The sequence below is a fragment of the Peromyscus maniculatus genome, chromosome 2 (genome assembly GCF_049852395.1).
Source record: "Peromyscus maniculatus bairdii isolate BWxNUB_F1_BW_parent chromosome 2, HU_Pman_BW_mat_3.1, whole genome shotgun sequence".
In the NCBI taxonomy this organism is placed as follows: domain Eukaryota; kingdom Metazoa; phylum Chordata; class Mammalia; order Rodentia; family Cricetidae; genus Peromyscus; species Peromyscus maniculatus.
In genome coordinates this window covers 167845421-167917509 of record NC_134853.1, presented here as the reverse complement: position 1 = coordinate 167917509, position 72089 = coordinate 167845421, and the positions used below count along the sequence as shown (strand labels likewise).

Sequence of the window (72089 nt, the reverse complement as noted above, 5' to 3'; positions counted from 1 at the left end):
TTTCGAGGAGCCTGTAGTAAAATAATAGCAACTGAGCAATTTTTCGGTGGGTGGATGAACACACTGTGCTGCATCTAGACAATGGAATACTACTCAGTGAGAAAAAAGAAATGGACTGTGTGGCGGGGAAGTCAGCTGCCTGGTCAAGCTCTTGCCTTGCAAGCAGGAAGGCCTGAGTCTGAACCCCAGAACCACATTGTCTTTTTTTTTTTAAAGCTGGGTGTGGTGATGCGTCCTTGTAAGCTCAGTACTGAGGAGGCAGGGACAGGCAGACCCCCGGGGCTCATCGGTCAGCCAGTTCAGCCTAGAAAGACCTAAGAAGACCCTGCTTCAAAACCAAGGTGGATGAGACCCGAGGAATGGCACCTATAGTTGACTTCTGGTCTCTGCACATACATACATGTGTGTGCAAACACATGAACATACATACACAAGAGAGGTAGAAAGAAAGGGGGAAGGGAGGAGGGAGGGAAGGAAGGAGAAGCTGACTTTCTGTGAAGAGACATGGGGACACCTTAATCCTATAGATCTGAGAAGTCTGGAATGTAGTCCTAACTCTATGACTTTCTGGAAAAGGCAGAAACTGTGGAGATTGCAAAGACCCAAGGCTGCCGAGGACTGGGAGCGGGGAGGCGAGAACAAATCAACAGTGACGTTGTAATTCTGTATCATGTCACAATGGTGGCTACACATTTGTCACACTTGGAGAAAGGACACTAAGGAGGAATGGGAACGGTGGCCTTTAGCTAACCCTGACACGACCCTGGCTCACCCACTGTAACAAGCTACCACACTCCTGTTACTAACAGGAGGGGGAGGGCCTGGGAAAGCTCTACACTTCCCGTCAGTCTTTCTGTGAAGCTGAGACTACCCGAATGCACTCCTAGATTCAGGAGGTCGTGGGCTGGAGTGACGCCTCAGATTAATAATGCGTACTGCTTTTTCAGAGGCTCTGAGTTCAATTCCCAGTACCCATAGCAGGTAGTCCACAACTGATGTTCCAGGGGATCTGATGCTCTGGACTCCTGGGGCACTTAGACTCATATTTACATACCACACAAACATACACAGAACTAGAAATAAAGTAAACCTTTAAAAAATATCAGTACCCCAGTGAAACCATTAAAGTTAGGGTAGGTTTGTAAAAAGGATCTGTGTTGTGGGATGGTCTTTCTGCACGCTGTGAATATGTGCTGCTCTCATTGGTTAATAAATAAAGCTGTTTTGGCTAATAGACAAGCAGAATAAAGTTAGGTGGTAAATTCAAACAGAAGACGGAGATGAAGAAGGGTGGAGTCAGGAGACAATCCAGCTGCCCAAGGAACAGATGTCAGAGAACCAGTAAGCCACAGGCCACATGGTGATACATAGATTAATAGAAATGGGTTAATTTAAATGTAAAAGCTCGTAAGTAATAAGCTTGTATCATAGGCCAAACATTTATAATTAATATAAATTTCTGCGTGCTTATTTGGGACAGGGCGATCAGGACAGAAAGGCTCTGGTTACAGATCTGCAGAACACCGATTCCTACTCTGAATTCTCCAGCAGGCAGGTTAGAGGAGGAGGATGGATGGAACAGGGCCCTGTGGTGACATTTTATTTGTGCTCTAACAAATAAAGCTTGCCTGGGAATAAGAGGACAAAGCCAGCCACTGTATTAAATATAGAGGTCAGGCAGTTGTAGCACACACCTTTAATATTAGCATTCGGGAACCAGAGATCTCTGTGAGTTCAAGGCCACACTGGGAACAGAGCCAGGCATGGTAGTACACACCTTTAATCCCAGCACTAGTTAACCATAGAGGGCTGGAGGGCTGGACAGATAGTCAGGAAGCTATAGAGCTGCACAGAAAGAGGAAGTGATGTAGCTGGGCAGAGAGAGGAAGTAAGATGGCAGGGCACAGAAAGGTATATAGGCGTGAGTATACAGGAAGTAGATCTCTTGGGCTGAGGATTTCCTAGCGGTAAGAACTTGTGGCTGGCTTGTTCTATTCCTCTGATCTCTCAGCTTTCACCCCAATATCTGGCTCCGGGTTTTTTATTAATAAGACTGTTTAGCAATTTGTGTTAGAGGGACCATTCACAGAAATGGAATAGACCTCTTTTTCAGGAGAAACAGACCATCAGCGAGATGAATTTGTCCCATAATGTTTATCCTGAGTGACAGTGTAAGGGGCGATGAGCGCAGACTCTGACCGGAAGTTCTACAGATTGCCATTCCTATCAAGCCCTGACTTAAAACCGCAAAAGGACCCACTGCCCGTCACAGTCAGTTGTGCAGATGGACAACAGAGCAGCCCTCCTCTGGAGGACTTCTTATCGTGACTCAGTTTGATGAAGCTGGCTTTTGTCTTCAATGTTGAAGCTGACTCGGGGGCTGGGGAGGTGGCTTCGTCACTAAGGTGCTTGCCGCACAAAATGGAGGATCTGAGCCCAGATCCCAGAACTCACGTAAAAAGCCAGCAACAGCACACACCTGTAATCCCAGTGCTGGAGAGGTGGGGACAAGCGGATCTCTGGAGGTCACCGGCCAGACAGTCAGTCTAGCTGGATCAGTAAGCTTGAAGTTCAGTGAGAGACCTCATCTGAGGAATAATGTGGAGAGTGATAGAAGACATTTAACATCAACATCTGGCTTTCACATGCATGCACACACACACACACACAGTCGACTTCAACATCTGGCTCTTACATGCCTGCGCGCGCGCGCACACACACACACACACACACACACACACACACACACACACACACATATGCACGCACGCACATGCACACAGGAGTTGACTTGGGGCTGGACCAGATGTCTTGTTCTCTGTGTTTTACACCCCTCAATGGTTGAAGAGGCGGCGCCTTTCAAATCTCAGTACGTGAGGCTTTGGTTTTTTGGTTTTGTTTTGTTTTGACAGATGACAGGCTTTGCACAGAATCCTTTCTTTACACTCTGTACATCATCAAAGCTGCCGCGATCCCAGACATGTCGGGACTGCAAGGGCTTTGTAGAGCTGAGAGTCCTATCGCTTACAGGAGAGGAGGCTCTCTGTAAGTGGCGTCTCTCTGGCACACAGCTAGTTAACACTGCCGTACTGACCTTCCACAGAGAAGTGAGAGAGAGAGAAACCCTCCCCAGCCACTCACATAAATCACTGCTCTGGGTTGGGCCGAACTCTTAGGCATTCATCTTTGTGTCGCAGGGGGAGGAGGCCACGTGATTGTCCTCCAACAGGCAACCTGATTGCCTCATACTCCAGCAGCCTGCCCATCTCTTGAGAAGATGCCTGCTATTTGGGTTCTTGTGGGGTTTGTGCAACAAGGTGGAAGGCCCTGCTTCCCACAATGCAGTCTGACTGAGGAGCCGAGAAACCTGGGCAGGTGTGAGGTCAGCAGTTGAAAGGAACAGGAACCCTGGCCTACAGCCTCCTCAACACTCTCTAGCCCCCAGTCCCAGACAGCAAGAGCGTCTTCATACTCAGCCCGAAGCCCTTTCCACTGGCCTGCCTGCTGAGTCTTTGGAGTGGACAGAAGGGTCAGAGGACTGGCCATAGCTTTGTTAGCAAATTCCTGGCATTCAGACCCTGCTCTCTGCCCTCTCTGGCCTGTACTGACATTCCAGGGGTGGGGGGCATGTTTATTTTGACTGGTTAAGGACACTCACTGGGGGCCATTTGGGCCTGATGCCATTTTGGAGCATTTATGACGAGGACTGGCAATGGGGACACTTGCTTAGGCTCTCGGGGGGCTTAAGGAGCCACGCTGTTTGAGAGTTAATTTCCCCAAGGACTTTGCTGTCCTATGCCACTAGCATCATCATTGGCACTATTTTGAGGAGCTGGGGATGGAGCCGGGGGACTCATGCATGCTGGCCAAGTGTTCTGTCGCTGAGCCACTTGCCCACCTTATAACACTGTTGCCGTATATGAAGTTGACAAAGTCCAGGGCTGAGACCCCCTACTGAACAGTAGCTCCAGAGGCAATGAGTCTGGACTTTCTTCACCCTCAAGAACAAAGAGCTTGTTTATGGGCATCTCCAGGGCTGAGGTCTGAGCTGCCAGGGATGATGGATGAGCCTTTGCCCGGCCCCCCTCACAGCAGCTCTGGTAGGTTCACAGGATGCACACAGCCACAGCAGGGCCACACTGGCAGGGAGTTAGCACCAGAGTCCCATCAGGGACAGACGGGCCAGGGGAAGCACCCATCTCGGATATAAGCAAGCACCATCTTGTGAAAACCAAATCTACACTCGATATTATTCTGTTGTCAGTAACGAGAAGGGTCAAGTCCATTTTAATCCAAAGCCATGGTGGATACGAACACCCTTTTGTTCTTGGAGCGCTAACAGATTTCAAAAGTGCTCCTCCTTCAGTCATGGGACACATGACAAAGCAGGACAGGGCGGGGGTGGGGTGGGGGTGGGGGAGCTGGAGGGAACAACATGCACAGGGAGGGCAGAGAAGGAGGGGGAGAGATTTGAGCACATATAAGGACACATACGTGTGAAAATATAATGAAGCCTGCTGCCTTGTATGCTAACTTAAAACATGGATTAGAAAAGAGAGAGAGAGAAATATTCTCTTCAGATGAAGAAAGGTGTGTGTGTGTGTGTGTGTGTGTGTGTGTGTGTGTGTGTGCGTGCTATATCTTGGAAAATAATATATTTTCTATGCAGGTTGCATGCACAGCCAGAAACATTTAAAATTATACATGTAACAAAAAGCAGAAGTGTTTTTGAAATAATAGCAAAAAAGCAATAGTTTTTTTAAAGTATTTATTTATTTATTATGTATACAGTGTTCTGCCTGCATGTGTGTCTACATGCCAGACGAGGACACCAGATCTCATTATAGATGGTTGTGAGCCACCATGTGGTTGCTGGGGATTGAACTCAGGACCTCTGGAAGAACAATCAGTGCTCTTATCCACTGAGCCATCTCTCCAGCCCAGCAATGGTTTTTAGAGGGAAAACAATGGAGAAAGGAAAGGTCACTAATCACGCAGCACTGAATTCTCGACATCTGATCATTCACCACGGTTAGTGGAGAAGTTTGCAGGCCCAGGCACCGGCTGACAGGATCTAGGGGGGTCCCCACCTGACCTTAAGTAGCCCACCTTGCATTCCATAGTGGAATTCATTATTCAGGAGGATTAAAAAGTTGTAAAGAGCACGGAGTGCTTTTCAGGAATACCAGGGTTTGATTCCACATGGCGACCCACAACCACCTGTAACTCTAGTTCCAGGGGCTCTGACACCCTCTTCTGGCCTCCACAGGCACTAAACGCACATGGCACACAGACATACATACAGGCGAAACACTCTTACACATAAAATAAAATTTAAAGAAGACTTGAAGACTGTATGAGATTAGCATACAACCAACTCAAGTCTCCCCTGTATGTTCCCTCCTGCAGCGGTATGGGCCCTCCGTCAGGCCTTTTCCGGTACTTGGAAGTCCTCGAGGAACAGGGAGGCACAGGGCCTGTTCTTCCAGCCTGGGAGGAACAATCGGTTTCAGTCAGTCTCTCTGGGAATGCAGTTTGTCGGGGAGGGGTGGGGGCGGAAGCTGGAACACCAGGCTGGCTGCAAGTTTGGAAGAGCCCGCCCCTTAGGCAGGCAACTCTTCCCAGCCAGCCATTCCTCAGGTGGCCTCCCCACGTTCCTCGGGGCTGCTGCCCTACTCAGGACTTTATGCTAGGGCCTCCCAGCCTCCTCATGTAGACTGATGTTTATACATACAGTGAGATATGTTATAAAGAAAACTCTTGGACCAAAAGACCAATTCTGATGCAAAAACAAAGAGCCTTTATTTGTGAGTTCAAGCTCGGGCCTCTCCGTCCTACCATAAATTGAACTGTATTGATTCTTTCTTTGACAAAAGTAATCAGTCTTTTGAGGATACGTTTATATATGTGTAGGTGCTATGTGTAGAGGCTAGAGATTGAGTTCAAATATCTTGCTCTATTGTTCACTTTATCTTTGAAGGCAGGATCTTTCACTGAACATACAAGTCATCAATTCAGCTAGACTGGCTGGCCACTGAGCTCCAGGAATCTGCCTGTCTCCATCCCCAGTCCTGGGATTGCTGACACATCCCCAGTACCCAGCTTTCATGTAGGTGCTGGAGATCTGATCCTCGTATTTGCTCCTCAAGCATTCTATGGACTAAGTCATTTCCCCAGCTCCAGGAGTATCTTTTCAGGTTAATGACTGTTGCGGATGATTGATTGATAAATAAAACTCTGATTGGCCAGTAGCCAGGCAGGAAGGATAGGGTAGACAGGACAAGAAGGAGATGAATTCTGGGAGGTGGAAGGCTGAGGCAGAGAGATGCTGCCAGCTGCTGCCATGACAAGTGAGATGTAAGGTACCAGTAAGCCACGAACCACGTGGCAACTTATAGACTAATAGAAATGGGTTAATTTAAGATATAGGAACAGCTAGCAAGAAGCCTGAGCCATTAGGCCAAATAGTTTAAATAATATAAGCATCTGTGTGTTTATTATATAAGTGGGCTGTCAGACTGCTGGGGCATGGCGGGACCTGGAGAGAAAACTCCAACTACAAATGACATGGGGGCCAGTCACCAGTAAGAGCTAGGCGTAATTGAGGGCTGGAACTTCCATAAAACTCACCCCACCTCTGGGAAGGGGAAAAGGTTGGAGACAGCTATTGGCCATCACCAGTGGCCAATGACTTGATAAATCATACCTGCATAATGACACTTCCTACCAAGCTTCCGGGGTGATGACCGGAGAGTGGGTACTTAGAAAGGTCCCAGTGTGCTGTGACCCTGCTGGCCTGTGCTCTGGGCAAGTCCCTAAGACTTGCTAATAAACCCTTGGCAGGGAGTGAAGGACTCTCCTCAGCTTTGGGAGACTTTCTAATATGAACCCAAGGTGGGAGTGTGGAGAAGGCCTAGTTTCCAGACACTCCTTTTTACAGGTTTACGGACTCACCGTGTGAAGTGTGCATGGGGGCTGGCAAGAGCTGTTAAGAGCACTCGTTCTTGCAGAGGACCCAGGTTCAGTCCCCAGCACTCACATGGCAGCTCACAAACACCTGTATGTAACTCTAGTTCCAGAGGACCTGACACCCTCTCTGGCCTCTGCCTGCGTCTGCGTGTACATGATACATGCATACAGACAAAACACTCACACACATAAAATAGCTAAATCTAAGAAAAAAAATATGGGTGGCCAGGGACTTGGTGCTGAGGTGGAAGCAATCTTTGGAGACCCTTCACCTGTAGGGTCTGTGCTAACCCTGAGCAGTTAGTGTCAGGGCTGAACTGGTCTTCAGGACCCCCAGCCAGTATTTAGAGAGCTGGAGGAAAGATAGATGTAAGCAGCCAAAAGCAATTCATTCACACATCTGTGAGTCGTGTTCATATGAACCCATCTAACAAGAGCTTCTGAGAATGTGTTGATCAGAGCCCTGGGCCTCGAACTCTTGCCGAGGTCCTCTGTGTTAGACCCAGCTGCCATACCCAGCAACACCCCCCACACACCCCCGCTGTTGAGGTGGAAACCAATGCTTGAAGAATTCACCCCAAATCACACGGGGGATAGGAAGACAGACAGACTGCAGACCTAACCTCAACCTCTTCTCCAAGTGCGGCACTTTGGATCTCAAGTGTCCCCCAAAGGCCCAACTGTTGAAGGTTAAGTTCCCAGACTACATCACCCCTGGGATGTGGGCCTGTAGACGGTGGTGCCCAATGGGAGGGAGGGAGGTCACTGGAGGGGGCACCCTTGAACCCCAGCCCTCCTTTCCCTCTCACTTCTCAGCCACCCTAAAGTGAGTACCTTGGTGTCATCATGATTTCCCAGCAAGATGCTTCCCAAAGCAAAGGGCCAACCAACCACGCATTGCAACTCTGACACCATGAGTCAGACTGAACGTCAGCCTTCATCTGGGTGATTGGATCGGGGATCTGTGACAGCAGTGGAGGCCGACACATAGAGGCCATGGACCAGAGGAAGGTGTGGGCTTCCCAAAAGTGAGGAGGACATTCTACTGATGCTTTCTGGGTTTCTCTGCACCACACATTTGCAGTGCAGACTTCCATCACACACACACACACATCTCCTGGATCTGGAGAATGGGGGTCTTGCAGAAAATTTCCCAGAGCAATGCTTCCACAAATTATTTGTACAGGGCAAATAATTTATAAAGATACACACACCTTGTGTGGTTGGCAGGAGTCAGGGAGAGGGTCTAATGCCATTAGAGGTTCATTTAAGTGACTGAGGACAAGGGACCATTTTCTTTTTATTTCCTTCCTTCCTTCCTTCCTTCCTTCCTTCCTTCCTTCCTTCCTTCCTTCCTTCCTTCCTTCCTTCCCTCCTCTCTCTCTCTCTCTCTCTCTCTCTCTCTCTCTCTCTCTCTCTCTCTCTCTCTCTCTCTCAACAATTGAAGGTATTAAGATGGACCCTTGGATGTCCTTGTGGGATTTGGTGGGACAGGTCAGTGTTAGTAGGGCCACAAGGCAAAGAGGACCACAGGCCTGGTGTGCCCATTTCTGAATCAAGACCTTGCATAAACCTCTCCTGGGCACACCCAGGAAACAGGAAGAAGACGTGGGTGAGGAGTGGGAAGGATCCCTAGTTAACCAGAATCCAGATTCCATGAGAGAAACGGATATTAAGCCAAAGGTCCAGCTGTCCCCTTACACTTTCTGTTTAGCTAAGGGGAGTGTCCAGCTGTAAGGCAATGGGCAGCATTGCTGTGTCTGTCAGAGCTGTGGGTGATGTCTCCTAAGATGTGTAGTCTGGAGAGCTGGCTCAGCTGCAGCTGGAGCATCAGGAAGGGTCTCAGCAGCTCTGGCAGCGCACACTGTCATCACCGTCATTTGAGGCTGTTGAGCCGCTACAACAAAATAATGAACCCTGTAGTTTATAATCAGTGGCAATTTATGTCTCACAGTCCTGCAGTCTGGCAAGTCCACAATGGAGGCAGACAACGGCTCTTCACGGGTCTGGTAAGCACTGCTTTCTGGCTCATGGGTGGTGCCTTCTTCCATCTTCGTTGAGGGGAAGGCAGATGCAAGGCAGATACGTCCTCAGGACCCCTGAGACACAAGGGCTCCATCCCTGTGACCTCATCATCTCCCAGGCCTGATGTCTCCAGTTAGAATCTCACATGGTCCTTCCTGAGGGGACACTGGTATTCACACCATAGCAAAGATAAAATAGACATATGAAATGTTTAATCCTAGCTGGATGTGGTGGTGCACAATCAAAATTCCAGCGCTGGGGTGTGTGTGCGGGGGGTGGGGTGGGGGTGGGTGGGGGGTGGGGGGGTGGGTGGGGGGTGGTGGTGGCGGCAGGGTATGTGTGAGGACAGGAGGACTGTGAATTGAAGCCAGTCTGGACTGCATAATGAGACTCTGTTTAAAAAAAAAAATCAACAACACAACTCTACAGTTTGAACTGTTTAACAGCATTGGGTCCATTCACACTGGGGTATTCATCACAACTCCCCATCCTCCGAGCTTCCCGTCCCTCCAGCTCAAACACCACCACCTCCCACGCCTCCCTCCCCACCACAGCAGCTTTGACACCAGAAGCTGGAGGTAGAATTCCTCCCCAGGACCTCAATTTCTTCTTTCGAGTCCCTGACTCACTGGGTAAGGCGACCTCACAACATCTGGTGCCCTCTCCTCAGTGACACGTTCTCCCTCAGCTCTCCCAGCCCTCTGACCTTTGGACTTTCTCCGGTTCCTGCTTCTCTTTCTCTTCTCTGACCTCTCAGGTGTGGGTGGGCCCTGAGATCTGCTGTAGATCATCAGGCCCTTGAGAGGCCAACAATCTGACCCCTCTCCGGTCTGGCTCTATTCTTCTGAGATGCAGACACATAGCTCCCTTCTGCCTGGAGATGGGGCTCCCCTCCCGGATGCCCTCCAGGAACTGCTCTGTGAGGACCACACTCCCAGGATTGCCCGTATCCCTTATCCCACTCAAAAGTCCACCCTCCTCCTCCTGGCTTCCGGGTCTCAGCCATCACTGGCCTAGATTCTTCCTAGATGTGACAAGCAGTGTGCCTCCCCTGACCCTCAGACTCATGACCAGACAGTCATCCAGTCTGATGATTCTGCCACACAGAACTGGGCTTCGTCACTGTCCTTCATGCTGTGGTGCTCAAATCCCAGATCTTACCTCCTCCACCCTGGGTGGCTCTTTCTGCCTCTGCCTTTGTGTGAGATTTTCTGGTGGGCTTCTCCAACACCTGGGCCTTCACAGCTCCTCTCCATTCCTTGGAGGACCAAGCCAAGCTTGCCAGAGTCTCTGTGTGCCTCTGTGGCACCTTCAACCATTTACCCAGGATTTGGCAAATCACAACCCTTCACTGGCATTTAAAAGACCAAACTAAACAATAAACCTGCCAAACATTTAAAAAGGAGACATAATTTGCACTCCATAAAACTCATACTTTTAAAAACATCTTAAAAGGTGTCTTTTGTATGTGTATGAGTGTGTGCATGCCATGTCTTGCATGTGGAGGTCAGAGGACAACTTTCGTGAGTTGGTTTTCTCTTTCTACCATGTGGGTCTCAAAGATTGAGTTCAGATTGGCAGGGTTGGTGGCAAGTCCTTTACCCAACAATCCATCTTCCCAGCTCGTTATTCACACATTAAAAAATGTGAGCCATAGCCCGGAGGTGGTGGTACACACCTTTAATCCCAGCACTCAAGAGGCAGAGGCAGATGAATCTCTATGAGTTCGAGGCCAGCCTGGTCTACAGAGTGAATTCCAGGACAGCCAGAGCTACATAGGGAAACCCTATGCGGTGATTTGAAAGAAAATGGCCCCCAAAGGAAGTGGCACTATCAAGAGGTGTGGCCTTGTTGGAGGAAGTGTGTCACTGTGGGGGCGGGTTTTGAGGTCTCTTTTGCTCAAGCTTCCCTCAGTGTGACTGTCAGTTGACTTCCTGTTACTTTCAAGATGTAGCATTCTCAGCTCCAGCACCATGTCTGCCTGCATGCTGCCATGCTCCCCATCATAATGATAATGGACTGAATCTCCGAAATTGTAAGCAAGATATCCCAAATAAATGTCTTCTTTATAAGAGTTGCATGGTCATGGTGTCTCTTCACAGCAATAAAAACCCTAACCAAGACACCTTATCCTCCACCCCCCAAAATAACCGAGTGAGTGTGTGTGTGTGTACATACATGCCAGGGTTATGGACATGCTCCGACATGCCTGCCTTTCTGTGGGTGCTGGTGATCCGAACTTGGAGGTTCAGGCTTGTGTGCAGGCATTTACCCACTAAGTCATCTCCTTAGTCCCTAATTCACATTTCCAGACCACACAATTCTGTGACTGTTACTATATTCACAGAGCTGTGAAGTCATTATTACTGATACTTCCAGAACATTCTTGTCAACCCCCCAAAGAAGCTGTGCCCATTAGCAGGCACTCCTCACTGTCATGAAACCCGACAGTCCAGAACAGAGCTCCACTGGTCTGTCTGTAGACTCGCTTGCTTGGAACCATTCATTGGAGCCCAGTCTTGAGAAGTCTGGTCTTGGGTGTCTGCTCTCTTCTACTTGGTGAAGCCTTTCAAGATTCATCTTTGCTGTAGCATGTGGCAAAACTTTGTTCTCGTCTATATCTCATCTATCCATCCATCCCTTGATGGGCATTCGGTTGTTTCCATGGTAATGGCTATTACAAAATATGCTGTTGTGAGCATCCATGCACAGGTTTTGTGTGGACATATGTTTCCAATTCTCCTGGATACACAAACACCCAAGAGTGGAACTTCCAGATCACACGACAGCTATGTTTAGCTTTGTCACAGGCTGCCAGACCCCTTCCCACAACAACCACCCTTCCCACCAGCAGTGGACAGGGGCATTTCCCCACCTCCCCTCAGAGCTTGTTACTGTTTGTCTGTTTTTGTTACAGCCATCCCTGGGCCGTGCCTTGGCTTGGTTTTGTTTTTATATGCTCTGCAAACCAAGAATGGCTTTTACATTTTTTAAAGGGTTATAAACACACATGGGCACACAAGAAGAACACGTGGCCAAGTTCACACGTGACCCACAAAGCCTAAAATATTGACTGGCCCTTTAGTACAGCCATCCTGTACTCTGATCTAAATGAAACCCACTACCAATCCTGCTTCACCCCATCTCCTCAGCGTCTCCAGTGTGGACATCATCTCCAGTGTGGACATCATCTGCAGTGTGGACATCATCTCCAGTGTGGACATCATCTGCAGTGTGGACATCATCTCCAGTGTGGACATCTCCAGTGTGGACATCATCTCCAGTGTGGACATCATCTCCAGTGTGGACATCATCTGCAGTGTGGACATTATCTCCGGTGTGGACATCATCTCCAGTGTGGACATTATCTCCGGTGTGGACATCATCTCCAGTGTGGACATCTCCAGTGTGGACATCATCTCCAGTGTGGACATTATCTCCAGTGTGGACATCATCTCCAGTGTGGACATTATCTCCGGTGTGGACATCATCTCCAGTGTGGACATTATCTCCGGTGTGGACATCATCTCCAGTGTGGACATCATCTCCAGTGTGGACATTATCTCCGGTGTGGACATCATCTCCAGTGTGGACATTATCTCCAGTGTGGACATCATCTCCAGTGTGGATATCTCCTGTGGACATCATCTCCAGTGTGGACATTATCTCCAGTGTGGACATCATCTCCAGTGTGGACATTATCTCCAGTGTGGACATCATCTCCAGTGTGGACATCTCCAGTGTGGACAGTGTGGACAGTGCTCTGACCCTTTTGACATAAGCTCAGGTGAAACTTCATTTCCTTGAGGAAAGATTTCTCAGTTTATGAACGCTTCTTCTGAGTAGGATTTGCTTCTTCCCTCCCCTCCTTTCCCCTCCCCTCTCTTCCCCTCCCCTTGTTAGGTTTTTGCCTGCGTTGTGTTCTTACCCTTTGCAAGGAAACGTCACGAAACACGACAGAATCCGCTTATAGAGTTTAATTAGAAACAAAGGACAGAAAGTGCAGGCCTGTGGGAAAGACACGTGCGTGGAGAAGAGGGGAGAGGGAATATCGCGCCGGACTTTTAAAACCGGCTGGGGGCGTGGCCAGGTCACGTCACTACATGGTCATGTTGCGCGCTTACATCACCATGCAATGGCACGGGACTCTGATCACGCGAGACCCCTTGGCCCGGAACTTGCTAGGCGGAGGTATCCTAGCTACGGGACGCTCTTTTGATGCGGAAATGGCTAGGTGGAAGTGTTCACCCAGTGAATGTAGCCGCGTTGTGAACCCTTCACCCCTCCCTCCCCTCCTCTTCCTGTATCCCAAGGTCTCATGTATCCCAGTCTAGCCTAAACCTTACTATAGCCAGGGCTGACCTCGAACTTCTGATCTCCCGGCCTCCAGAACACCAGGATTATGGGTGTATATCACCACACTCTATTTATGTGGTGTTGGGGATTGAACCCAGGCCTCCTGCCTTCAAGGCAAGCGCTCTGCCAACTGAGCTACTACCACATCCCTGGCCCCTCACATATAGGAACTGAATGTATGTCCCACGGCTGTGTGGCTTTGCCTGTGGACTGTCTCTGAGACCTTTAGGACAGAAACCGGCAAGGAGCTGCGGAGCTGTACATCTTTGTTAAACTGACAGAGGCCGGGGGAGATCAGCTTCTTCTCTTTTAGTGTTTGCTTGTCTGAAACAGGGTCCTGTGTAGCCCAGGCTAGTCTTGAACTCTCAATCCTCCTGCCTCCAACTCCAGAATGCTCGGATTTAGGTGTACACCACCATGCCCAGTTTGAGAATACAGACTTCCTACCCTTTGCAAAGCTTAAAACAGCCAGAGCAAGGTCTCAAGACCCCAGTGAGCTACAAGGCTAACTTGGTCTTCAGCAGCAGTGACTAGGCACCTTCATGCCCGAACTGTAGCAGGGCTACAATGGACCTGGATACAAAAGAGAAAGATGCCTGTGAGGACTGATCTTTCCTGTCACAGCCTCTGCCGCTGTGGCAGGAAGTCAGTCTTGATTCAGCCTGGCTGTCCCAGCAGGCCCCAGACCCCTGGCTGTCCCAGCAGGCCTCCGCTCCCCTTCACCCCCACCCCCAGGAGGCTCCTCTTCCTTTGGCCTGGCAAACCTCCAGGTAATAGCATATGATGATAATGGCCTCCATCCCAAGGCAGCGTGATAGCCTGGATCCTGGGACTCCCTGTAGGGTCACCTCTGAAGCTGAGGTGGCCACTTGACTTGCTTTGATGGATAAAGGATGAGGGGACCGGGAATGTGCAGACTTCTTCCTCTTCAGGCGGAAGCCACTGCGCTTCATCCCACCCCTCTCCCCATGCTGCAGAGGCTGTAGGGGGTGCACAGTGGCTGCCTCTCTCTACCTGGGCGATGCTGCCAACCAGAACCTTCTGGATCGTGTTGGACAGGCGGTGTGGGAGCAGTGACCTGATTTGGCCCATCCTGTGGGAGTTCATCTGAGGGGAGTGTCTGCGCAGGCCCTGGAGGAGGTGGGGCTGACCCACGTCCAACAGGATGGGTGAGGTGGGACGGGCAGAGGGTAAAGGTGGCAAGAGGGAGGGCCAGAAAGATGGACTGACAACTGACCGAGCAACTGGGAGCTGGGAGCGTGCTGTCCCCGAGGAAATGGCCGTTGAGATGCCACTTGCAAAGTGGCATTCTGTTTGTTCCGGGCTAAAAATGGTGTTGACGGTGAGCACCTCCCCAGGAGGACTCAACCTGAGCATTTTTCTTTGAGTTCTTGCGTGAACACAAATGGTCGGTCTATCAGCCTGAGTTTTCACATGGCCCAGCACCAAACAGCGTTTCCATTCCTTTCAAACCGTATAGCCGCCCAACTGTGGTGGACAGACGGAGGGAAAGACCAACAGCTGCTGTCTTGAGCATCCCCTCCGGGAGGACCAGGTACGGAAGTGACTCATGGTCTTATCCAAGAGCCACCTTTGACATCCGGTGACAGCATCACAGCATGTTCTGTGCCTGGAAACCAGGTGCTACCGGATGAAGCCAGCCTGGAACCTGAGCCACAGCTTGAGAAGTCATCCTGTCTTCAGTGTGGGTTACACAGTTGATTGCCACCGGTGACAGATAAACATTGCCCCTTGCTTGTCCACAGAAGCCATCTCTGCTGTTTTACTTGGGGGCTGAAGATAAAGCAGAGGAATGCACATCCCAGCCAGGGCCCCCTGGGCTGTCGAAAACGTGTGATTGATCTGGGAGGCCGAACAATAGCTACACTTACCAACAGGTGACTAAGTTATTTTCTGGGCCAAGAAGCCCAGGTGCAGATGTTTTCCTGCAGGGAGTGGAGAGGAGCTGGCTTTTATGGGCTGCGAACTCCTATCAGTGGGTGATAAGAGGCCTGGGCCATTGACTCTTGGGTGATTGGAGAAATAGTTCCTAAGCCCAGAATGTGAAGCACTGAAGGATGATGAGTCATTCGCTAGGGCCATGCTCCTCTCAAGAAAATTTATCTCTTGGTGTTCTCTCCACCTCCCGCCACACCCCCTCCCCTCCCCCGCTTAAACCTCGCTGCAATCAGGGCCCCTAAGGAAGAGGTAGAATTATTAGGAAAAAACCACCAGTGACACAGAAAGTGACATGTAGCTGGGAAGAAGGGTGCTGGCAGCCGTTGTCGGAAGAAAGGAATCGACACGTGTTCACGAGGGACCACTGTGGGCTGCTGTTGGCCACCAGTGCCCTCTCCACCAGGTGTTCCCTATGTGAGAACCCTGGGTGCTGGCGCCCTCCCTACCGCCTGCTCTGCAGCTGCAGTCAGGACAAACTCCCATGCTGCAGTGACCTGTCACCTCCTCAGTGACACGGTGTCTGAGGTGGAGCTCTGCAGAGAGGCTGCAAAGCATCGGCGTGAGTGCCCAAGTCCAGGGCGTTTCATACAGCGTTTTACAGCCACGCTCCTTCTGTCACACAAGCATCGAGTTCTTCCAGAACCTCCTCCCCTCCCCCATTCCCACCTACCCTGCAGAATGGTGAGGAGGGCGCAGGGAGGGACGGACTTCTCCCTGCCTCCCCCCTGCACTCAGATGGTCAGCGGCTGTCAGGATCTCCGGGAGCTTTTCTTTTTCGAGACCCAGTCACTGTCATGGCTAAAAGCTAGGAACCTTAAAAGTGCCTGCAGGGAAACACTCCAGAGATTTATCTAATCGTGGGCCCAAGTCAATGATCCCAGTTTTATGGGCAAAAGTGAGTCACACGTAATCATTGTCAAAGTCAGAGGGCTCCGGGCTCTGCCCTCTTCTGCCCTGGTGGGGGTCCCGGGGTCCTGTGCACCGAGGCTTGGTTGGCTGGTGCTGCCCGCCAAGCTGAGGACCCCGTGGGCTTTCCCCGATCGGAAGTCTCCTCTTGGATTGGACTGTGACACCTTATTAGCTCTTTCCATCCAGGGTGCTAGAGTCCTGCGGTGCAGCCAGGGTGACAGGGTGTCATCCACAGTTAACACCAAATGAATGTAGTTTAACTAACCGGCCGGTTTTCCTAACAGCTCATTGTAAGATGGGTGAGAGAGTCAGAGAGGAAGAGGAGGGAAAGAGGGAGACTTTTGGCATTCCTCCCAAGCATTTCACCCACAAACCGGTTTAGGCCAGTGAGACAGGATGTTCTGCAGAGCAAAGATCATGTGATCACCCCCGTGAACAAACAGACGGTGTATCATTAACAAGCTAGCTGCGGGCTTGCATTTCCCCATCTCCAGGGTGTCAGTGACCCCAGAGATTTAATTAAAAACATTAAAAAAAAAAAAAAAAGTAACAGGCCAAAGTTTCATCCTGTTTAGACTCAGCATCATGGGGAACATGGCGGGGTTGCTGACCTGCCCAGGGGGAACAGGGTCGGTCTGTGGGGGGCGGCATCTGAAGGTCAACCCTGTGGTGTGGCCAGAGACCAGCTCTCTGACTCTCTGCTTCATAGAGAAGACAAGGTTGGCAGGATGCTTGGAGCTCACAGGCTGCAGGGGACCTGGCTGCTCCACATCAGGAGACAGCCAGGATCCCTTGGTGCTGAGCAGCTGCGTCCGTCCGGGTGGGAGAAGCGGCCCGCGGGTTTGTCAGGAGATCCCGGACCCGCGCGGGATGTTCTCATCGCAGTGAGCTATCAGCTGGTCTCGGGTCGTCCCCCCCCAGGACATGAAGGACCGCAGGATGCACACAATAGGCAACGTCAGGGAGGCAGTGAGGAGGGACAGTGAGAAGGTCCAGGGAGTCTCTAAATGCACGACATGGGGGAAATGAAATCCAGCCCTTCAGCAGGTACCACCCTGCAGAGCCCTGTGTGACTGACACCGTGGGCCTGGTCCACAGGCAGCGAGGAGCCATGGGAGCTTCATGGCAAGGAATTTATTTGATGAGATGCAATCGGTCCTTTTTCCAAGCGACAATTTTGTCAACTGAAGTTGCTTTTAAGGAGGTGTTTTGTAAGGTCTTACTATGTAGCCCAGGCTACTCCTGCCTCAGCCTTCCCAGTGCTGGGATTACAGACATGTACCCCAATGCCCAGAAAGTTCAGGTCTTTAAGAGATACCAAAAATCTAGTATTTTCCTGGTCCTACGTGTCCAGGGAAGCTAGTGGGAAGAGACCTCCAGGAAGAAACAGGGCAGTGTGAGACAGACTGGAACCAGAGGCTTCAGCTACACAAAATGCCTTGCTCTGTCTCACATCTGTATTCTGGACTAGAATTTCTTACTGTATTCTGTCTAGAGTTTCTTACTGCTGACCACCTGTCCAGAAGCAGTTTATGCCCCTTTCACAGACTTCCAGGAATTCCTTAAAGAGTTTCCCATCACAAAGTGATCAATATTGTCTTAAACATTGATTATTTTAAGTTTATGTGTATGAGTAGTTTGCCTGCATGTAAGTGCATCATGTGTATGTAGTGTCTTTGTAGCCCAGAAGAGGACTGGAGTTACAGAGGGTCGTGAGCTAGCGTGTAGCACTGAGAACTGAACCCAGGTCCTCTGGAAGTAAGTACTTTTAACTCCTGAGCCATCTCTCTAGCCCCCGCTTTCAAAACTTTGTTGTTGTTGTTATTGTTTTTGTTTGTTTGTTTCTTTCTTTCGAGACAGGGTTTCTCCATGTAATTTTGGTGCCTGTCCTGGATCTTGCTCTGTAGACCAGGCTGGCCTCGAACTCACAGAGATCAGCCTGGCTCTGCCTCCTGAGTGCTGGGATTAAAGGCGTGTGCCACCACCGCCCGGCAAAAACTTTTAATACTTGTTCAACTGGAGCTGGAGAGATGCTCAGCACTTAAGAGCATCTGCTGCTCTTGCGGAGGACCAGGGTTTGGTTCCTACCACTTACAACTACACGAAACTCCAGCACGAGGGAATCTGAAACCCCATGCATGTGTGCATACACACAGACACACAGACACAATTTTTTGAGATTTATTTTTATTTGGTATGTATGGGTGTTTTGCCTGCATGTATGTCTGCATCATGTGGGTGCCAGAAGACAGGAGGGGCCAGATGGATTCTGGAACTGGAATTAAAGATGATTGTGAGCTGTCATGTGGGTGCTGGGAACTGAACCCTGGTCTTCTGGAAGATCAGCCAGTGCTCTTAACTGCTGGGCAATTTTTCCAGCCCTAAATAAAATTATTTTAAAAAGTAGAATGAATACATTATTTGGTATCTACAGCATAATGAATATTAATATATATATTCATACAATATGACTGTATTAGGAGTCTTTGGAGCTAGTCTTCAAACCAAGAGTTGGTGTCATTTATGACAGGCCTCTCCCACTGCTACCATCTGCCTAGCTTGAGGCAACTATGATCTCAAATAAATTTTGTGTTTATCATGTCAGTTTTTAAAAAGGTAATTTTGTAATTTTTCTCCCCAAATTTTGTCTACACTGAATGGCCCTCAAGCCTCCAGGATCTACCTGTCTCTGCCTCCCCATCACCATAGTAACAGACAGCCACCACATTGTTCAGCTTGTACCTGGATTCTGGAGATGGGTCCTTAGATCTTCACACTGGCACAGCAAACGCTCTACTCTGAGTGTTCCCCAATCCTCTGACTGCCCCCTTTAAATGTGTAAGAAATGCACAGGTTTTCAAGCACATAGCCTGGTGTGTTTTGAAATTCTGGCATCCAAGGAACCACTCCCCAGTCCAGGAAATCTGCCTGCATCATCCAGAAAGTCCCTTGAACCCCTCCAAGGATTCCTTAGGCAACTACGACCTGTTTTCTTTGTTTTAGAATTCCATATAAACGAAGTTACACAATCTTCCCTATTTTCCTCCTCTGTCTCCTCCTCCTCTCCCTCTGCACTGCCCCCGCCCCTTTTCCTTTGGTGCTGAGGATTGAACCCACTATGTATGAAATACACGGTCAGTACACACTCTGCCACAGAGTTACACCCACTGTCACAGTCTCTCTCTCTCTCTCTCTCTCTCTCTCTCTCTCTCTCTCTCTCTCTCTCACACACACACACACACACACACACACACACACACACACACACACACACGCACAGCATTCCCTCTGAGAGTCTTCCTAGCTGCTGAGACGTGTGGTGGTCTCTGAGTCTGGAGGAGGAGTATTTGTGGACAGACTATGTTTCTCTTTACTTGCTCCTGGGCATGTGGATTTCTTGAAGATGTTTAGAGTACATGGTGCTGAGTACTCTTTTGTGGACATCATTTCTTCCTCATTTCCTCTCTGTCTATCTGTCTCTGGTTTTTCAAGACAAGGTTTCTCTGTGTAGCCCCAGCTGTTCTGCAACTCATTCTGTAGCCCAGGCTGGCCTCGAACTCACAGAGATCCACCTTCCTTTGCCTCTGAGTGCTGGGATTAAAGGCATGCACCGCCGCCGCCGCCGCCGCCGCCGCCGCCGCCACCACCACCACCACCACCACCAGGCTGTGTGAGCTTCTGAGGACTCTCACTAAATTGTGATATAAACTACTGCCGTCTTTTTTTCTATTGGTTATTGGGGGGCACGGGGGGGGGGGGGTGGCACCTGTGCACCATGGCCCCCATTTGCACATCAGAGGACAATTTGCAGCAGTCAGTTCTCTTCTTCTACCATGTGGGGTCCCAGGGATCCCACTAAAATTGTCAGGTGTGGTGGAAGCGCCTTTACCAGCTGACTTCTGCTGCTGGTCCTAAACTGATGCTTTAGAATGCTTTTCCAAGAAGCCAAGCTGTCTTACCAATTTTAGTAACTCATTTGGACTTAACGTATTAAGAATCCTAGTGTGCCTTGTTTCTTTTGTCCTTTTTTTTTTTGGGGGGAGGGTCTCTTGCGTGCTAGCCAAACACTTTACTACAGAGCTACTCCAGACTACAGACCTTTTACTTTTTATTAATATTTATGTTGTTTGAGTCTGTGCTCTTTACCGGGTTAAGAAAAGTTTCTTCTAGTTTATTTAATTCTCTTCTTAATCAAAATGACCAGGATGTTAAAATGTTTATTTACATTCATTCATTCATTCATTGTGTGTATGTATGAGAGAGAGCGTGCCTCTGTGGAGGTCTGAGGACACCTTATAGGAACTGGTTCTCTCCTTGCACCGTGTAGTCCCCAGGGAGCTGACTGGCGCTATCAGGCTTTCATGATGAGCTCTACCCAGTGAGATAAGAAGTTTTACCAATGCTTTTCTCCTTTATGTCTGTTGAGGGGTCACAGGTGGCCTCTCATTCACTCAGTGAACTACTGTGGCATCAGCTAAACCCAATGTGAAAGACAGTATCTCCAGATTGCCAAGTCTGCCATGACTTCTGACATGAGTCCCAAATTCAGGGGTCCTCCCCTGTATCCCACTCAGACTAGCCGGCTACACAGTCTGCAGTCCCTCGGGTCTGAAATGCCTTGAGGAAAGCAGGAAAGCGCCACGCAGAACACTTCAGTCTGAGCTACAGCAAAGCGCACAAACACTCAGTGGGCAGAAGAGGACACGGGCAGTCTGGAACTGGGGGGTTCCAAGCCCAAGCGTCCGTGCCCTCGGAGGCTTTACTCTCCTGGCACCTGTGTACGGCAGGATCATGGCACTGCCAGCCCGGCAAGGCTGCGACCCAGAACTTTAACTGAACCTTCATCGTATCAGCAAGACTGATTGATTGCGCTCGCACAACGCCCTCATCCTCTCTAACACATGCACCTCCTCTCTTGGCCAAGGTCTAGCCTATCTTTAATAGCCCGAAGCCTTGGCCTTCCCATCACCAGCTGGCCCTTCCGGCATAGCTAACCTCCGTCCCCAGTCAGCCCTTTAGCGTTAACTCAGATGTGGTGCAAAGGGCCCACTGAGTCTCTCCACTAACCCAGCCATCGAGGGTGGCCAAAAAGCACCCATGAATAACAAAGATGCTTCTATTTCTTGGGAAATGTCAGAGCGTTAGAGCAAGGGAGACAAAGCCAGGCCACTATGAGTAAACGGATTCCTCGCAGCACAATGACACAGCCAGGATGTTTTTTTTTTTCTGATGTCGATCCACCCATGCATTCCAGGAATAGCACCGCTGTTTCTCAGAGATACCATTGAGTCTGCATTGGTGTCTGAAGGGATTTTATATCTATGCTCATGAATGAAGGTGGTTTTGATTTTTCTTTCTCTAACTGACCTTGTTTGATTTTAAAATCAAGACTTTCTGGATGTGGTACCTCTCACCTATAGATCTCAGGAGACAGGGGAGTTCAAGGTCACACTCCATTACATGAGTTAAAGGTCAGCCTGAGCTAAAAGAGCTGGCCTCAAAAACCAAACCAAAATTTAAGAGCAATTACACCAAACTCAAGTGTATGGGAAAAGCCTAGCAGGGCGCTGAATGCAAGTAACTCCAGATCCAGTAGTGAAGCAGGAGTGTGAATTTGAGGCTGGCCTAGGCAAATGAGGCCGACAGTGTTCTTCTGTGTGCTAGAAGCATCACGGGTGCATTAAAGACTTGACTCTGACGCTATCTGAACCTGTGTTCTGTTATGGCCAAACTTCTCCTACTGTATCAATTTCTTTAACAGTTCTAGGACATTCAAAGTCTGTATTTCCTCTTGAATTAACATTGTTACATTTTTTTCTAGAAATTTCCCTCTTTGCTGCCAAGTATGTCCATAAGTTCTTTATACTAGTTTTCTAATTTTTTTGGTTATTATTTCTGTTTTTTAAGGTTTATTTATTTGTTATGTATGCGGGATCTGTCTGCAATGCATGATGGTAGTGAGCTGCCATGTGGTTGCTGGGAAATGAACTCAGGTCCTCTGGAAGAGTAGCCACCATGTGGGTGCTGGGAATTGAACTCAGGACCTCTGGAAGAGCAGTCGGTGCTCTTAACCTCTGGGCCATCTCTCCAGTCTGCCTGATTTCTGTTTTTTGTTTGTTTGTTTGTTTGTTTGTTTGTTTTTTGGGTTTTTTGAGACAGGGTTTCTCTGTGTAGCTTTGCGCCCTTCCTGGAACTCACTTGGTAGCCCAGACTGGCCTCGAACTCACAGAGATCCTCCTGCCTCTGCCTCCTGAGTGCTGGGATTAAAGGCGTGCACCACCACCGCCCGGCCCTGTTTTTTAAGGTGGTATTTTTTGTTTTTGTTTGGTTTCGATGTTGGGTATTAGTCTCCAGCCTCATACATACATGCTAAAAATATATCTGTCACTGATCTAATGCCCAGTCCGCCATCTTTGTGATCTCTGCTGAGCTGTCAAGGCGTCCTGCTGGATTTGTAGTGAAATACTTTTCCTTGGTCAGATGAAATGAGTAGTCAGTTTTATTCATTTTAAGAATGCAGCATTGGCTTTGTTGGGCCCTCTTGTTTGTGGTATACTGCAGGTGACCCCGAGGACCCGCCGACACCTTCACGCTTCTTATACGGTTTCTCTCCCACTGTTCGTGTGGGAAGCCTGGTGTTGATGTGGTTCCTGTATGACATGGGAAATCTTCTCCTACTGGGGCACCTTTAGGTCTTGGAAGATGTTGCCCTGGGAAGGATTAAGGTAGTTCTCTTGGAACCCCAAGTTTGTCCTCAAGAGAGCAAGTTGTTATAAGAGGAAACTGAAAGATGGAGTTCCACCTCCACCCAGTTACTCTCTGAGTTTCAGATGCGACGTCTCCTTTGGGGTATGCCGTTCTCCACGTGTTCCTCATCGGAGCTGGACACATCTGTGAACTAAAGCAGCCTCTGCTTCCTAAGCTACCCAGTCTCGGGTATTTCAGCACAGTAATCTCTAGTGAACTTGTAATTTCTTCTCATCCACGTCCCCCTCATCCTTGAGTTTGTGTGTTCTCCTAACTTCTGAAGTTGAGGTTCTCTTATTAATACCATTCTTCACGTGGACATGTATTTAAGACTACACATTGGACTCTGAATACAACCTCCCCATAATATGCCACACATACTCTATATATTATTCTAAATATTTATCAGTTCTCATTATAATTTCTCTTTTGAGCAATGGATTATTTGGAGATCTGTTCTTAAATTCTCTCTCTCTCTCTCTCTCTCTCTCTATATATATATATATATATATATATATATGCATACATATATATATAATTTTTATTTTAGATTTATTTAGTTTGTTTTATGTATGGTAGTGTTTTGCCTGCATGTGTGTCTATATACCGCATACATGCCATGGAGGTCAGAAGAGGTGTCAGGTCTCCTGGAAGATGGATGCTTGTGAGTCACCATGTGGGTGCTGGGAACTGAACCTGGGTCTTCTGGAAAAGCAACAAGTGCTCCTAACTGCTGAACCAACTCTCCAGCCCCCTTTGTCAATTTCTCTCTGTATGTCTATGAAGTATTCATTTACAAAGTGCCAGATATTTTTTAAGCACATGCACACTTAAAATTCTCATATGTTCTGGTGAATTAAAAAGTTTATCACTAAAAGGTAACTGAGAGAGAGAGAGAGAGAGAGAGAGAGAGAGAGAGAGAGAGAGAGAGCTATTGTCTCTGGATGAACATTCTCTGGTGTATCTTTTGCCAACTTCTTTCTCTCGATGTTTCTACAGCCCTCAGCTTTAAGGGTCTCATGGGTTTAACCCATTTCTACTTGGGTCAATGATAAATACTGTGACGTATAATATTCCACCCTTCTAATGAGGGAACATGGCAGTGTGGATGCCAAGGTCATCCATCTCCGACTCTTAGGAAGCCAGATGTCTGACTCTTCTGCTTCTGTGAGCTGTTTCGCATCTTGAGAAAATGTTATTTTTCTGATTAGGTGTATAGGGAGGAAGTCATATCTTTGGGAAATTAATGAAGTCACATAATCCATAAAGCTTTAATGGAAAACTCTGCAAGGCTTTGTGGTGTTGGAGAGAAAGCAAGGGCCCCATGCTCAGCTTTGGGTGGCCACTTTTCTAGCTATGTGACTTGGGGGTCACATCTTTAATCTCCCAAACTCCCCTTCCGCATTTGCAAACTAGGTGTGACCACCTGAGGTTTCTACCAGATGAGCAGGGGTACCTGGCATACAACAGGGGCTCAATAAATGTCCACATCTGTTCTTCTGCCCTCCAAATTCCATAGCTGCGACTCGACAATGTCAAGAATAGTCTTGTAAATATTATAAATAAGACAGTGCTGTGGCCATTGTTCGTGGAATCACATTGTGTTTCTAGGATTCATTGCAATCAAAAGAAAGATTGTGTTGCATTGTGCTGACAAAAAACCATTGCAAACAATGTGAGCTCCTCCTCAGCCCCAGCATGGGGTTCCTGCAAGAGGCAGGGCCTGAGCTTTCTGGAGCCTTCTGTTTACACATTTGTTTTAGGGCACTCAGAGTGTGACTTAGGTCATATGACTACCACCTCGGGAATTCACAGAGATTAGAACAGAGATCTGAAAGTGTGCCAGGAGGAATGAGGAGTTCCCAGTGTGAGCGAACAGGAAAGAAAGCTAAAACCTCCGCGGTCTGCATCAGTGTACAGCAAGGGTCTGAAGCTCTCTCTCTCTCATCTGTGCTTTTTTGGCCCAGCGGCACACTGGAAACCCAGTGTGTCATGGGTAATCTGTCCCGGATGTCAGCTTCATCTGCTGACTGTACCTCGGCTTTATCACCACCAGGCATTTCCATCCCGGATGTGGGCAGATGTTAGAGGACAGTGGCTCTGGCCACCTGTCCGGAGGCGTTGGAGCAGCACTCCGTGTCCAGAGCGCACTGGCTTAGCTTCATTCACACTCTCCAGCAGTTTGGCATCTAGTACGGAACTTCCCAAGGAAAGATAAGCTGGAGGAAACGGGAAATACACAAACAAGACAGAAAACCGGGCTGGCCGTGGGCAGGAAAGAGGCGAGGTGTGCAGACACCCCCACCCCCAAGGACAGCTGCTCCTCACTGTGGTGACACCTGTGCCTCAGCTTCCTCAACTGTGAGTGGAGGTTGTAGTTGGAATGTGATCCTGATCTGCCAGAATGTGAGCAAGCAGCCTGGTAGTTCTGCTACCACCATGAACTCTGCCACGCCTTCTCCACCATACTGGGCTGACTGCCGTGAGCCACAGCAAATCCTTCCTACCTGAAGTTGCTTCTTTTGAGTATTTTATCACAGCAGAGAAAAGCAACTGATACGCCGGAGTAAATATGTCAGTCTCCATAAAGCGTTTACGGCAAGGGCCAGCTTCCCAGACCCTCCGCAAACTGTGCAAGCCTGAAGGCAAGCGCTGGCCCTGAGCCGCCCCATCTCCCCACCCCAGGAGAATGCCTATCCGAAACACTGCAGCTTCTTTTTCCTTTTTAAATCCATTTTTACTTTATTGCATTTTTGTGATTATTCACTCTAGGTAGCCCAGGTTAGCTTCAAATGCGCTATCCTCCTGCCTCAGCCTCCCATGTGTTCGGATGACGGGTGAGTGCTACCACACCTGGCCTGAAGGTTGCATCTTCTACAAAAGGACACAATCACAATTTGACCAAGCCTGGAGTGGACTGCCAGGCCTGATTCTGAGGGCCTGGGCTGTGGTGTCCTGGTAGCGGATTGTGTTAGTCTAAGCAAGCAGGCCACTGTTAGGAGTTTGACTTGATCTCTTGATCCCAGAAGTGTCTGAGCTTTTGTTTGCTCTGTTGGCAGGAAAAGTATTTGACATTCACAAGCACAGCCAAGATCAAAAGCAGCTGAAGCGACGTGTGTCTCTTCAGTGGTCAAGAGTTGAGCTAAAAATGTGAAAAACGACTCTTGTTCTGTATGAGGGGCTGGAATCTTCTTCCTCTTTCTCCACCCTAAGGATAATCAAAAGCCACGTGAGTTCTCAGAGCACCTGGCTCTGCATGCTGCCTGAATAGCCAGTGACTAGAGATGTAGACACAGATGCCGAGGGGGAGCATCACTGTGTAGAAGGTGTGGGGTGGAGGTCCTCATATCCATGTCTCCTTCCTTGTGTGTATTCGACAATTTCCATGATTAAAATATTTAGCAAGGCGAAAGCATCCCATAAGCCCAGATATTCATGAGCCTAGGCAGGAGGATTACTAGTTCAAAGCCAGCCTGGGCTACAGAATGAGTTCCAGGCTAGCCTGGGCTGCTTAGTGAGATCCTGTCTCAAAATAAAACATTAACTGTACGTTTGGGGGTGCAGCTCAGGGTTTGTCCAGCATGTAGGAGGGTCTTGGTTCAATCCACAATAAAATTTAATTTTTACAAAAAAAATGTAAATCATTTCTTCAGATAATTAAAAGACCTTCTATAGGATAATGAATGATATAGATGGGACTGGAGAGATGACTCAGTGGTTGAGAGTGCTTACTGTTCTTTCAGAGGACCTAGGTTCGATTCCCAGCATCCACATGGTGACTCCCAACCAACCATAGCTCCAGTTCTAGGAGATCTGACACCCTCCTCTGCTTTCCGCAGACACCAGGTACCAGGCACACACGTATTGCAGACATGTATGCAGACGAAACACCCATACACACATTTTTTTAATTAAAAATAATGGTATAGAATTATACTATATTTATATCCTTAAAACATTTTCTAGATAATTCAAGGTCCACAGTGTCCGATGGTGTCTCTTACTCTCCGGCTCCCTTCCTTTCTGTCATCCTGAGAACAGGCACCGAGTAAAAGGTGACAGTGTCAGTGACAGCGAGCAAGCTTCAGCTCACTGCGTGGCGGCCCCACAAGCTCTCCTCTGGCATCCTCACTCACCTGGGGTGGGTACCTCATCACTCCATCATTTCACAGGGGAGCCTGAGGCACAGAGGCAGAGCCAGCGGTGGTGGCGCATGCCCTTAATCCCGGCACTCTGAAGGCAGAGGCAGGCGGATCTCTGGGAGTTCTAGACTAGCCAGGAATACACAGTGAGACCTTGCCTCAAAATAAATAGAGAAATATGACTACCATACTCTAAAATTCCTAAGGCTTGAATATTTGGGATAAATCTTCATGTGGTATATTAGAGCTAGCAGTTTATCTTATGAGAACTATTTACCAAATCTGATATTGGCTTTTCAAATTAGGCATCCAACATTTAGCCAAAATGTATCCTCACTGATGCTGTAAAACAGATGAAATTTAAATTTCTCTTAAAACTACATGATACTGTGCAAGACAGAAGAAAAGCAGTTGTTCAAATATGGAATGGGATGAACTCAACTAGAAATCACAGGTTAGCAAGGTAAGAACATGGGGTCAGAGATGGCCACAAGCCGAGAATCAGTTGGTATTAAAGGAGTTGGGGTAGGGGCCAGCCTGTGAGATGGCTCAGAGTCTGTGGATAAAGCTCACATTTCACCCCAGAACCTGCATGAAGGTCCAAGGCAAGAACACACTCCATAAAGATATTCTCTGACACCCACGTGTAATTTCATTTCATAAATAAATAAAATGAAGACAAACATAAAACCTGAGCCAGAGGAGAAAAGCATCACCACTGCCGTTTGGGAGGCTCAGAGGTTCTGTATCAGGTGAGCACCGGGACATGCAGTGGGGGCGGCAGAGACACTGAGTTCGCAGCAGAGCTACTCATAACAGTGTTTTGGTTTCTTTCTTAGAGAACAGCTAAATGAAGCAGAATTGTCTCACAATGACATGGCTGGCTGTGAGGCTCTTGGTCACCTTTTCAAGACCATGAAGCATTTTCAATAGAGGACTCTGTGGAGGTCTCTTTTCAATAAAACCATGCTTCTTAGGGAAGATTCAGAACCTCCGAACCCTCATGTGAACAAATATATGTCATGGGTTCAGATCATCTTCAGGGGTCACATCAGGCACTAAGGACCGTGCACAGGTGGACACTACCTCTGCTGTCCCTCTGGAAGATACTTCTGACCAAGACACTGACCACCGTGAGATTTGGGTTTTGGGTTAACAAAATATGGAGGACTTGAAAAATAGCATTGGCTACTAAACCATACACACACACACACACACACACACACGCACGCACGCACGCACGCACGCACGCACGCACACACGCACACGCATGCACACACGCACACACACATGCATGCACACACGCACGCATGCAGACACACAAACACACACACATGAGTGCACACATGTGCACACACAGGGCAGAGACAGGAGTGACCACCATACTTTTAAAGTTCTAAGACTTGACTATTTAAGATAAATTTTCAGATGGCTTATTACAGCCCAGAAGTTTATTTCATGAGGCGTATTTTTCTTACATCAAATATCTGGGTGCAACAGCAAATGCCTGCTGTCCCAGATGCTTCAGAGGTTGAGGCAGGAGGATCACCCCCCCCCAACCTGAGAAACAAAACCAAAAATACATAGACGCATAACAGCCAACACACCAGTCAAACAAACAACTTGACTCTCAGCAAAGTGATGAGTGGGACGACAAGGTTGGGTGACTCCAGGGCATCTTCCTCACCAAGACCTCACCATGTTGGATCACATGGTGTTAGCAGCAGACAAGCCAGAACTAGGGTCAGTTGGCCATGCTCATGGAAAATGCCAGCTGTAAAAATCTGCTCTGGTATCCACATCATGGGGTTAAAATGGAAAGAAGTATTGAATCGGGCTTGGAGAGGCTGTGACCTGTGACTGGAATCCTCATCCAGAGCGTGTGGATCCTGTGGATGCAGAATCCGTGGCATGTTGTGCAGATGTTCTGAGACGAAGATGTGTCACAACGAAGACTCCACTAAACAGTGAGACACTGATGGGAACCACTCTTCTGGTGACTAACAGGCTGCCATAGTTCCTCTTTTCCATCATTGGGATGGAGTCCATGACAGAAGCATGTTGAGGAGGGGACTCACAGTTTAGAAGGGACAGTGTGGCATGGTGTGGGGAAGACATGACCACTGTAGTGTGTCAGTTCCTGGGAGCAGTGGTTTGTGGCAGCTGGTCACATCATGGTAGATCAGCAAGCATATACAAAGGACTGAACCAGAAGAAAGATGACCTTCAAGGCTTGCCCACAGCCATAGTCCCAAAGGCTCCACAACCTCCCAAAACAGCGCTCCCAGCTGAAGGCCAGACATTGAAACACATGAGCATGGCAAGGACCTTGTACTCCTCAGACTCGGCAGCCCTGGCTGCCGTAGACGCTGAAAAGCTGAAACATCTTTGTTCATTGTCTCTTGCCCCTCTCTCTTCCCTTCCTTCCTTCCTTCCTTCCTTCCTTCCTTCCTTCCTTCCTTCCTTCCTTCCTTCCTTCCTTCCTTCCTTCTTTTCTTCCTTTGTGGTACTGGGAATTGGTTGAACCTGGGCCTCGACAGTATTAGGCAAATATTCTACTACTGAACTATAACCTCTGCTCCCAAACATGTAAGTCTATATAATAAACTTGGTCTAGTACAAAGAGAAAGCCAGGCTGAAATGGTGTGGTGGCATGTTGTTGGTTTGTCTTTGGTCTTTTGAGGGGGAGGGGCACCACTCACCTCCCAAATAAATCACACACAGAGGCTTATTATTATTTATAAATGCCTGGCCTTAGCTTGGCTTGTTTCTTGTAAATTTTTCTTAACTCAAATTATCCCATCTATCTTTTGCCTCTGGGCTTTTATCTTCCTCTATCCCTATATACCTTTTCTTTCCTTCTTACTGCGTGTCTGGCTTTGTAGCTGGGTGGCTGGCCCCTGATGTCCTCCTCCTTATCTGGTTATTTCTTTCTTCCTTTTCTCAGATTTCTCCTTCAATATATTCTCTCTGCCTACCAGCCTCACCTATCCTTTCTCTTGACTTGCTATATTGGTCATTCAGTTCTTTATTAGACCATCAGGTGTTTTAGACAGGCAAAGTATCATAGCTTCACAGGGTTAAATAAATGCAACATAAACAAAAGTAACACACCTTCAAATAATATTCTACAACAGTGGCACACATCTGTTTTCCCAGTAATTGGTAGATAAAGGTAGGAGGCTCAGAAGTTCAAAGTCATCCCCAGATAAATAGCAAGTTCAGTCAGTGCCTGGGCTGCATGCAGCCCAGTTTGGTGGGTGGGGAGCTACTGAGTAGATTCACAGCAGCCAATGGAGCTTCTGTTGTGTAAGAAAAATGCCATTCCTCCAAGAGCTGTTACCTGGGACCCCAACTTTTTGTTCTTAGGTCCTTGGATGGCAACCTATCTGTCTATGAGGTTGATGGCTCCCCAAGAGGTGGAGCTAGGGTTGTCTTGTAAAGGAGTGTAAGGGTGCTTTGGACATGACACTCAAGGCTGGTAGTGTTCTGAAGATAGTAAAGAAAAACTCGGGTGAAAGCCAATCTTCCCCAAAGTCCTGCTACTTTCTGCAGAAAGGAGGTGCCACCAGGGCTCACCCTGATGACAGCATGAGCAGGCAGGTGCACAGAACCAGAGCATTCTCACCCCGCATCGATGGCAGTGGGCATGGTGGTGCACGCCTTGTAATCCCATCATGCAGGAGGCTGAGGCAGCAAGATGGTGTGTTCAAAGCCAGCCTGGGCTACATAGCAAAACTAAGAAAAAATACTCCAGCCAGGGGGTTACTATCTAAAATATATTAAAATTTTCAAAAATTAAACTCCAAGAAAACAGAACTGTCAGTCCATAAATGGGCCAGTGAAATGAACAAACAGTTTTCCAATAATGAAACAGAAATGGCCAATAAATACTTTTTAAATGAGCCTTGGGGATATGCAAACCAAAACAATGTTGAGATTCCATCTCGCCCTAGCTGGAGTGGCTGCCATTGAGGAAACAAGTGAGGACAGATGCTGGCCAGGGCCTGGAGGGAGAGGAACACTGTTTACACGTGATTTGGAGTGTAAACTGGCACCATCACCATGGAAACCAGTACAGAAGTTTCTTGAAAAACTAAACACAGAACTTCCTAACTTTACCACTCCTGAGTGCTGTGGGAGAGCTGTACACTGTGTGAAGATACATTGCTGTGATTGGTTTAATAAAGAGCTGAACAACCAATAGCTAGGCAGGAGGGATAGGTGGGACTTCCAGGCAGAGACAGGAAGTAGTAGGAGAAAATCTAAGTGCAGTAGAGAGACACAAGGAGACACAGAGAAGAAACAGGAGGTGCAAGATGGAAGAGAGGTAATGCCACGTGATAAAACATAGATTAATACGAATGGGTTAATTTAAGTTATAAGAGCTAGTTAGGAACAAGCCTAAACTATAGTCAAGCTTTCATAATCAATAAGAAGTCTCCATGTCATTATTTGGGAGCTGGCTGGTGTGATAGAAAAGATTCATTATACTTGTGTACACTCAAAGCTCTCCAAATCCTACCCCAGAGATTCCTGCTTGGATGAACATTTGTTTTTTATTCACAATACCAAGGAAATAGAGCCAGTTAGATGTCCATCAAGTGACCAATGGATAATTAAAAAAAATGGTACATACACACAATGGAACTTTATTCATCTGGTAACAAAAATGAAATTTGCAAGAAAATGGATGACACTGGAAAATATTCAGCAAGTTAATCCAGGCTGGGAAGAACAAACACCACACACAGTCTCTCAGATGTAGATCCAGATTCTAATTATGTATGTTTACTTATGAGGGAGGGAGTGTGGTATAGGTCAGAAATCTAAGAAAGGACCGTGAATGGGGAAAATGGTTGGGGGTAGAATCCATGAGAGGCATGAACGTGGAAGGGGAATGTCGGGAGTCGAAGGGTAGCAGGAGGGCAGGGTGGGAGATGCAGAAAAGACCTGGGGGAGAGGACCGGGAGATGCTCAGTGGGTAAAATGCTTGCTGAGCAAGAGTGAGGACCCGAGTTCGGATCCCCAGAACGCATGTGAGCCAAACGTGGCAGCATTTGTAACGTCAGTGCTCCTGCTGTGAAATGGGGGTCGGAGATAGGAGAATCCAGGGTAGTCTGTGGGATGTGAACAAACAAGGGGAGAATGGGGGACTGACTCCTGAGGTTGCCCTCTGACCTCTGCATTCATGTGGTGTCACACACTCACACTTACACAAACATACACGCAGAGGCTTTTGTTTACTTATTTATTTTTATTTTATGTGTATGGGTGTTTTGCCTGAATGTGCTATCTGTGTACCATGTATGTCTTATACCACATGGATGTAGCACCCTCAGAGGTCAGAAGAGGCTGTGAGATCCCCTGGAACTGGAGTTCCAGTTACAGGTGATTGTGAGCTGCTATGCCTGGGAACTGAACCCGGGTCCTCTGGAAGAGCAGGAAGTGCTCTTAACTGCTGAGCCGTCTCTCCAACCCCATTTTTTTTTTTAAGCGTGTATGAAAATGTCTTAAGGAAACTGATTACTTTGAATGTTGATTTTAAAAAATAATTAAAAGCAGAAGTCTGTTTAGATATCTCCTATGTGAACAAGAAGAAGCCAAAGGTTGAGGAGGAACAGAGGCTGCATGAGAAGGAAGGTCCCCCGGGCCTCTGCACATGGGTGTGGGGGGTGTTTATATGAGCACGGTTGGTCAAGACTGATTTGGGAAAGTTCTCACCCATGCTTACCAGAAAACATTGGCCTGACCTGGAGCATCAAGGCCAGTGTTCAGTTAGCTGGAGTGAGATAAGAGGAAAAGCCATGGAGTCAACAGCACATGGTCTCTGAAGAGCCTCAGCTAAATATCACATATACAAGAAGTCCATGTCTTATCTTAAGAGCTGATATTTGTTGGATCTGGAACATTCCCCAAAAGTCTGTGTGTTGAAGGCTCATTCCTGGCTCATGGTGCTACTGGGAGTGGTAGAACCTTTAGGAGATGGGCTCAGTGGCAGAGGTTAGCTCACTGGGGTGCGCCTGTGAAAGCCACGACTGTGAAAGCCGCGACGACGAGGCCATGCGCCTGGCCTTCCTCTCTCTTTCACTCTGGCCACAGGCAGAAAACCAGCTCTGCTCCATCGAGCATCCTGCCATGACGGCTGCCTCACTAAGGATCACAGAGCAATAGGGACAGCTAACGGGAACTGACCCACACCCGGCCAAGATACACCCGTGCCCTGTACGTCAATTAACTCCAGAATTTAGTATGGTGATGGAAAGCTGACTAACGTGGTAATCCATAGACATGGGTTTTGGGGTGTGCCCTTGGAGGCCAGGGGAAGGCGCTGGATCCCTTAAAGCTGGACTTACGAGTGACTGTGAATCACCTGACATGAGGGCAGGGAACAGAATGCAGGTCCTCTGGAAGAGCAGCAAGCATTCTTAACCCGTGAGCCATCTCTCCACCTCCGTGAACGTGCTTCTAAGCAGTGCTAGGGGATAGATTTCACAATCCAGTCTCTTAGCAGGCGACGCCATCAGGTTATTTTATGTTTCCTTGTGTGTGACAAAAACTTCAGCCTCAGGTGGTGGATATGACTCAGAGTAAGGAAGGCCCTGGATCACTCCCTAGCACCATCAAGAAAAAGGGGGAAAAGGAGAGGGAGGGAAACAGCCTCTTCAGATAACATACTAAGGGTCCTGGTGATGGATTTGATCTGCATTGTTAGCAGAAATGGGTCCTTGCTACTCAGTTTATGACTTTCAGATCACCCATCTCCAGAGCTTCAACCAGGCTTTGCTCATGGATGCACCTTCAAACGTGTCTGATGCAAGGTCTCGCCTCTTAAAAAAAGTAATGGGTGGAAAGATGGTTCTGCAGTTAAGAGCACTTGCTGCTCTTGCAAAGGACCTGAGTTTGGTTCCCAGCACCCACCTGAAGGCTCAAAAAACAAAGCCAATCAGTGGGCTGGGGCTGAAGCTCGGTCCAGAGCCCTTGGTCTGACATGCTGGGATTGCATCTCCAGCACAACACACCAACAAAACCCCGAAAAATAAAAAGTGTACACACTTGCAAAGTGAAGCACATCAAGATCATTGCTTTATCATTTATAATCCATCAAAACAGTCTCTTCCACTGCCAGCAGGATGATGTTGCTTTCTGTAAAAGATGAGTTTGATCTCTGGAACTGAAGCAAGGGTGGAGGACTCCCCGTTGTCCTCCGACCTCCGCACACACACCGGAAGAGTGCCTGCAGACGAACTGTTCTCTCCCCAACACAAATTCCCAAGGTTGCCTGGCAGTTGTCTGGAAAACCCGAGCCAACCACAAGGGAGTTATCTGCAATGATTCCATGGAGAGTGGCCTGGGAGGCCTGGGTATGTTTTACTGTGTCTGCTGCAGTGTGGGGTGGGGCCATCCTGTGAAAGTTTCAGACTTGAAGATCTTAAAAGCATTCCCCAAGCAAGTAAGGAATTCCCCTCTTATATCCAAGTGTAATCTTCACATTCTGCAAAAGAGGGCAGGAAGCCCACCAAAGGAAATTTCCTATAATCCTGCACTTTGAGACAACTATTATAATAATATTTTGACAAAACACACTTCTCAGTTTTCTATGCCTCGGTGCACATAAATAGATTTTAACAGTGTTATTGTCATGCCATGAAATTCACCCTTTGGAAGCACACGAGTCAATGGTTTATTCATAAGGCTGTGCAAGTGGCCCCGCAATTAATGTGAGAACATTTTTGTCTCTCTAAAAAGAAACACTGCACCCATTGGCAGTTCCTCCCTCCCCCATCCTCCTCCTGGTCCTAGGCAGCCACTGATCTATACTGTCTCTCCCTCATGTGTGCCTACTCTGGACATTGCCCGTGAACGGAACTAGATGATAGATGTCGTCTGTATCTGGCTTTCTTTACCAAACACTGTTTTCATAACCCTCCCACATCATGGCAGCAATCAGTTTTTCCCTCCCCTTCCTCCTTCTCCTCCTCCTCCTTTTCCTCTTCCTCCTTTTCTCCCTCTTCCACTTTCTTCTCTTTCTTCCCTCTTATTTTAAGACATACCTGGCCTCCCTGATTTTCCACCTCAGCCCAGGAAGACTGGGGTTAGAGCACTGTGCAGCCCGTCCCGGCTCATTTCTTCTTCAAATCACCCATCACACCAATACATGCCTTACTTAACCACCTATCACTTGATGAACATTAAAGTTGTTTCAATTTCTGCTGTGTTGATAAGGCCTCCAGCATTCTTGATCAAGATTGCCTGGTGTTGTGGGATATTATTTAACTAGGCAAAGATGTGTTACATTTGCTTATGCTGCAGAATATTACTTTAACTGTGTGAAGGTGTGCTACTGTTGTGTGTGCTGCCTTTGTTAAGGACGTGAAGATGTGTTACTTTTGTTTATGCTGCATTTGTTTAATTAGGTAAGGATGTGTTGCATTTATTTCACCTTGCCTGCTTAAGGCACCTGATTGGTCTAATAAAGAGCTGAATGGCCAATAGCTCGGCAGGAGAGGGATAGGCAGGGAGGGGCTGGGGGTGCAGCGAGAATAAGTAGAAGGAGAAATGTCTCGAGAAAAGAGAAGGAGAGAGGAGAGAACCGGGGGACACGTCCAGAGCCGCCAGCCAGGCAGCCACCAGCCAGCCATGAAGAAGCAGAGAAAGTAAGATATGCAGAATGAAGAAAGGTTAAAAAGCCCAAAGGCAAAACATAGATGAAGAGAAACAGGTTAAGTTATAAGAGCAAGCAAGAAACAAGCCTAAGCTAGGCCGAGCATTCATAACTAATAAGTCTTGTTATGATTTGGAAGCTGATTGGTGGCCCAAAAGAAAAAGTCTGGCACAGCATGGACCTATGTCTCCAAATTCCTTAGGGATAGAGGTATTTATGAATAATCTTTACTCACTCCAAAAGATAGCAGGCGCCCACAAGGCTGAAATTTAAGAGAATCTAGCACTTGGAAACAACAGCTATTAACATTTTTTACTACAACTGTTTTTCAAAGGTTTATTTATGCTCAATGCACACAGGTTTTTAACAGCTTTACTGTGATACTGAATAGCACTGTACACTGCCATACACTACCTTGCAGTATCATACCTTACAGTACTGTATAATTCACCCACTTAAATCACACGGATTGATTGCAGGGCCACATAATAATGAGTGCTTAGCCTTGGGAGGAACTGCCAGGATCTTTCCCAAGTGACTGTAGCACTCTCCTGTCTCACCAGCAAGGCATGAGGGAGCCCACATCCTCACCAAATTCACTGTTTTTAATCCTGGCTGTCCTAGAGTACAAAGTCACACAGAGTATTTAAGGGAGGAGACGAAGGCATAATCCATGGTTTCTCTCTCTGAAAATAGGAAAACAGAGATGAGATTATTTAATATGTAGTATTACTGTTGATGTAATGTTCTGTGATATCAGTCCACATCGATATATATATATTTATAAATCTTGAATGGAAACAATAATTTTTTAAAGATAGTAACTTACTATGTAGCCCAGGCTGGCCTAGAACTCACAGAGTTTTGCCTGCCTCTGCCTCCCAAGAGCTGGATTGAAAGTGTATACCGCCACGCATAATAGCCCTAATCATGATCATTTACGAATCGTTCTATTGATAGGATGTCTGGCGATCCACGCACTCCGCCTCCGTCAGATGCTGCACTCCTTACAGCTTTTACTGTGCCTTGGACGCCTCAGTGTGTCTAGATCTTTGTAGATATTCCCAAACGTCTTCTCAGAAAGCTTCTCCCAACATATTTCTCCTCTGGATCTGTGTGCGGATCTGTGCTTCAGAACATTCCAAACAGGGGCTGGGAGGACGGCTCAGTGGGTAAAGCTCTTGCTTCACAAGCGTGAGGGCCTGGGTTCAAATCTCCAGCACCCATGTTTAAAAAGAAAAAAAGCTGGGTGCAGCTGTGTACTTCTGCAACTCCAGCACTGGAGAGCAGAGCCGGGGGCATCTCAGCTGGTTCACCGGCCAGCCAGGCCAGCTAAACAGGTACACTCCAGACTCAGGAAGAGAGACCCTGTCTCACCAAACAGAACAAAAAACCAAAAGGAAGCAGAGAGAAGACAGACACTCCATGCCAACCTCTGGCTTCCACGTGTATATGCAAAGGTGAGTGTCTGTCTGTCTGTCTGTGTCTGTGCGCGTGCACACGAGTGTGCCTGTGCTCGAGCATGCATACATGTATATACTTGTACACATGCACACATTCCCCCAGAATCCCTCAGGCCCTAACTGTTGCAGGGTCCTCCTGGCTGGCATACCCTACTTCTACCCTAAACTTCTCCAGCCCAGGGACTAAGCTGCCCCCCCCCCCCCCCGGCAGCTCTTTCCTATGTAATCGGCCATTTTGGTTACACTGATCCTTTTGCCTTTTACCCTCCTGGCCTCTTGGCTCCTAGCTCTTTCCTCTCCCCTCCCCTCTCTCCTCACACAGTCCAGCTCAGGGTCATGTTCACTCTGGACCCTTCCAGGTGCCTCTGGCTGTGCTCCCCCCGTATCTACAATAAACCTTCTCCTCCACCATACCTAGTCATGTCCTCCTTTTTATTTCTGGTTTTGTTTCGTTGTTTTTCCATTCAAACCCCATCTGCTGATCTTCTGGGCTGACACTGTGTGCCTCTTCTTGCCACACACTCTGTCCCCCGAGTCTATGAAGTCACTCTTCTCTCTTACTTGAGAGTAACAGTTAGTTACTGGCTGCTCTAGCACAGAACGGAGGTTCAGTTCCCAGCACCCACACGGCAGCTCACACCATATGTAACTCCAATAACCAGGGGGGCTGATGCCCTCTTCTGACCTCTGTGGGAAGCACGTGTACATAGTATACATACATGCAGACAAAACACCATACACATAAAACTTTATCAACTAATTAAAAATAAATAAATAAATAAATAAATAAATAAATAAATAAATAAATAAATAAATAAATAAATATAAACAACTGGGCTGGAGAGATGGCTCAGAGGTTAAGAGCACTGACTGCTCGTCCAGAGGTCCTGAGTTCAATTCCCAGCAACCACATGGTGGCTCACAACCATCTGTAATGAGATCTGGTGCCCTCTTCTGGCCTGCAGCCATACATGCTGTATACATAAATCAATAAATCTTAAAAAAAAAAAATCAACAACTTTCAGAAAAAAATTTCCTTCACTCTCATCCCTCCACCAAAATATTCTGGTTAATTTTTATGCATCCCTTCCAAAAGTTCTGTGTTGTTAGGGTCATCTGAATGAGAAAGTTCAGAGAGAGAGAGAGAGAGAGAGAGAGAGAGAGAGAGAGAGAGAGAGAGAGAGAGAGAGAGATTGAGCCTAAGGGAAGGTCCATTCTCAGGGATCCTTCCTCAATTCTATTAAATTCTCAAGGAGCTTTGGGCTGGGCCTCTGAGAGCCCTCTCTATAACCATGCTTGCCTCCCTTAGTACTATTAGATTAACTTTAAAAAAACCGAAGCAAAGTTAAATGTGAACTTCAGATAAGCATAACATTCTATTTGTTTTAGGGGCGCTGGAGGTCCTGACCAGTGCCTCTTGAATGCTCTGCCATGGAGCTGAACCTTGGCCTTGATGTATTTGTTTGGTTTTCAGTCCCGAGGTTCTAGTGGGTCTCCTCACGTCTCTGGCACTGTCGCACCTGGCTGCCCTCTCACTCCTGGCTTAGGAAAACAAATGCCATGTCCTAGTCTTAGGGTGGGGTATGGTACACTTTAGTCCTTGGGTTGAGCAGAATCGCTCAGAGTGTGGAAACCGTTTGTGTGGGTCTGACCATTGGTTTAGAACCAGTCAAAAATAGGATTGGGGGAGCATTTCCTGTTTCTCCTCATGTTGCATCCTTTCTGGTTTATTTATTTTGATTTTTATTTACATGTCTACATGTGCCTCCATGGAAGCCATAAGAGGGGACCTGATCCCCTAGAGCTGGAGTTACACATGGTTGTAAGTTACCCAGTATAAGTTCTGGGAACTGAATTCTGGTCCTTTGAATGATCAGCAAACACTCTTAACCACTAAGCCAGCTTCCCAGAACCCTTGTATAGTGTCTTACCATTTCTTTGGCAGACCATAGACACCATGGGGCATGTGGGGGGGGGGGCGCCAATCCGTTTCTAAGTAGCCGCAACGCACGGGCCACTGCTGCTCTCCTGTCCCCATCTGTGACCAGGCTTGCCTTCTCTGAGACTGGTGTTTTGCGTAGCTCCAATTCCCAGGGTCTCTGGGGCTTGGTGGGGATTCCAAGTGGCCTAGGATCATCCCAGTGATGTTTGGGTTTTTGTTGTTGTTTAGCAAAAAGAGTCTGCGTAGTGCACTGAATCCCTGCCGCCCCTCCCACCATGTCCTCAGAGGCCACCCGTAGGTGACTGGGCTTCCACAGATGCTCACGTGAGAGGAGTATAGACCCAAGAATCGCTGAGTCGTCCTCACGTGTGGTTGTGGAGTCTGTGAATGTGATGACACAGGACTCACTGCATGACTTCTCTAGCACGAGGCCTCTGAGCAGTCGAACCACAATTCAAACTGCTGCTTCCATGGCGCCTTCCCACCTCCGCGCTACGGACAGAACATCATTGTCCCAGTGCCAAGGAGAACTGAATTTGTGAATTAACAGGAAAAGCGCAACCCACCGAGACAAGCAGCTCAGAGCAGGGGTCTGTCGTGGAGCGTCAGTCATGCCATGAGCAGATGGGGGGGCTAGCGTTCCACACAGAGAACCGAGACTCACTGTTTACCACCTCACCTGAGAAACAGACAAGAGGAAACTGGCTAAAATCCTACCAGGAAGTGTATATTAGAGCCAATAATAACAATAATAAAGATCTAGGCTCATATTATTACCGCCTAAGGAGCTGAGTGTTTGGGTTCCTGTCCCCACGATAGAGGCACTCTGGCGTGGGCATCTTGTGTGGCCTCTGTCTGACAAAGCTTTGAAGTTCAAAACTTCAAAGAAATCGAGTGTCCAGGTCAGAACCTCCATGAAACCTGCACAGGAAGCATGGACTCAGAAGACAGGTTCAGCCACAGGGCCGAGTGTTTGCCCAAGCAAACTTGGCTTAGGCATGCTGCCCGTGTTTGGTGTCGCCTCTCCAAAGGGCGACTTTGGCATTTGTGTGGCATGACATCATTCTCTCCCCTATGTGATGAAATGATGAAATATGAAGAGCGGGAATTCAAGACCCAAGACTGGGGCCGGGAGTCAGTTAGCTGCAATGACCTTCCTCCCAAGATGACCTCAGGAGGCTTGTTCACCCAGCTCTGCTTGGTTGGGACAGCGCCTCTGCCACAAGACTTGTCTTGAAGTGACTAAAAACTGACCCAGTACTGTTTACTGTGGTGTCAAAACGGTGTGTCTTGGGCAGAGCAAGGAGAATGATACCCAAATGACCAGCAGTGTGTTTGAAACTCAGCTGAGCTCTGCATCATTTATGGAGATACATATAGTTGAAAAACCAATGTCTTTCTATGAGACAAGTGAGCATCCAGAACCACCCAGAGCCCACCCGCTGCCTGTGAGCCACCACAATGGCCATGGTCACCCAAGGAGGCCTCAAAAGGTCCACTTCATAGCCTTGTGTTCTGTCTACTGTCGATGTAAGGTGAACTCAAGAATTTCTTTGGATGTAACTCAACAGTCAGAAATAAGGGAAAAAATATTAAATCAAGTAGGTATCTATTAAACTCTGTGATCCAACCAAAATGGAAACCTGACACAGGATTACCACTTCCTTCTGATGAGGCTGGAAGAAAAGATAGGCACTTGTGAAAAATTCAGAAGGCCTGGTGCAGCGGTATACGTCCAGAGTCCCAGCTGCTCCAGAGGTGGAGACAGGAGGATCCCTTGAGCACAGCCTGAACAGCATAGCAGGACACACTCTCTCGTACACACGCACGCACGCACGCACGCACGCACGTACGTACGCACGCACGCACAAAGAGTACATTGGGATATTGTCTTAGTGTTTCTAGTGTTGTGGTGAAACACCATGACAGAAAACAAGTCAGGGAGGAAAGGGTTTATTCGGCTCACACTTCCACAGCACTGTTTATCATCAAAGGAAGTCAGGACAGGATCTCACGCAGGGCAGGAACCTGGAAGCAGGAGCTGATGCAGAGGCCATGGAGGGTGCTGCTTACTGGCTTGCTCCTCATGGCTCGCTCAGCCTGCTTCCTTATAGAACCCAGGACCACCAGCCCAAGGGTGGCACCACCCACCATGGGCTAGGCCCTCCCACATCAATCACTAATTAAGAAAATGCTCTACAGGCCTGCCTGTAGACCCATATTATGGAGGTTTCTCTCAATTGAAGTTCCCACTTTCAAATGGCTAGCCAACACAGATACATTCTTTTTTTAAAGATTTATTTATTTATTATGTATACAGTGTTCTGCCTGCATGTATGTCTGCGGGCCAGAAGACGGCACCAGATCTCACCATGGATGGTTGTGAGCCACCATGTGGCTGCTGGGAACTGAACTCAGGACCTCTGAAAGAACAGCCAATGCTCTTAACCTCTGAGTCATCTCTCCAACCCCCCACAGATACATTTTTAAATAATAGGATAACAACATACCACAGAAAAATCAGGCTAGCTACCAGCATCCTAAATGAGCTTCAGCGAACTGAGTGATATGTGGCCAGGCAGCATCCACTGTGAAAATCCCTGGGTGAACTTAGGAAAGCCTGGAGTAGAAAAGAAAGGTCATGTGAGTGGGTAAAAGGGAGAAGGGACCAGACACCATGACAAAGCAGACATTGAGGGGAAGGGCCAGTGAGAACACCCTCTACAGGAGGCAAGTGGGGAGGCCCTGGCAAACAGGGCTACCTGGGAAGGAAGAGGGCCCAGCGGATCCCCGGCAGGTTTGCTCTGCAGTTGAGAGCTACCACTGTGGAAGAAAAGCTTCAATCAGAAGAAGAGAGTGATTCCAAAGGAGAGGGGAGCCTGCAGCCCCTCCCTCACGCTCTGCCCTTCCCTCCCTCCCTCCCCTTCCTTCCCCTTTCCTCTCTCCCCTTTCTGTCTCTCATCCTCTGTATTTCTATTAGCATGTCCCCATTATTATTATTATTATTATTACTACCATTATTTAGTTTTTGTTTTGTTTTGAGACAGGGTTGCCCCAGCTGGCCTGGAACATACTATGTAGACTCGCCTGACCTCAAACATGGGGTCACCATCCTCCCTCTGCCTTTCAGTGCTGGGATTAACAAACAAACACACAGAAAAACCAGTCATGGTGGTGCACACCTTTAGTGCCAGCAGAGGCAGGCAGATCTCTGTGAGTTTGAGGCCAGCCTGGGCTACAGTTTCAAGTTGATGGGAAAGTTTCAAGAGCAGCGTGCAGTGCTCCACATATCTGTCATCAGGGTCCACACCTTGTGATGGGTCATCTCCACTGTCAACTGGATGGGGAGGTGCCTGGAGTGAAGTGCATCCTGGGTGTGCCTGTGAGGGCTCTGGAGATGGCAAACCAAGAGGAAAATGACCTTGAGCACTGTCCTGTAGGTCAGGGCCAGATGGTGAAAAGGGAGAGAGCTCGAGAACACAGACACACACACACACACACACACACACACAAATATACACACAGACACACACATATACACACAGACACACACATATACACACAGACACACACATAGACACACATAGACACACACATATACACACACAGACACACATACACACACAAATATACACACACAGACATACACATATATACACAGACACGCACACAGAGACAGACAGACAGACAGACAGACACACACACACACACACACACACACACACACACATGTTTGCTGGCCACTGCGGAGTGAGCTGCTTTGCTCTGCCCTGGGACTGAAAACTCAAACTATGAACCAAAGTGGATCTTCTCCCCTTCATTGTCACAGCAGCGAATTCTGATGGGCACACTCATCGTTCGCACTTTCCTGAATCTGTCTCATTCTTGCCCACTTTGGCACGCATGCTCACCCAGACACCCACACACTGTGTGTATTTATCTGAGTGTTTCGAGTTGGTAGAGGCTGCACAGTCCTGTGAACTTCAGTGGGGATTTGCTGAGCGTTCGGGTCTTATACAAAACAGAACGCCATAGTCGCAAGCAAGGTCAGTGCTGAATTTCATCAGCCTCCCAACACCGTCCCCTAAGGCTTCCCCTGGGGCCGAGCCCCAGCCCAGGAGAGCAGGAAGTGTGAGTCACTTAGACACTCCTCCACCTGGCCTTTGAGTATGTGCCTTCTTATCTCGCAGGTCTGGTTTATCAGCTCACTTCCTGCCTGTCACCTGAAAGGCTCTTCCTGCCAGTATGCCTGTGTCTTCTTCGGCTCCTTGTTATCTCCACTCCTGTCGGCTGAATATGAGAGGGACCTCCGGGGACACAGGGTGTCATCCTGCAGCAAGGGCTGACAGTCTGGGCTCTGCTGGCCGGGGCTGGTTTCCACTCAGCTGTGTTATCTTAGGCAGCTTTGCCCAGTTAGTTCAGTTTTGGTGAATGTCCACTCTTTGGAGTTTTCTGAGGCATAAACAGACCTGTTTTTTTTGTTTGTTTGTTTATTCATGTATATGAGTGCTCTGTCTTCATGCACACCAGGAGGAATCTGATCCCATTACAGATGGTTGTGAGCTACCATGTGGTTACTGGGAATTGAACTCAGGACCTCTGGAAGAGAGGTCAAGTGCTCTTAACCACTGAGCCATCTCTCCAGCCCCATAAACAGACCTGTTATGAGAATTAAATGAATATATATGTGTGTGTGTACATATGTGCGTGTGTATGCACATGTATGTAAGAGTCCACATATGTAAATGCATCAATATATAAGAAGCATTGAGACTGCACTTGGCACATTGTAAGTGAACATTAAATGAGGGTACCTTCCCCTTCCTTCTTACACTTTTTTTCTTTTGATTTTTTGAGACAAGTTTCTCTGTGTAGCTCTGGCTGTCCTGGATCTCACTCTGTAGACCAGGCTGGCCTTGAACTCACAGAGATCTGCCTGCCTCTGCCTCCCAAGTGCTGGGATTAAAGGTGTGTGCCACCTTTGCCCGGCCCTTCTTAGATTCTTATTCTCTTCTCTTCCCTTCTAGTTGTCTCTTTCCCTCCTCCTCCTCACTTTGTTTTCAGCATCAACATTGTCAATGTCACTGAGTCTGTGCCTGGGTGGGAGCTAAGCCACTAGTTAGCCATAGAGGCCAGGCATTGGTGGCACACACCTTTAATCCCAACACTTGGGATCTCATGCCTTTAATCCCAGCACTAGGGAGGTTGAGACAGGAAGTGATATGGTTGGGCAGAGAAAAAGAATATAAGGCAGGAGGAGACAGGAGCTGTCTCTTTAGGCTGAGGAGTTGGTGAGGTGAGAGGTGGCTGTGGCATGTTCCTTTGGCTCTCTGATCTTTCAGTATTTACCCCAATATCTGGCTCCAGATTTTTATTAAGACCATTTAGGACTCATGCTACATCTGGTATCCAACCTGTGGGACACGAATTCACGAAAAAGCCACTTGCCTGTGGCTTTGCAGACAGCTGGCTCTTTGGCTTCTTCCCTCTCCCAGTGGGTTGTGGTTTTCTCTGAATCCCCTCCTGAGGCTGCTGCCACACTAGGTAGCTGCCTCACTTCACCGTCATCTGAATCATCATTGTCAGATTTGGTGAGTCAATTGAGATTTCTTAAAGGGGGGAATTAGTTAAAAAAAAAAAAAAGACAGAGGTTTTTCCCACATTAAAAAATGGAAAACATTACAATGGAGGGAGTTAGATCTCTGTTTGATAATATGCTAGATGGTTTGAAAATGGAGCAATTAAATTAGAGGATAATCGTGTAGATGTGATTTACATAATGTCAATTATAAATACTATTTATTTGGGTCTTTTTTTGTTTTATCATTAAAAAAGTTGGTCAATATGAGTGCCAAGATAACAGTTTTAGAAAAACTTGTAAAACAGATTGTAGAGATATTCAGACAGAGAAATTTAAAGGAGAACCAATCTTAGCATTGTATTATAAGGTTACAGAGAAACAGGCTAAGGCTTTCAAACAGCCAACCTTAATTTATCCAGTAACCTTACAGGAACTGCCAAATGATACATATCCCCCAGACTGTGCAAATGTTGAATTTGAGGAGACTGAAGGAAGCAATAGTCTCATATGGCATTCATTCACCTTTTGTAAAGCAAATGTTAAACTCTGGTCAACGTGTAATAGAATTATCCCTTAAGACTAGAGAGATTTGGTTACAGCAGTCTTGAAGGTTGGTCCCCAATTACAATGGAGGACCTGGTGGAAGGATGATGCTAGGACCATTGAACAACAATGTAGGGCTAGAGGTATTAAAATCTCCCAAGACCAACTTCTTGGAGAGAGAGAGATTATGCTAATGTAGAAAGGCAATCTCTATTTGATGACCACACCCTGACTTTATGCTGCACGACAGTCTTGAATGCTTGGGACAGAATTGAAGAAGTAAGAAAGAAAATTGAATCATTTACTAAAGTCATACAGGACTCCAAAAAACCTTCACTGATTTCTTATAAAGATTGACTTCAGCAATAAATAGAATAATACCAAATTCAGAAGCCAGACAAATAATAATTGAATCCCTGACTTTTGAAAATGCTAATGCACAATGCTAAGTGGCAATTAGGCCATTAGAGGCAAGATCAGCACCCTTGGAGGAATGAATCTGAGATACAATCAATATTGAATCTCGTAACCATGATGGTGCTTGCATAGGAGAGGTGATTTCCAGAGGTTTAAAGAAAAATCAAAATGCTAAATGTTTCAGTTGCGGTAAACAAGGTCACATGAAAAAGGACTATAAACAGGACCTTCCTAGAAACAATGTTTTGTTAAGAATAATCCCAGCCGGGCGGTGGTGGCGCACGCCTTTAATCCCAGCACTCGGGAGGCAGAGCCAGGCGGATCGCTGTGAGTTCGAGGCCAGCCTGGGCTACCAAGTGAGCTCCAGGAAAGGCGCAAAACTACACAGAGAAACCCTGTCTCGAAAAACCAAAAAAAAAAAAAAAAAAAAAAAGAATAATCCCAAAAGAATGCCCCTACTTTCTGGATTATGCAGATGGTGTAGCAAAGGCAGGCATTGGACTAAGGAATGTAGATCAACAAGGGACAGACAAGGGAACCCTTTGCCATTGGGAAATGCCTTCGGGGGGCATTTTTCAGGCCCCCATGTCAAATTCAGTTCAGTTGTTCCCTGTCACTGTGGACAAAACTCCTTCCCAGAGCTTAAAGAACTTAATGCCTATTGTAAGAAACCATACTGCTCTGGATGATAGAACAACTGCAGCAGAGAGAACAAAAAATTCAGGAGAAACCATAAAGCAAGTATTTTGGCAAACTTCTGTAAATGAACAAAAACCATAATTAAAAATACAAATAAATGACATTGTCATTGAAGGTCTTGTAGACACAGGTACAGATGTAATCATGTAATCACCAGAATCTTGGCAAACAAATTAGCCACTTCAGGAGGTAAATGTTCAGCTTTTAGGGGTTGGAAAATTATCTCAAGTGAAATAGAGCATGAGATGGGTTAAATGTATAGAGCCAGAAGGACAGAGAAGAAAATTAAAGCCATATGTGGCTAACATTTCCATGAACTTATGGGGATGCAATTTTTTACAGCAATGCTGTAACAATTAACTAGATTAACATATTTCCTCCAACCTCAGAAACAAACCATAAACTAACATATGTTTTGGGGGAAAATATTAGAAGATATTATAAAGAACAGTCACCAGCCATCCAGATTGTACAAGAACAGGGCACAACAGCTGCTGATCTTTCAAAAGCACCAGCAGCCCTACCTTTAAAATGGTTAACAGACAAACTTGTTCAGCAATGGCCTTTAACATCAGAGAAACTGCAGGCCTTAGAACAGCTGGTACAGGAGCAGTTAATGTTCAGCATATTGAAGAATGAATTAGCCCTTGGAATTCTCTTGTATTTGTCATTAAAAAGAAATCTAGAAAATGGAGAATCATAACAGATCCAAGAGCTGTTAAGGTGATTCAGCCAATGCGTTCTCTACAGTCTGGAATTCCTTTGCCTTCTCTCTTACCTAAAGAATTGCCTCTTAGGGGGTTGGGGATTTAGCTCAGTGGTAGAGCGCCTGCCTAGCAAGCGCAAGGCCCTGGGTTCGGTCCTCAGTTCCAGAAAAAAAAAAAAGAATTGCCTCTTAGAGTTACTGATTTAAAAAGGCTGTTTCTTCACTATACCTTAACAAGAAAAAGACAGAGAAAAAGTTGTCTTCACAGTGCCTACTTATAATAATTCTCAGCCTGTTAAGGGATATTAATGGAAGATTCTTCCACAGGGAATGCTAAATAGCCCCATCCCGTGCCAATATTTTGTATGACAGCCAATGGAAATGATACATAAGCAATTTCTTCAATTTATAGTTTACCATTACATGGATGACATCTTACTAGCTGATTCAAATGTAGATGCTTTAGAAAGAATGTTTGAAAAAGTAAAGAAAATTTTGCCTTTGGGGGGATTACATATTGTTCCTGGAAAAAAATACAAAGAGGAGATTCTATTAATTATTTAGGATATAAAATAGGTCTACAAAAAACTAGACCCTAAAAGGTGCAAATTGGGAGAGATCAACTGTGCAATCTTTCAAAGATTGCTAGGAGACATTCCTATCTATGGCCCACTATTGAAGCACTAGTTAATTTGTTCAAAACATCTTAAATAGTCCAAGAGAATTATCAGCTGAAGCTGAGAGAGAATTGGCTTTGGTGGAAAAGAAATTACATGATGTACATGTGGATTGTTTAGATCCAGAGCTTGATTGCATTCTGTGTATTTTCCCTCTAAGCGTTCTCCTACAGGAATATTAATGCAGAGGGAAGACGTTGTCTTAGAATGGATCTTTTTACCACATAAACAGAGTCAAAAATTAAAAACGTATAGACCCTGCAGAAACTGTAGTTACTTTTACTAATGATGACATTGACAAATTTTGAGCAGAAAGTGAACCTTGGCAAAGAGCTTGCAGTAATTTTTTAGGAGAGGTTAACAACAAATAACCCCAAAGCTAGAGAATTCTGTTTATAAAGAGAGCTAATTGGATTCTGCCTAGCATTGTACAGGAAACACCAATATCTGAAGTCTCTGCATTTTATACTGATGTGGAAAAATCAGGAAAGGCAGGTTATAAATCAGGAAACTTAAGTAAAGTGGCTCAAAGCCTTATGATTCTGTCCAAATGTCAGAATTATATGCTATTCTGATGGTATTAATGGATTTTACAAAACCTCTTAACATTGTTACTAATTCTCAGTATTCAGAAAGAGTTGTTTTTACATATTGAAACTGCTGAATTTATTCCTGATGAGTCAGAAATAGCTTTAATATTTATTCAGTTACAAGAAATAATCAGGAATAGGAATCATCCCTTATATATAACACACATCTGATCCCATACACATCTGCCAGGCCCTCTAGCACAAGGTAATGAAGAAATTGATCAACTATTAATAGGAAAAGTGCTGGAGGCCTCAGAATTTCATAAAAAAAATCATGTCAATAGCAAGGATTTTTTCCATCACTTGGCAACAAGCCAAGAAAATTATAAGGAAATTTCCTGCTTGTTCTCTATACAACCAAATTCCACTACCTACAGGAAGTAACCCAACGGGTACTCAAAGGAATGAATATGGCAGATGGATGTGTTTCATTTTGTTGAATTTGGAAAACTGAAATATGTACACCACACCATTGATACCTATTCAGGATTCCAAAGGGCAATTGCTTTGAGATCTGAAAATACTGATGTGGTGGTAATCTAATTGTACTGAAATGTGATTTTGAATGTATGTTAATAAATAAAGTTGCCCGGGGGTCAGAGCTATAGAGCCATAGCAAGAGTGTGGCAGTGGTGGCACACGCCTTTAATCCCATAGATCTCTGTGTGTTCAGGGATACAGCCAGCATTGGAGACATATGCCTTTAAGACCTAGGGGGCTGTACATTCAGACAGTGACGAGGCAGTCACGTGTTTGGGTTTACAACCAATGAGAAGGTAGAACAAAATACTATAAATAGACGAACAGACAGGAAATAGGTCTCTTTTCGGGAAGCTGGGACACTGCAGGCGGAAGGGTGAGATTTTAGCTCTGAGCTCTGACCTCTCGGCTTTCTCTTTTACATTGTTTCTGTGTTTCTTATTTAATAAGATGGTTAGTTACATCAACATACTGATTCTGTAATCACACATTGGTTAGAAGTTATGGCCATCATAGGTATTCCTGTACAAGTTAAGATTGACAATGATCCAGCAAATGTCTCTGGTAAAATGAAACAGTTTTTTTGCTTATTATAATATAAAGCATATTACAGGTGTACCACATAATTCTACAGGGCAAGCAGTTATAGAAAGATCAAATCAAACTCTAAAGGATATGCTAAATGAACAGAAAGGGGTAACAAAGACCCCCAGAAATAGATTACACAATGCTTTATTAACTTTGAGTTTTCTAAATGCTAATGAGAAAGGAACAACAGCTACAAAGAGACATTGGATAATAGAAAAGCTAAAGAATTAAATCAGTACTTTAAAGATATGCTGACCTCAGAATGGAAACCAGAATATGTGTTACAATGAGGATGAGGTTTTGCTTTTGTTTCTTCAGGAGAAGAAATGCTATGGATAACATCAAAATTGATAAAGGTTCGATTTGAACAAGAGAGACCTCTTAATTAGAAGAGGTTCATCAACCAGCATGACAATTCAATTTAAATTAAGTTTAAGACTAACAAATGATTTTCATTTGGTCAGATATAACTTGCCAAAAGGGAACTTCCCCAAAGTTAGGGTTGGGAAGGGTTTTTGTTTTTGTTTTTCAGGAGAATGAAGGCATCCAGCTAAGGAATCTATAGACCACTGAACAAATGAGACATTTGAAGAAAAAGGATAAATCATCCACAAAAAAAAAAATGTCCCAAGAAAAAGAATAAATTGGCCTATTGGTATATCTCACTTCCAACAGGATAAAATTTCATAAATCTTCCTAAATGTTCATTTCTGTTGTTCTCTGCATACATATAATGCAAATGGTCTTTTTGTAGTCCCAGTTCAATTAAAAATTAAAGCTGGCTTTGCTGTTGGAGTGTGGCTCTCTCCTTATCTAAACACAAGCACTCTGTTAAAAGGAAAATCCAAAATCTCTGTCTCATGTCAGAAGAGTCACCTGATACAGAACAGAAGAAAAAAATCAAAATTAAGGGACTATTCTATTGCTACTAATTTCATGATCCTTTGGTTTTATTTTGACTCCTTAGAGCTTTTCTTAAAGTATAAATAATAATATTTATTATTTATGACAGACAGGAGCCCAGGGCCCTGCAGGGCTGCGTTCTGGTGATGGCCGCCCAATGGAGGAGGGGTAGCTCCAGGCATCCATCAGTGACAGTGTCACAGAGAAATACTGCCAAAACTTATAAGATTAACATATATACATATATTTTAAACTTGTTGTCATGATATTAATGGTCATATAGAATTCTAACTAATTCTAGAAAAGAGGCTTCATCTAGCTTCCTGTACATGAATTTGGGTTTGAGTCTCTATCAGTTTTCTACAGTGAATCATGACCATGCCTAACAGTGACCTTTGAAGTCTCTCTCAAAAAGGAGCATGGGGCCCCACAGCAATGATTCCACATAGACTATGATAACACCACTAAGCTGACAAACACCACCCAAAGATTGGCTTTGAACTACAAACTGCTCAGGACAATCTCAAGGTGGCTAACTGAGATGATCCAGCCTCACAGACTACTCTAGCCAAGACCTGAGACAAGCCCTGCACTTTCCCATTACACAGAGACTGAACAACAAAAGATACAGCTACCTCTTCCAGGACTTGACAACCCAAAATTAGTCTTTTCAGGATCCCCTAAAGATGCCTTCACCTCCAGACAGCAGGAAGTAAACTTGAAAACATGATGCCCATATTTCCAAGAGGTGGGATGGGTGGTTTTTGGTTGTTCAATGGGTTATGGATATTTGTCATTGTTTAGGGTTGTTGGTTACAAGTTGTATTGGTAATGGTCAGGAAAAAAAGCTGAACAAAGGCAATTAGATTCAGGGTTCTTGTTTTGAAAACAAAAGAGGATCTAGATATGATAAGATAAAGGGTAGATTATTAAATCTACTCTAAAAAGGAGCTATAGATAAGATAGGATAAAGGGGTAGATTATTAAGTGTCTACTTTTAAATATTTAAATATTTTACATTGATGTGGATCTTTGTATATTGATATGAAGTTGAGATTATTTTTGCTAGAATATACTGTACATACATTTCTATCTTATCCAGGTATTGTACCTACACATCTCACTTAACAATATAATGCAAATTGCTAGTCCTTGAAAGTTATTGTTATAAACTATTTAGGATAATAAAGAAATGCACGTTAGGAATTAGTCACCTATTACAATCGAACTTGTAGTCATATTAGGTTGTTTTCAAGGTCTATATATCTATATATATTTAGACAGGTTGTCCTCAAACACTTCAGAGATCTACAGAGTATGACATTTTAAGATGTTTTAATAACATAGGTGGTTCTTCTTTTTTTTTTTTAATGACAATGAGACATGTCTGCTCCTGGCAGCACCAATCTACTTCAGAGAAGGTGATGGGCATTAAAGAAACTACACATGGAGTTTACTTTCTTTGTTGCAAAAGTTAGCCATGGGGCAAGAAAGTGACCTTGCCTCGACTGCTGACAGTATGCTGTCCAAACAGACAAGCAGGACACAAAAGAAAGTGACTGCCGAACTTTGCCAAGACAAGGAGAGACAGTCCTTCAAATATCCTACTTCACAGAAAAGTCTGTCAGATATTCTAGGTCTGTAGGCAGAAGATGGATGCCCCAATGTTGCAGAGGAACTTTGGGTGACTGTCCAGGCAGCCAGCTGTCTCTGTCATTTCTCACATTGTTTGGAGGTCGCTTGCTTGCACTTCCTGTTCACTCAGGTAATATTATTTCCTGCTTGGGTCTCTGAGGGAGTTGAAGCCTTGAGAGCTACAGTTATAAATTTTCTTGTCCAGATTCAGAAAAGAAACTCATTAAAGAGATGTGGAGTGTATAAGGTTGAGAGACACCAAAAGATAGTTTTGGATAGTAATACAAATTAGGATAAAAAGTAAATTAGGTACAAGACTTTGGACTTACCAAGATATGATAAATAATGGAGTATTTTCTCTGAATTTACCAAATGCAAATGGACTAGACATTGTTGATGTATTTATTGCCTGTATATATTGTATATAGTTATTGTATTTATTATATATAGTTTTTCTTATATTAGTTATAACCTTTTTTTATTTTAAACAAAAAAGGGGAAATGTGATGATATTTTGTTTGTGATCTAACAAAGCTTGCCTGATGATCAGAGTGCAGAGCTAAGCTACTAGTTAGCAAGAGAGGCCAGGCAGTGGTGGCACAGACCTTTAATCCTAGCACTTGAGAGGCAGAGGCAGACATCTCTGTGAGTTCAAGGCCACTTTGGGTTACACAAGATTGATCCAGTCTAAAAGGGAAACAGGGGCGGGGCAGCAATAGTGCATGCCTTTAATCCCAGCACTTGGGAGGCAGAGCCAGGTGGATCTTTGTGAGTTCGAAGCCAGCCTGGTCTACAGAGCGAGATCCAGGATAGGCACCAAAACTACACAGAGAAAACGATCTTGAAAATAAAATAAATAAATAAATAAAATTAGATTAAATAAAAGAGAAACAGAGTCAGGCGGTGGTGGCACACACCTTTGATTCCAGCACTAGGGAGGTTGAGACAGGAAGTAATATGGCTGGACAGAGGAAAGGAATATAAGGCTGGAGGAGACAGGAGCTGTCCCTTTTGGCTGAGGAGTTGGTGAGGTGAGAGGTGGCTGTGGCTTGTTCCTTTGTCTCTGTTCTTTCAGCATTTACCCCTATATCCAGCTCTGAGTTTTTATTAAGACCAATTAGGATCATGCTACAGGTTGCACAGAGGGTCTGGGAAGGTTTGCGGAACCAGTGGGACAGTAAACAAAAGTCTCCAGTCCCAGAACTGGAAGCCGAGAGGACAGGGAGAGTGATCAGAACCTGGGCTAGGTGAGAGGTCAGTTTTTCTGGCCTCCACGTGATTTTCTTGGCAAGAATGGACAGAGCCACTGAAGGACATTAAAAGACCTCTTATCAGAGGAGCCTAGGGAGATTTCTAGGCCGAAAATGGCAGGTGATGGACCAGCATAAGTGTCTACAGCTGGGAGAGTGGCATCTTAGCTCTGGTGCCTCCTATGATGTGAATGGAAACTCAAGGATGCTGAATGATGTAGCTCTGGTGCCTCCTATGATGTGAATGGGAACTCAAGGATGCTGAGTGATGTAACTCTGGTGCCTCCTATGACATGAATGGAAATTCAAGGATGCTGAGTGATGTAGCTCTGGTGCCTCCTATGACATGAATGGAAATTCAAGGATGCTGAGTGATGTAGCTCTGGTGCCTCCTATGACGTGTGAATGGAAACTCAAGGATGCTGAGTGATGTAGCTCTGGTGCCTCCTATGACGTGAAGGGAAATAGAAGGGTGCTGGTGAGAAACTCAAGGGAGGGGCTGCCTGGGGTCCTGGGCTGAGGAGGCCAGGTAGCAAAGGCTAGCCATGCTTGAATATAAAGTGGGTCTGGCAGTGGGTCTGGCTGCCTAGAAACCTCCCACTGGCTGAGTCAGTGTCCTGTGTTGGTTCAGGAGGGAGTCCATGCCCTCAGTCAACTAGGAGTGATTAGGACCCAGGCAGGGACGCCTAGACACAGAACCTTTGGACAGTTTGCCTGTGGGAGGAGGGAGGAGAGAGGTGGCCTGGGATAGTCCAGGAGAACATGCCCGAGAAACAGGACTCCCCCACCTTTGACTAGAGGCCAGGGAGGTCAGCCCAGGGAGCCTTGGGGAACAGAGCTGCCCTGGTGCCCAATTCCAGAGCTGAAGGAATTATGAGAAGTGAGATCATAGCAGGAGCCTCGCTGACATTTAACACACAGGGAACAATACAAAAGGCATCCGTTCCCATCCATCACCAGACTTGATCTTACCTGTATTATCAGAGGAACAGGAGCTGGGGTGAAGCACCCCACCCCTGGCTCTGGGCAGCCTGGCCGGCTTCAGAGGACTCATGATGCCTAGAGGCTTCACTCTGGGTCTCTGTGTCGCTTTGACCCAGAGATGAGGAGCTAGTGTGGACTTCCAAACACTGTGACAAGCATCACTGACTTGAGCAGAACAGGGTTCAGGGGAGGATGCAGGGGTGCAGGGGTGCAGGGATGCAGGGATGCAGGAGCGGCCCAGGCCCTTGGCTGGAGTGTGTGTCCATGGTGGTCCTGCTCTGGGAGGTATCTAAAGTTCCCTGTCCCTAACCTCCATGCAGTCCTCCTCCCCCAGGGACAATTTTGGAAGTTCTGAGCTCCAGTAGATCAGAAGCTTCTCTAGGCCCTGCCCCGGAGGGAGACCATAGTCATGCTTCTGTCCACATTCCTACTCCGGAGGGAGACCACAGTCATGCTCCTGTCCACATCCCTGCCCCAGAGGGAGACCATATTGTTGTCCCCAAAACCTCCAAGTCTACCTTCCTTTTTCTGGAGTTTCAGTTACCTGTGGTCAACTTCAGTTTGGAAATAGAAAATGGGAACTTCCAAAGCCAGAAACTCCTGTGTTAATTCCACTGGAGTCTGCCTGGCCCTTCTGTCTCCTGTCTGACCCAGCCACCTCAGTCCACCTTAGTCACTGGGAAGCCATCTGGCTGTCAGGTGGTGACACTTACTTTACTTCATCATGACGCCCAAAGCTCCAGGGGAGTGACATCAGAAATTCACTGTGCTGAAAAATGCTTAATCTAAGTGAAAAAGTGAACAGTGTCTACTAAAAAAGGAAAACAAGAAACAAAAAGCCAGCAACAAAAACCCTCATGCTGCCAGTGTGGGCGGTGCACACTTTTAGTTCCAGCACTCAGGAGGCCGAGGCAGATGGATCTCTGTGAGTGTGAGACCAGCCTGGTGTACAGAGTGAGTTCCAGGGCTATGGAGTAAGACTGTACCTCAAAAACATTCAAAATAAAAATTAAAAATCAAAGCCGATGGTGTGTGAACTGCTAAGATGGTAAGAGCAAACCAAGAAAAGCACAAGAGGAAACCAGTGCCAGTTTTTCTGTTTGGCCTCACACCACAGAAGCCACGGCCACCGTGTGAAACAAGGGCTTAGATAAGACAGTAGAAGCAACAAAACATATATGGGGGAGGGGCATATAGGGCTGAGGAAATGGCTCAGTCGGTGAGAGCGTTTGCACCCAAGTAAAAAAAATTCCCCCCGTGGCTACTTGTGCCTAGAACCCCAGCAGTGAGAGACGGAGAAAAGTAGATGGTAGGGACTCAAGACCCCGGAAGAGCAGGGGCTGCAAACACCTGCAACACCTTGACTGGTAAGGCTTCTCCCCGCCCAGTCCTGCAGCCCCACAGAACCCACAGCCACAGCCGTGACCAGTACCACAAACCAATGACGCAGCGGCACACTGCCAGCTTCCTCTGTTCTACTCTTGATTGACAGCTAGAGAAACACTGCTGCCCACCTCTCTCTGAGGAAACCAAAGCCCGCTCACGCTCAGTTTGTAAACCTGACAGTCCCAGCACCTAAGAGATTCACTGTGGCCCAGCCCTGAAGCAGCTGACATGATAGCCCTCCTCTTAGTTGATTCACACTTTTATATTTGAGTTGTTTTAAGCAAGGCTCACGACAGGGAAGCTACCAACTCTATCTTTACGGAGACGCCCGCATTCCTCCCATCACAGCGCACGCGCCAGCTGCAAACAAGGATGCCAGGAAAGGCAGGAAAGGGCCACCTGACGCCTGGAAGGCTCTGTAAACACGGAGCCTGACGCGTGTGGCGGCCCGGCTGGCCCACTCCCTGCATGCATGGTGATTACAGGCACGTATTAAGGGTGATGAGGTCATGGCTGCATGGCCCTTGTGACTGTCACCTTTGCACAAGTGGAATGACTTTCCCTGGGTCTTAAGAGGGAAACGGTGTGCTAAGCAGAAGAAAGAAGTCACGTTGCTAATGAGAGCAGAGACCCTGGGACTGCTGCCTTTCCTGAGAGGCCTCTGGCTTCAGGCTGCACGTAGGTCTGGACCGAGTGCCGTGGGAAGCCCTGCTGAGTGGCTGCTGCAGGAGACTGCCAGTCTTCAACCCAATTCTGTCCTGATTATTTACATTCTCCGTCTCTCATAAGACTTTTTTTATTTTTGACATTTGGCTCCTGGCTGAGTCAGGACCTATGTGGGGGAGGTGGGAGTAGGTGGATTTTGGCAGAACACAGGAAGATTTTTCTTCCTTCCAAAAATGGAATGGCCTGACTCAAAAGCCAGCATGTCCCAACCCTCACAAGGTCCAACCAGCCCTCACAAGGTCTGACCAGCGCCTCTTCAGAGAGCTCTCTGCTCGGTGCTAGGGTAGATGTGTACAGACCAAAGATGACTCTGTCCTTGAATACCTACACGGTGCCAGCCCTTTCAAGCATTTTTATGTGTACACGTTTACTATTTGTTTTATTGGTGTGTGTGTGTGTGTGTGTGTGTGTGTGTGTGTGTGCACACATGGGTATCCAAGTGCCTACCTATGGGGGCTGCTGCATGCCAAGTGTCCTGCTTTGTCACTTTGTACCTTGTACCCTGAGACAGGGCCCACGAGCCCCAGCAATCCTTCAGTCCCCAGACCCCACAGTGCCGGGTGCAGACACATGCACAGCCACACCTGGGTGATGGGATTTGAACTTGAGTTCTTTTGTTTGTGCAGCAAGTGCTGTTGTGCCCTGAGTCATTTCTCCGGTTATTTATTTATTTATTTATTTCCCAGGGTCTTACCTTGTAACCCTGCTCTACCTGCATCTGCCTCCTAAGCGCTGGACATGAGCCATGTTTTGGCTCATGAGGTGGCATGAGCCACCCTGCCTGGCTTCTCTACTGACCCTTTAAACCAGTGACTCTCAACCTTCCTAATGCTGCGACCCTTTAATACAGTTCCTCATGCTGTGGTGAGCACCAACCATAAAAGTATTTTCGTCACTACTTCATAACTGTAATTTTCTACTTTTATGAATCGTAATGTCGGTATCTGGTCTGCAGGGCATCTGATATGCAACCCCTGTGAAAAGGTCATTCGACCCCCAAAGGGGCCTCGACCCACAGGATGAGAACCTCTGCTTTAGCCAGCACTGTGAGAAAAAGCCTCTGTGACTGTTGCCTCATCTTACAGGCAAGGAAACTGAGGCACAAACACGGTTTATTACCTGGCTGAATTGGCACAGCTGGTACAGGAGGGTGGATCCCGGCAGCCTGACTGCTCAGCTTGTTCCCATAGAAACGTGAAGCGCAAACTCCTCTGGGAATACCACGAGTGGAAAATTCCACACCTGTCCTCACATGGCAGGCTGCAGTCCAGTGGACATACTCACTTAAAATGTGTAAAATTACTTCAGGGCCAGCAGCGATAATGCGCTTGCTACCAAGCCTCATGACCTGAGTTCCATCCTGGAGGGAGAGAATCAACTCCTTTAAGTTGTCCTCTGACCTAGACATGTACACACACACACACACACACACACACACACACACACACACACAAATATTTAAATGTAATACTTTTTTAAAAAATTTTTTCAAGCTGTGTATATGTGTAAGGTGTGTAGAAAACAGAAATCAGATCGATATTTATACTTGGATATCATTTAACATATGCAAATATTTCAAAGTCAGAAAAGCACGCGCCTTTAAATCCCAGTACTGAGGAGGCAGAGGCAGGCTGATCTCTGAGTTTGAGGACAGCCTGGTCTATAGAGTGAGTTCAAGGACAGCCAGGGCTACACAGAGAAACCCTGTCTCAAAAAACCAGCTGAACTCTAAAACCCTCTGGTTCCAAGCTTCTGGCTAAAGGATCCTCCACCTGTGGTGTGGTTGACATCTACTTATTACACATCCTAGACCACAGGAAGGAAGGTCACAGGTGACCAGCTGTCTGCACTAACACAGGCTGGAAAGGCTGTGGCTCCGCTCTGTTGGACTGGGCAGGGACTAGCCCCAGGGTCAAGACAGCATGAGGCATGATGATGTACAAAGGTCATTGGAGGCTCCAGGATGCCTGGTCCCTCTACTTCCGGTGCTGGACAGGGAAGTGACCAAGAAACCTGAAAGCCTGCATCTTCCTCTCTCGATCCAGTCAGCTATGCCCCGAGGTGCTGCTGGTCTGGACCTCCCCGACCCCCACCCCACCCCAGGTGTGCTGGTCTGAGACCTGCCCCCCACAGGTGCCACTAGTGTGAGACCTGTGCCCCCCCAGGTGCCGCTGGTCTGGGAACTGGCTTTTGGCCTTGTGTCCTCCAGGGGACAAGTTGGACTTCTGTTGTTTCAAGGACTCTTAAGACTCTTCCCTGTGGTGAAGCCTCTGCCCTGGCCATCTGAGCAGGACAGATTGCTCCCTCTGGGGATGGTGCCCACCGAGACAAGAAGGCAAGTTCAGGAGCCTGGACCAGCACCTCCCTCCCTACTGCACTAACATTTCCAGTCACGCTGTTGTTCTTTTCTTAAGTTTTGTTTTTGTTTTTGCGGTGGGTGGGGGTGTTTTGTTTGTTTGTTTGTTTGTTTTGAGACAGGGTTTCTCTGTGTAGCTCTGGCTGTCCTGGAACTCCCTCTGTAGACCAGGCTGGCCTTGAACTCAGAGATCCACCTGCTTCTGCCTCCTGAGTACTGGGATTAAAGGTGTGCGCCACCACCAGCCAGCTTAAGATTTTTAAAATTTATTTTATCTGTATAGGTGTTTTGTCTGGATGTATACGTGTGCCTGGTGCCCATGGAGGTTAAAAGAGGCAATGAGCTCCTCAAACTTGAGTTACAGACAGTAGAGTTACCTTGTGGGTGCTAGGAACCAAACCCGGATCCCCTGCAAGAGCAGCCATTGCTCTGACCACTGAGCCATCTCTCCAGCCCCCAAGGGCACTTTTCTTGATTGTGTTTCCACCTTGAGACTGCAATGAAACTGCAACATGTTGTCACCGGTGCTGGTCACAAGTCTGGGGACTGTACGGATGAGGCTGCTTTCCTGACAATGCTCATCCTCATCCTGACACCAAGGGACTTGGTCTCAGTCCTCTGGCATTCCGCCCCAATGGCGGACCCTGGGATCCTTCTACAGAAGGGCGCCATTCCAGAGCAGCCAGGGAAGAGTGCTCTGAGGCATTGGTTGACCATGTCGCAGAAAGAGTGGGCAGGGATTACCCAAGATGCTGTGGGGTGTATAGAAAAGTGCAGGTCCCTCAGGCAGCTCGTGGTGTTTCATCATCCCCCTTCCAATGACACACTGAAAACCTGAGGCTCATGACCCCATGTAGACCTGGACTGGGGGGGGGGATGTTCATGTATGTCTGTGTTTGGGTTTTAGTTTGGGTGGGGTTTTTGTTTGTTTGTTTGTTTTGTTTTTGTTTGTATGACTTTTTGAGACAGGGTCCTGTGTTGCCCAGGCGGGTCTCAAACTTGCTGTGATGACCAAGAACATCTCATCCTCCTGCCTCTGCGTTCCCATTGTGCCACCTTGTATTGTTTTTGCAGAGCTGGGGATGGAAGCACAGATGTGCACACTAGGCAAGTACTCTGTCAATTGGACTGTCCCCCAATACCCAGCCAGCACCCCCAGCCCACTCCACCCCCCACCCCAGACCTGTATCTTAGTTTTTACTGAAGAGGTTTTTTGGTTGGTTGGGTCTCTCTACATAGCTTCGACTGTCCTGGAACTCACTATATAGACCAGGCTGCCCTTGAACTTGCAGAGATCCACCTGTCCTGCCTCCCAGAGTGCTGGGATAAAGGCGTGCACCACCGATCCAGCCTAAAAAGCCTCTTAAGAAAGAAGAAGAAAATGTGAGAACAGACACCATCATATAGCTAAGTGTATTCTATAGCTAGGTTTGGGTAAGTGTACCCAGGAGGTTCCCACAGGCGCACCGTGTGGACAAAGGATGTGGCTTCAGCTGGGATAAGCTATCTGAGTCCTCAGACCACGGTCTGAGTCAGAAAACTGAGTACCACCCATCCCTGGAACGGCTATAAAATGAGAAACTTCTAGAACATTCCCCACGAGCCTTGAGTAGCTATAAACTGTTCTGATTAATTACCAAGGGAAGGAAGAAAATGTGTATGTAATAAAATCAAAAATACTTTCTGTGGTGGGCTAGGAGGAACAGAGGCAGCTGGCTCCTGGGTCAGTCCTGCCCAGGAAGTTCCTGTCTGGTCCATTTCCTGGGGCTTCAACCCACTGAAGCCCCAGATGTGAGTTTCTAAGGCCCTGATAGTAGATTTTAATCAGACAATGGCCTGGAGGCTGGAGCTTTTTCAGCACAGGCTTCCCCAGGGCCAGCAATTTTAACCGATAACAGAACCATTTGCTAGAATAGAGTATTTCTTAAGCCTGTCTGGGCTCTGTTTTTATGGCAATAGTTCTCTAAAATGGGTTCAAATAATTGTTATGATTCTGCACTTGGGAAAACTGATGAACAGAGAGTCCCTGCCCCTTTTGGAACTCTGTCAATATAGGAAAAATGGGAGGAAGTGGATTTGGCTATGTCCCTCTCCACAAGCTCGGAGATCTTTGCCAGCCACACTTCAAACAGATCGCTCTTGGTCTGCAGCAGATGTCTGCCTGTGAGGTTCCACTCTTGCTGTAAAACTACAGAAGACTCCTGAGGCCTGAGAGGACAATTGTCTTTCTTCCCTCTTCCTTCCAAGATACCTGGATTGCCGCCAACCTTCAGAGTAAAGGCGGGAACACAGGTGGCCTTCTGTATCTGAAGGGTCCCCGTTTGCAGCTTCAACCACAGGTCAAAAATATTTGAAAATGTCTACAAAACAACTCCCACAGCTAAGGCTTAGGGAAGCTTTTGGGAGAGGAGGCGGAAAGACTGTGAGAGCCAGATGATAAAGGAGTTTGCTGTGAGACCAAGTGACCTGGTAATGTCAGGAGTTACACACACAAAGTCTCACCAACACGACTGCCAAGCGTGAGCTGAACAAGGACAACAGCAGTGGACATACCAAAGTGGATGGGAACCCACGAGGCCTCAACCCCACAAAGAACTACAGGCAACTAAGAAATGCTGAGGGTGGGGGAAAGTCTTCCCCAGGGACGAGCACACCAATTGGTCATGGATCAACAAGGAATGGGGAAAAGGAGACAACTAATCTGAAAGCAAATAAGGGGTATATGGAAAGGTTTGGAAGGAGGAAAGGGAAGGCAGAAATGATGAAATTTTATTATAATCGCAAAAAGCAAAGAAAAATATTTGGAGGGAAAAAAAGTGTGTAGGGAACATTTGAACTCTTCCTTGTCCTTATTCCCTAAGGAGCAGTGTACCAGCTAATCGTCCAGGATTACACTGCAGAGGTGTCGTCATAAGTACCCATGGATGACTGACAGCCCATGGGGGCCAGGAAGGGTTTGCACAAATACCACCTTTAACGTAAAGGATCTGTGTGGGTCCCAGATCCGATCGTTAGGAACAAAGATTTGGTCTGGAGGGATAGCTCAGCCATTAAAGGCTAGGCTCACAACCAAAAATATAAGGACCAAAGATTTGAGTCATGAGGTACCTGCTGGAACAGTCCAGAGGCATCTGTTGAAAATCCAGGTTCTTCTGTCCATGGGAAATGATAGGACCAGGGACACATGATGTGAACTATAAACAGGGACTGCTTATTAAGAAAGACAAAAATAAGTAAATAAAAGATCAGCACTCCAGAGAATAAGAGTGGGCTAGTGAACTAGAGGAACAGTATGTACTTATTCTGAAAGCCATGGGCTGGGAGCCGTCTGATCCTTTATAAGATATTTACACTTCACTGTCTTCGAAACTGTGAGGACCGGAAGCCACTGAGGATGACCTTGAACTTGTGATCCTCCTGCCCTCACCAACTGTGTACCATTCCACCTACTGAGTGCCAGTATTATGGGTATGTGCCATCACACCTAGATCATGGGGTGCTGGGGATGGAACCCATGGCCTCCTGGATGCTAGGCAAGCACTCTGCCTGGTAAGCCACATGCCCAGTCCAGCGTTAACCATCTTAAGCCTTGTAGTGGCGACATGTTCTTTAAAGCCTTTGCTAATTTTTCCTGTGAATCTAGTCTCTCTCGTTATTTCTTCACGATGTTCTGACATCCTTCTCCTGGCCTGCACAGGAATCTGAAACACCTTGAAATCCTAGCTTCCAGCACTCCTGCTGAGATGGTTTTGTTCCATGTGGCTGAAGCTCACACTCCCACAAAAGAGTGGAAAACTGGTCTGAACAAAGGTCCCTTTCCAAGTTGAAAGAAACCAGGAGAAACGCTGACAATCTCAACTTCATCAAATTGCTTTGCCAAAGACACGGAACCAGTGTCACACGAAGGAGACAGATGTCAAGATACGGACCCTAACAGAGCTTCCGGGTGACTCCAGACGGAAACATGGACTGAAGCTGGGAAGACATGTCACTGGGTAAGAGTGCCTGCTTTGTCATTGTGAGTCAGAGTTCAAATCCCCAGAACCCCAGAACATAAAACACCCACATGGTTGCACACAGTAATCCCATCACTGTGTGGCACAGAGACAGAGGAATCACAGCACAGCATACATGTAGCATGAATCCTAATTGGTCTTAATAATAAAAACCCAGAGTCAGATATCGGGGTAAATGCTGAAAGATCAGTAAAGAAGCAGCCACTAGAGAGACTTCTTACCTCTACCGAATCTTCAGCCTGAAAAGGCTGAGCTCCTGTCTCCACTCTGCCTTATCACTTTCTCTCTGTGTCCAGCCATATCCCCTCCTGTTCTCTCCTCCCAAGTGCTGGGATTAAAGGTGTGTGCCACCACTGCCTGGCCTCTAGTGACTAGCTCCACACTCTGATCTCCAGGCAAGCTTTATTTGTTAAAGCAAACAAAATATTACCCCACATACACTTCAAGTCTCATCATGCTCATGGGTAGATAAATGTTAGTGTGTGTGCGCGCAAGCACACACACACACACACACACACACACACACACACACACACACACACACACTGTCTTAGGGTTTCTATTGCTGTGAAGAGACACTATGACCAGAGCAACTCTTATAAAGGCAAACATTTAATTGGGGCTGGCTATAGTTGCAGACGTTTAGTCCATTATCATCATGGTTGGGACATGGTGGCATGCAGACAGACATGGTGCTGGAGAAGGAGCTGAGAGTTCTACGTCTTGATCTGCAGGCAACAGGAAGTGAGCTGTCACTTGAGCATAGGAGACCTCAAAGCCCACCCCCACAGTGACACACTTCCTCCATCAAAGCCACACCTCCTAATAGTGCTACTCCCTATGAGTTTATGGGGGCCAATTACATCCAAACTACAACACACACATACACATACATATACACATGTACCAGACACACAGACACATACGAACTAAAATATATTGATTCAGTTACTAAGGCAATAATACAGTTTCTTAGGCTTTAGGACCAATTTTTGGGAAAAGTAAAGATAAATTTACTTTCGAATACAGGTCTCTTTCATATTCACGAAAAGTTGTCACCATTTGGAGTGAGGTCTTGTGACAATATATGTAGGTCATATTCTCCAGATTCTGTGGGGCTTGGAAGAGCCAAGGAACTTATTTTCTGCTTAAAGAAGGATTTTCTAAGTCTAATGATTTCAATTCATTCCTTAATAACAGATTTTTTACATTTCTTTTAAGATTTATTTTACACGTATGAGTGCTTTGTCAGAATGTATGTATGTGCAACACACGCATGCAGTGCCTGAGGAAGTGTGGATGGTTGTGAGTCCCCAGGTGTGAGAATGAGCTCTTAACGCTAAGGCAACTCTCCAGCCCCTCCCCACTCCCATAACAGTTTTAAAAGCGAGCAAAACTGTGGTATGCTCAGAAGAGCAGGCTCGGATTTCCTGTATTACTGGCGTAGGAGTAGTCTTCCTTATTCGGCCCTGACCTGGGGCAGGAAGAACAGTCACTAGCCTTTTCTCTGCTGTGGATGGTCTTTCTGTACGCTGTGAATGTGTGTTGCTCTCATTGGTTAATAAAGAAGCTGCTGTGGCCTGTGGCAAGTCAGAATAGAGCCAGGTGGGGAAACTGAGCAAAGATATAGAGAGAAGAAAGGTGGAATGAGGAGATGCCGAACACTGCCAGGGGAGCAAGATGTAATGAAACATGTAATGAACATGTAACGCCATGGTAATGAACATGTAATGAACATGTAACGCCATGAAGTCACATGGCAAAACATAGATTAATAGAAATAGGTTGAATTCAGTTGTAAGAGCTAGTTAATGATAAGCCTGAGCCATGGGCCAAACAATGTGTAATTAATATAAGCCTCTGTGTGTTTACTTGGGACTGAGAGGCTGTGGGACACAGGAAAACTTCTGGCTACATTTCTCTCTCCTCTGAGGCCAGGATCTGAAATTCTGTGAATTTCCTAGGTTTGATCCCTAATATTGCATACACACACACACACACACACACACACACACACACACACACACACACACACACACACTGAGATGTAGTTCAGTAGGGAGAGATTGCTGAGATCATGTGAGGTCCTGAGGCCCATTCCAGCACTGGGTGGGGGGTGCAGAGGTTCCTTTCCATGATTTCCAACAGCCATTATTTCTAAAACATTGATTGCCACATGAACAAACTACCCCAAGCCAATCTTGGGAAGCTGGTGAACTAGAGGGTGCTGTGCTGTCTACAGACCAGGCTGTGCAAGCCCAAGATGAGCCTCGTGGTGTGCCAGGAACCATGTTTTCAGAACTTGAAAAGTTTTGAAAATCCTACTGTCTCATCTCTTTTGTAAAGAAAGAAGTTAAGATGAGCAGGTGACAGCTGGCCTCAGTGCAGTGACCAAGTCACAGGCTTCACGGCCACACCCCACGTGGCCCTGGAGGGCGTGGGGTGTCTCCTCTGCTGTCAGTCAGCTTCCCCAGCTACCTTGAGAGGTCACAGAGGGAGGGAGGGCCCAGGCTGAGTCAGCTCCATCACTCCTGACCCCAGTGCCTCATGAAAGGCCAGAGGCCTTGTCCCAAAGCGGGACAAAGGCCCGTCTTCCTTCCTCCAGGGTCTCTGTCGAGCTTTCACAATCTTTCCTATGTGCTATTTAACGGGTGTGCTCCGGGACACGGGAGACTAAGCACGCCTTCCCAGGAGTGCCCCAGAGCTCTGCCCTGTGACTCTGCTTGAGGGCACACGTACCCAACCCTGACTCTTCTAGCCCCACCTCCCAACCCGGCACCAGTTCCTTGTCCCAGAGACGTGACTTACGCACCAGAATCAGAGGGAATAACGTTAAGAGATTGAAGTCTAAAATAATAGCAGAGCGTTAACCTTTTGTAGTGGGTCCCTCCTGAAGGCCAGGCGCTGTGTGTGTGTGTGTGTGTGTGTGTGTGTGTGTGTGTGTGTGTGTGTGTGTGTGCGCTCTGGCTGCAGACAGGAAGCCAGGCCAGAGATGAGCAGCTGCTTGGGCCTCTGCAGTGTTTCAGTAGTGACAGAGATACAACTTCAGGGTGGGCAGCCTCAGCCCAGCCTCCTCTTGCCTTTGGCTGCAGCCTTCTCTGAGGTGGGAGTGGGGATGACCTAGTCATCTATCATGGGCCCTGAGTGGGGGAAGAATTTGAGATGTACTCCCTCATGGCTCCTCTTTCTGCTTCCCCTCTCCTCCCTCCCATTCTCGGGATTGAACCCCTGATTTGTGCATAGTAGGCTAGAATTCTACCATTAAACCCTGATTCAGTTTCTCCATCCCACCCTTAGTGTGTGTGTGTGTGTGTGTGTGTGTGTGTGTGTGTGTATGTGTGTGTGTGTGTGTGTGTGTGTGTGTGTGTGTGTGTGTATCTGTGCATGCATATGCATACTTGTGCATGGGTGTGGAGGCAGAGAAAACCTGGAACATCATTCCTCAGGAGCCATCCACCTTAGTTTTTGAATCAAGAGTCCTTCAGTGGGATCTTGGGCTCATGGATTAAGCCAGTCTGGGATCCTCCTGTCTCTGCCTCCTCAATCCCAGGATTACAAGCATACACCACCATACCGGTTTCTCTACACGTGCTCTAAGGATAGAACTGGGTTCCTCACTTGCGTGGCAAGCACTTTCCTGACTGAGCCGTCTCCTTGGCCCTGACTCAGTTTCTTGAAGAGACCTCATCCTCAGCACAGGCAAAGGGTAGGCCCAAGACCTTCCTTGTCTGTCCCCTGCAGCTTTTGCGCAGTAGATCTGAGTTTTACTATGGACAGCGACACAGACGCTCTCCCTGGGCCTGTGGCACCTCGCTGTGGCTCTGACCCCTGCTCTTTGCTTAGTTTTGATGCTGCTGATAGGTTTAGTCCTTAGAGATACCATTCAGCAGGACTTAAGCTGTGAGCAGGTGGAGCCCACCTGGGGAGGTGCCACGTGGGAGCTCTGTCATCCATGGGAAGGCCTTGACATTCGAGTATCTTGGTGTTGAAGCATTTTTGACCTGGTCACAGCTCTGTAGACAGATGCTGTCACTTTGCCCTGTCTTCAGATGCAAAGACTGAAGCCAGAGACGGTGACACAGGCCTGGCTAACTGCAGCCCTGCACCCTAGACACTCTCCACACAGGAGCTCTGCACCCTCACCTCCAGGCCTGTGGCATGGGGAGCACTCACCTGGGCGCCTGCCACACCGACCCAGCACTGAGTCACACAAAGATGGCTCTCTGTGATAGCACGATGGTAGATGAGGAGATACAGTCTCAGGACTTGGCGCTATGGCGCCCGCCTGCCTCCTTCCGGGCTGTTTGACACTGGTTAATTTGTGCTTGGAGCGTGCCAGACTCTCCGGGGCTCCGGTTGACACTCCCTGGCCTTTTATGGATGGAAGGTTCTTATTAGCACCTTGGAAGTCGGGGTTTTCCTTCAAGGTAGGTTAATGCGTATTTGGAAATAAGAGTGTGGGAAGGTTGGGGGGAGGGGCACAGCCCAGCAGGACTTTGGGCCACAGAACAAGCATTGCTTACAGCTGGCAGGAGGGACCCTCTGCATGGGTGCCTTCTGAAATAGCTGGGACGAGGCCTCTACAGCATGGGTTGGAGACTGGACCTGCTCACGGCTCATTAGCCCAGTGGACGGGTGCCCAGAGGTTGGCGGGAAAGATCAGGTGGCTCCCCTCAGGAACATCATCAAAACTCTGCGGTTTGCACTTGGCTTTCAGGGACCATTGCCAAATTCTTGCCCTTGGAATAATGTTTCCAGGTCTTCCTATTTAGAGGATGAGGGAAGCAATGTGCAGGTCTAAAAGGAATGGCAAGTGAAAACAAAACCCAGAGGCCCCAAGAGTTGATTGTAGGAATGCCACATGTAAGGACAGAGGCATCATAATTGTGTGAAGCAAATAATCAGAGCCATGGCCAAGGTCATAGAGTCTAGCCAACAACACTCTCGCTTCCTTCCCACGGCATCCTCTGCAGACATCTGGACAGCTGGGATGCACAAGCATGCCAGAGGACCTTACCCAGCTTGGAGACAACCACAGGATGACCAGGTGGGGTTCTGCACCCCAAAAGCCACAGCCACCCCAGGTGAGGAACGAGGCTGTAGCTACGAGCATTCACAGGACTTTCCATCCGCCCACCCTCGTCATCAGGGCAGCCAGGCTCCAGGTTTGAGCTGTGGGAAGCCAGGGGAACTCTGACTCACTTGCCTCCTCTCCAGCCGCAGCGCAGTTCTGGGAATGTGAGGCACATTTTGAGCGACGGGACATTCCTGAGCTGGGGTTAGTAGCTGTAATAAGTCAACCGCCCACTTCCTCTCCAGTCATCCTGCCTCATCTTAGGAGCAGGACTAAACAAAAGCACTCGAACCTCACACGCCTGAGGGAAGGAAGGCGAGTGGCATGGGACACCTAGCAGGGTGCCTCATCCCGCCACAGAGAGGGCAGGGGACGGGTATAGCAGGCGTCCCCTCCACTTTCCACAAGCAGGAAAAATGTCTCTTAGCTCAGGCATGTGATGTCCAAGGCATGTCTGTTTCATAACACATGCTCTCGGGGTATCTAGGAAGGCATCTCTTCTGGGGTCGACATTGTTGGTTTGGGACATTTGAAGTCACAGACAAATGACTCCATTGACCTTTGGCCTGTGGGTAAACATTTGTGCATCTGAATCCCAGAAAAACATTACTTATTAACAGAACACTGAATAGACACATATGTCAAGCTTGTGGGGGGCAGCCAGGGCAGTGGACAATGCAGAGGACAGTGTGAAGGGCATTGACCTCACCAGGGACTGCCATCATGGTGGAGATTAGAACTCACGGAGTGTGGTGTGCTAGACCTTGGAGGGAAGGATTGTGCTCAGAGAGCTGAAGGCTGGGGACGAGGGAGGACACGACCCAGGAGAGATGTCTGGGCCAGGTGGGACCCAGGCTGCTCAGATCTTTCAAAGCACAGTGAGACCTAGGTTGAAGCAGAGCTTGGGGGCAGCAGGGCATGTGGGGTGGAGATTCGGGCACACAAGTCACAGCCTGTGACTAGATTCACGGGGGCTCTGGCGCTGGGGTAGAGCAATGCCAGGTGTTACAGTCCTGCACAAAGAGTGACATCACCAAAGTGCCACACAGGGTCATCTTGATGGCACTTTGAACTTCGGCCTTGAAGGGGTGATGGTGGGGAGCAGTCAGGAGATTCCATCACTGCTGTCGACAGGCTAGACCAGAGTGGCAAGGTGACGACGTGGGGCTCCCCTGCCCAGCTCCCCACGGAGAGCCCCTTGTGACCCAAGCTACCTCGTTTACCTTGAGAGCCTCCGCCCTAAGTGTCAGGCTGTTATTGTCCCATCCTACAGATGGAGAGTCCGAGGCTTGGAGAGAAGAAGTCACCACTCACAATGATGCAGCGTGTAAGCAGCAGGTCAGAGTGTAAGCAGATCTGTCTGACCTAGCCACACCCACTCAAGTGGGGTATGGTTAACTCAGGAGGAGAGAGGTGCTCTGATCATTCCTATCTAGAGCCTCAGAGGACTGACAAGGGCCTGGCAGGTGAGGGAGGAGGCGGGGTAACTGGGTTGGGTAGACCAGATGAAATTGTAACACTACCACAGATGGTGACAATGTGTGACCAGAGTGACCAGCCCAAGGTTCATGTGAAAGACAGACAAAGAGTTCTGTCCCAGTAGAAGGTGAAGAGGTTGATAGAGATCATAAGCGAATTTGTGACACCTCAGACATCCTTGTGATGACCTGTGACATGCCCTTTTGTCTCAGTGTGTAGGTGAGAAGACCCCGGAAGGTCACAAATTCCCTCTTGAGCCAGTGAGATGGGTCAGCGGGTAAAAACATTTGCCACCAAGCCTGGTGACCTGAGTTCCATCACTGGGACTCTTAGGGGAGAAGGAGAGAATCGACTCCCACAAGTTGTCTCCCGACCTCCACACATGCATCATGACATGTGTGCACCTCCCCTCCAAACAAATGCAATTGAAAACATTTTTAAACAAAGAAGCTTTTGTCTAAAGTTACAGCCCGAGGAAGAAGGGACTCTGGGACTCAGGCTGGAACGTCACCCACAAGTGTATCTGGGTAGATGAACACAGAAGGAGTCTACCAGGAGAATAAAAGCACATCCCACGGGAAAGACTTCGTTTGACTCAGGCCTGCAGGGACGCACGATCCACAGCGGAGCAGACTGTGGTGCTGCGGTGTGAGAGTTCCTCCAAATGCACCCTGACATGCACTTGACATGCACTTGACATGTAACAGTATTAAGAGATGGGGTCTTTAGGGAATTATTAGGTCACCATCCCCTGGATATTTACACCAAGCAAGCTGACACCTGCGCCCATCCTTTCCCACCCGCCCCCTCTGCAGACAGGCAGACCCCAGCTCACTCACCTGGCTCTCCGTATTACCTTGTTTCAACATATCCACCCAAACCCATGTTCTGTCTTCCTCTCCTGCTCTCCAACACAACATATCCACCCGAACCCATGTTCTGAACTCCTCTGCCCCTCTCCAACGCAACACACACGTCAATGCTCCTTTAAATACCCGCTGACTCAGCCTTCCTCTCTAACCTCCAGCTACAGCCTTACTCAGAGTTCCTCACATTCCTCTCAGGTCTCATCATGACCGACACCCCACCTCCCTCCCTGAGTTTCTCCACGTCCTCACTGCACCGGGAGTGAGGTGCACATCTCATCCACACCACCCCCTGCTAAATAGTCTAGCTTCTCTCAAATACCACCAGCGGCGGCGAAGCAGGAAAGACCCAGGAAGGCACGAGTACAAACTTGCTTTTTTATTTTCAAATTATTCCCCAATTATCATTCAAATTATTTCCTTGGGAGAAGTTCCCAAGATTGGAATTCGGGGGTGCAGGAGGTGGGGTATCTAGTGACTTACTGCTCCCACACATTTGAAGATGAGCACTTACACCCCGCCCACTCCCCACTTTTCTCCCACATAAAGATTTTTAAGGGTTTACAGGAAAAAATTCAATGTGTGCTTTGCCTCTATGGTTTCATTTTTCTTTTCATTAAGGAATTAATTAAAACATCATCTATCAAAGCCCCTATTCCCATAGGTTTGTTTTTGTCTTGTTTTCGTTTTGTTTTGTTTCCATTTTGCATGTGTGTTGTCCCAGGTTACAGATACTGTTTTACTGATTGGCAGGCCTTTCACCGATTTTATAGTGTGGAAATTTTCCCCAGAAGACTCTAAGAAACAGGGTCAGGTGGAGGTTCTGCTTATGCCCTCCTCACGCTCCAAGTGAGCCTCAGATAAAACAAAAGAGACTTGGGAAGGGATCGTCCGTCCTCTGTGTTCATCTTCGTTAAAATAACAAGCCACTTTCTCTGTTCAATAAAGACAAAAATTTGGTACAGAAGAGCTTCTGGGTATGAAGAGACAGAAAACCCTTTTTATTGAATATTGCGTTTTTAAGTGAAATATCCCCAGAGGCTCCTGGCAGAAGTGAGTCACTGGGGGCAGGTCCTTGAGTGTTCTGAGTCTGGCTCCATTCTTTATCCTCTCTGCTTCCTCCAAGATGGGAGGAAGGAAGTCCCAGCTGCACAATCCTGCTTCCATGAGCATCTCACCGCCACACCTCACCTCTGCTTCCATGAGCACACCACCACTACAACCTCACCCCTGCATCCATGAGCATCCCACCACACCTCACCCCTGCATCCATGAGCATCCCACCACACCTCATCCCTGCATCCATGAGCATCCCACCACACCTCATCCCTGCATTCATGAGCATCCCACCACCACACCTCAAGCTGTGAGCTGATCAAGCCTGCCTCAGTTACGTCTAGTTACAACAAGGAGACAAGTAACTAATACATTGAAATTCAGCAAGTTTTGGCAAACTTTGCATTTTCCTGAAATTTTCACTTAGGGAAAAATGAAGTGATTGGTATAATCTACCTCATGAGTCTTGACCCCCTCCCTCTCCTCCTCTCCCCTCTCTTCCCTACTCCCGACCCTCAAAGAGTGTCAAGGCCACAGTGTCTTGTATGAAAGACTCATCTGAATTCCTGTGAGCCCCTCTGAGAGATTTCGGAGCTTGGGTCTTGGATCCTCAATATAAACCATCATTTTAAGTAAAACTGACCCTCTCAACACAGATAAGTGTTTTCAGCTGCAGCACCTCTCCCAAACCAAACCTGGAGAAGTCTGGACAATGCTTTTTTTTTTTTTTTTTTTTTTTTTGAGACAGGGTCTCTCTCTCTCTCTCTCTCTCTCTCTCTCTCTCTCTCTCTCTCTCTCTCTCTCTCTCTCTTTCACCATGGCTATCTTGGAACTCTCTATGTAGACCAGGCTGGCCTTGAACTCACAGAGATCCACCTGCCTCTGTCTCCCAAGTGCTGG

The 72089-nt window shown here is 47.3% G+C and overlaps 1 long non-coding RNA gene across 2 annotated transcripts; it reads left to right on the top strand.

Moving 5' to 3' along the window:
* Positions 1–14544: 14544 nt before the first annotated feature.
* Positions 14545–29850, top strand: LOC121827460 (uncharacterized). Of its 2 annotated transcripts, XR_013049488.1 has the most exons (5): positions 14545–17976; positions 25022–26194; positions 27413–27570; positions 27693–27859; positions 27947–29850. It is a non-coding gene; the product is annotated as an uncharacterized LOC121827460 (long non-coding RNA). The 2 variants fall into 2 exon arrangements; XR_013049487.1 differs by having other exon boundaries at positions 27413–27859.
* Positions 29851–72089: the final 42239 nt, after the last annotated feature.